Consider the following 72,089-nt stretch of genomic DNA (forward strand, 5'->3'; position numbering starts at 1 on the left):
TCACACTCTTCCTGCTTCCTAAAGGACTTGGGGATGCCTCACAGTAAAAGATTAATAGAACACTATTAAAATGGACAAAGAATAAGCATCCACAGCCAAGAATGGAGTGGGGCATGGGACAGGAGACAGCTAGACCACACCCCTGGGGCTGGTGTCTGCATCTCTTCCCTGCTGACATCCTGGGCTGGGTCATCGTTGTGGGGAGGCTGTCCTGGGCCTTGTACGATGTTCAGTAGCAACTCTGGCCTCTACCTGGGGCTTCCTGGGTGGCTCAGTGGTAAAGAATCTGCCTGCAATGCAGGAGACGTGGGTTGGCCCCTGAGTCAGGAAGATCTTATGGTATAGGAAATGGCAACCCACTCTAGTATTCTTTTTTTTTTTAATATAAATTTATTCACTCTAGTATTCTTGCCTGGACAATTCCATGGACAAAAGACCCTGGGAGGCTACAGTCCAAGGGGTCACAAAAAGTCAGACGCAGCTCAGTGACTAAACAACAACAGTAACCACACTGGTCTCTACCTGCTAGATGCCAGCAGTAGCCCGCAGCGGTGATAACATTGCCCAATGTCCCCAGGGTGCAAATCATCTCTGATTGACAACATCTAGCCAAGACTAGCAAGACAACATCTGACTTTATGCTTGCGATTCATCTATCTCCGAATCGTAGCTCCAGTTAACATACGTCCAGTATTGTAAGATAGCACTTGACTATTAGGATACGTGTTCATGGGGCAGAGGGGTGACCACAGGCTGAGGTCTGAAACTTGGCTCACCACTTACTAGTTGTGTGCTCGCTGTGCCTCAGAATCCTACCTATAAAGGGGGAAACACGTTAAGTTATAAGGATGAATTGAACCATTTCTAAAGCGCTTACCACAGGGTCTGGCATGTGGTATATGCTCTACAGATTCTAGTGAGTAGAGTGTGGGTCTTTTTAAAGTGAAGCATCATTGGTTTGCAGTGTTGTGTTAGATTCAGGTACAGCAAAGTGATTCAGTTTTATATACACACACACAAATCTGAAAAGAATTTCTCAGATTCTTTTCCATGATAGGTTATTACAAGATACTGAATACAATTCCCTGTGCTATTCAGTGGGACCTTGATTATCTATTTTGTATAAAGTAGTGTGTATCTGTTAATTCCAAACTTCTAATTTATCCCTCCTCACCTTCCCCTTTGGTAACCATGAATTTGTTCTCTATGAGTCTGTTTCTACTTTGTAAATATGTTCTTTTGTATCATTTTTTAGATTAGGGTGTGGGTCTTTTTTTTTTTTTTTTTTAAAGCATCATTCTCTTTGTATCATGGCTAGGGTTATAAAAGAGACACGACATTTGGCACTGACTCCAAGTGCAGGGAGAGACAAATAAAGCATAATGATACTCAGGAGATATTCCAGGAAAAGGGCGTGGGAAGGTCTCAGTGTCCTGCATACCTCAGGGTCTCATTCTTGGGACGCCTCATCCCCTATCCTCCTCCCATCACCTAGGAACAGGAAAATGGAGCAGGTAAGGAAAACTGAAGAAGAAGAGCTGAAGGAAGTGCAGACAGCACTTAAAGGGCCTGAGTGACCGTAGGGTGTAGGGAAAGGGAAAGTCCCAAAGGCTTTTCTTCCTATCAACTGTGAGCCCAGTGGCCTGCTGAGGAGTAGGATATGGAAGAGGTTTGTGGAATGCACAAAGGTGGAAGAACCATCCCCAGACTCTGCTTCTCGTAGAATTTTTTGTGAGATGCAGAAGCCTTCTTTTTCTTTTTAAAATATTTATTTATTTGGCTGCACCTAGTCTTTTTTTTCTTGTCTTCTGTCTTAAAATTTTCTTTTCTTTTCTTTTTTTAAAATTTATTTTAATTGGAGGCTAATTACTTGCAGGCTTCCCTGATAGCTTAGATAGTAAAGAATCTGCCTGCAACTCGGAGACCTGGGTTCGATCCCTGGGTTGGGAAGACCTCCTAGAGGAGGGCATGGCAACACACTCCAGTATTCCTGTCTGGAGAATCCCCATGGACAGAAGAGCCGGTGGGCTACAGTTCATGGGGTTGCAAAGAGTCGGACATGACTGAGCGACTAAGCACAGCACAGCACAGTCTTAGCTACAGCACACAAGATCTTCAGTCTTCGTTACAGCATGCGGGATCTTTAGTTGCCACATGCAGACTCTTAGTCGGGCATGTGGTTTATAGTTCCCGGACCAGGGATCGAACCCAGGCCCCCTGCATTGGGAGCTTGGAGTCTTAACCGCTGGATCACCAGGGAAGTCTCCAGACAAACCATCTTCAATGACAGAAAGCCTTGTTGCAGGCCTGGCAAAAAAAAAAAAAAAAAAAAAAAATCACTCATTTAGAGTATACTCTAAAGACAAATTCAGTGCTCAGACAGTATGACTCTTGCCTTAGAAGTACTGCCCCATGGAGCCCAGAGGGCTGGCTGATGACTTCACTTCATCCAATTTAATTATGATTCAACCCATTAGCTCAAAGGCAGAGGATGTTTAGTCCAAAAGTGACCCTTGCTTGCAATTCATTCAGTGACAACCATTGCTCACACAGGAAGTCTATTTAGAAATGATTCAGAATCGGAAACCTTTACAGCTATAAAGCTCTGAATTTTTGTCCTTGGTACTGGGCAGCTAAAACTTGAGCAGGATAATTTTAGAACTTGCAGAATTTTTCCATGTAGGACAAGGGGGCCTTTACTTCATGGGTTTTGTGGAGAGAACTTCAGTTCACTTGATCGCTTGTTTGAATCTTTAGGACCAAATAGGAGAGAATGAAAATTTGTTCCAATGGGAAATATTTCAATTAGGAAGGGATTAAAAATATCTACACTTATTTTGTATCATCTCCAAGGGAATTCACAACCTCACTTTAATGATATGCTAGGAAATTTCCATCTGGAATAGAAAACAATGGAGCCCAAATACGGGAGTCCTAGTGGTCACATATGGTGCTATTTGGAGCCAAATCTCTCTTCGTTCTGCTTTGTTAAACATTCTAGTAGATCCTAACTTTATTCTGTGGAAGACAACCAGGAGAACTTTGATATGTTACTGAAATAAAATATAAATCCAAAGATCATATTAGCTAACTCACAGCCCAGAAGAAAACATTTGCAACTCTACAGATTTTCCCTAAATACTTTCTTATCACCCAGGGAGCAATGCCAGAAGCTTCAGTTCAGGGATTGGATCTTGTTTTGGAACTTGGGAATCCCAGATGGGCTTTAGATAATTGACCTCCAGAGGCATCTCTTATCTGCTAGTGAACCAGTCAGGATCCTTGCCAGTGAATAAAATGCAACTGGATCCTACAGCAATGGTACTCAAGCCATCAAGAAATTAGTAAGGGAAGGAAGCGTCCACCAGCCTTGGTACCCGTGAGATGTACCAATGTCATTAGTGCTCTAGATGAGCCTGAAGAGGGCTTGCATTTTCCTTTCCCCCTGACTCCCATCTAGGAGTGGATGGTAGACTAAACATGAGAAGGGTCCTTTTTTTAAATATAAATTTTTAAATTTTGTATTGGAGTATATAGACAGTTAGCCCTGGGTTGGGAAGATCCCCTGGAGGAGGGCATGGCAATCCACTCCAGGATTCTTGTCTGGAGAATCCCATGGATAGAGGAGCCTAGCCGGCTACAGATCTAGGATTGCACAGAGTCAGACACGACTGACCCGACTTAGCATGCACACATGCACAGTCAATTAGGCAAAAGGAGAAGAGGCGGGCAGTGCAGGAGATGGTTGGATGGCTTCACCGATTCAGTGGACCTGAACTTGAGCAAACTCCAGGAGGTGGTGAGGGACAGGGAAACCTGGTGTGCTGCAGTCCATGGAGTTGCAAAGAGTTGGATATGGCTTGGTGACCCAACAAGGACATAGTCAATTAACAAGCAACATTGTGACAGTCTCAGGTGAACATCAAAGGGACTCAGTCATACGTATACATGTATTCATTCTCCTCCAAACTCCCCTCCCATCCAGGCTGCAACATAACATTGAGCAGAGTTCTCTGTGCTACACAGTAGGACCTTGTTTGTTACCCATTTTAAGTATAGCAGTGTGCACATTTCCATCCCAAACTCCCTAATTATCCCTTCTCCCCATCCTTTCCCCTGGCAATCATAAGTTTGTTCTTGAAGTCTGTGACTCTCTTTTTTGTAACTAAGTTGATTCGTATCATTTCTTTGTAGATTCCACTTATGTGTTATGCTCCATTGCTAATTCTTGTCCAACTCTTTGTGACCCCGTGGACTTCAACACACCAGACTTCCCTGTCCTTCACTATATCCCAGAGTTTGCTCAAATTCATGTCCATTGAGTCTGTAATGCCACATATAAGGGATGTCATATGAGAGGGGTACTTCTTGAATGGAACAAGGGAGAGCAAACCCAAGTACCTTTGAGCTAGGAAGTAGGTGAGGTTGGATGGCCTTTTCCTTCCATCAATCTCCAAAGCTCCCCACAAACCCATCAAAGCTCGCTGCGTGGGTAACAGAATGAAATGCAAGACAAGAAAAGTGCCTGCTATCTCAGCAGGGGAAAGCCACATGGGAAATATCATCTAAGGGGAGGTCATCTCTAGCTGTGAAAGGACTCTGTGCCTTGGAGATATGATGAAAGAGAGATTTTCTTCTTGCCCCTTTCCATGCTTTATGGATGCCCTGATTGCTTACTCCTTATGCACAGAGGAAGCATATGGAGCAGATACTGGACAAGTGTGTTGGAGGCTGGGGTGGATCAGAGGGAGAACTCGGCAGGATACATAGAGGAGCTGAAGGGACTGAAGAATCCTGAGCGAGAGCATCTCTACCAGCTCTGAGACGGGTGGCCATGAGGGGGAGACTCATGAACTAATGATAAGACCCGTGTAGGTCAAGGAGCTGGGAAGGATAAATTCAAGAAAGAGAAGGAGCCCCCAAATTATTGCCCATCCACATATATACTGGCATTTGTGCAACTGAAGATACAACTTGAATACACAGCAGTACCTATTTTATATGCTTTTCTAGGCTCTCTGTGTGGTTATACATATTACAGTGAAGTCATTTTATGACGAGTTTTACAACTCTTTCATTATTGACAGCATGACAACAATTAGCACTATATATTGTCACCTTTGTCAAGAATACGGGAGTGGGTTGCCATTCTCTTCTCAGGGGATCTTCCCAACTCAAGGATCGAACTGAAGTCTCAAATATTGCAGGCAGATTCTTTACCATCTGAACCACCAGGAAAGCCCCTGTTCTTTAACAACTGCCCTTGATCAGATAGATTTACCTGTGGGCTGAAGTCCCGCATTCTCCTGAGTTATAGTCACTGCATGCCAATCTCACCAACTTTTCAAGAGCATAATGTTTTAATTTTTTTTTTGGATGAGGAATATTTTTAATGCCTTTATTGAATTTGTTACAGTATTACTTCTGTTTTACATTTTGTCTTTTTGGCCAAAATGCATGTGGGATTTTAGCTTCCTCACCAGGGATTGAACCCTGACTTCCTGCATTGGAATGTGAAGTCTTAACCACTGGACCATCAGGGAAGTCCCACATGGTTCTTTTTTAGTCTAATGCCTTTGTTTCAGGGCTACCCAAGTGGCACCAGTGGTGAAGAATCCACCTGCCTATGCAGGAGACGCAAGAGACAGAGGTTTGATCCCTGGGTTGGGAAGATCCCCTAGAGGAGGAGATGGCAACTCACTCCTGTATTCTTGCTAGAAAATTCCATGGACAGAGGAACTTGTCAGGTTGCAGAGCAAGGGGTCACAAAGAGTCAGACATGACTGAGCACACACACACAGAATTTGTTTCAAATCATGGCTCTTTAGCTCATCATCATTCACATTTCTGACTTTCTCTAATTTTTCCTGAAACTCAAGTGTGAGAAAAATAGAACCCAAAGCACTGATAGTTCTTCTATTTGGAGTTTGATTCAGACCCTCATCAGGCACAGTGAGACTTCTCTAGCTCTTCACATCTGACCATTGTCATGGTTCCTTTTATCACTCACCCAAGCAGTTATGGTGAAAATCTTTTTGCCCAGTTTGGTAGCCCTCTTATTCACTGTAACAGGTTTTTGAATGGCAATGACAAATTCAACAATTTTCAAATCTCAAGGTTTATTGGTTAGAACTTATTAAAGATAAACAGCACAATTCTTAAGATTAAGACCCAATAATAAGTCAACACAAGATTATAGTTAGCACATTATCTACTATGGGGTTGTAATATTACCACAAACTTAACAGCTTAAAACAACACAGACTTATTGTTTTACAATTTCTATGGATCAGGGGACTGGCATGGCTTAGCTGGGTCCTCTAGTCCTTTGTGGGCTTCCCAGGTGGACCTAGTGGTAAAGAACCTGCCTGCCAGTGCAGGAGACGCAGAGACACAGGCTCAATCCTTGAGTCGGGAAGATCCCCTGGAGGAGGGCATGGCAACCCACTCCAGTATTCTTGCCTGGAGAATGCCATGGACAGAGGAGCCTGGCAGGCTACGGTCCATAGGGTCGCACAGAATTGGACATGCCTGAAGTGACTTAGCATGAACGCACACACTAGTCCTCTGCTTACAAGGCTGCCATAAATGTTAGCTGGGTCTGCAGTCTCATCTGAGGCTTGTTTGGGCAAGGATTCACTTCCAAACTCAGGTGGTTGTTGATAGAGCTCAGTTCTTTGTGACATGTTGCATTGAGGGCCTCAGTTTCTTGCTGGTTGTTGGCTGGAGGCTCCCTCCAGTTCTTTGCTCTGTGGATCTCCCCAACATAAACAGTTACTTCCTCAAAAGCAGCCAGGGAAAGAGTTTCCCTGCAAGACAGGTGTTATAATCTTATGTAATGTAATCAGATACATCCCACCATCTTTGTCATGTTAGACAGACAAGGTCCGGGTCCCACCCACACTCAAAGGCAGGAGACTCACTATGCATTGAATCCCAGGAGGATGCTGCGATTGTCAGGTGGACCATGGAGGCCAACTTAGAGGCTCTCTGCCAGTGAGCATGACTAATACTCGTGGCCAGAAGGAAAAGCAAATGTAGTGCTTGTTGCACACTCACGCTTTGCTGAAGCACATGGTGGAGACAAGTGGAATGATCATGTCACCTGAACCCCAGCTACTCAGCAATGGCCCACTTGAAATGGTGGGCCTGTCTCTTCTATTCTCTGATGGCCACAGCCTACAAGAGGTGGCTTCTATATATTTGCATTGCAAGTACTTCTAGGGAGGGCTATATGGAGTAGGGGAACTATTCTTTCCTAGCAGGTAAATGTGTTGTGTGCACGTGCGGGCATGTGTGTGCTCAGTTGCTCAGTCCTGTCCGACTCTTTGCAACCCCAGGGACTACCAGGCTCCTCTGTCCATGGAATTCTCAAGGCAAGAATACTGGAGTGTGTTGCCATTTCCTACTCTAGGGGATCTTCCTGACCCAGTGAGTGAGCCCACATCTCTTGTGTCTCCTGTATTAGCAGGCAGGTTCTTCACCACTGCCCTACATGGGAAGTCAAGCAGGTAAGTACAGAGCACAACTGGCAGACTGCCAATGGGACACATTTCTTTATCTTTTCAAGGTCTTGTGTGTTATTTGTGCATGTCCTCATAGACAAAAGGAGTGTTAAAGGCTAAAATAGGTTTCACTGTGACTTTTCCTTCTATCCCCTACATTCCTTATTTACTACAAGAAGCTTTCCATTACGATCTTCTTTTGCTGCCTATTCAGTCTCTGCAGAAATATTTCCTGTTCAGATTATCTCCTGCTCTTAGCAGCTTCAGCCTCATTTTAAAACTTTTCTATTTAAAGTTCAGTCAGTTCAGTTGCTCGGTCGTGTCCGACTCTTTGAGACCCCATGGACTGCAGCATGCCAGGCCTCCCTGTCCAACACTAACTCCTGGAGTTTACCCAAACTCATGTCTATTGAGTCGGTGATGCCATCCAACCATCTCATTCTCTGTCTTCCCCTTCTCCTCCTGCCTTCAATCTTTCCCAGCACCAGGGTCTTTTCAAATGAGTCAGCTCTTCACATCAGGTGGCCAAAGTATTGGAGTTTCAGCTTCAGCATCAGTCCTTCCAATGAATATTCAGGACTGACTTCCTTTAGGATGGACTGGTTGGATCTCCTTGCAGTCCAAGGGATTTTCAAGAGTCTTTTCCAGTACCACAGTTCAAAAGCATCAATTCTTTGGCACTCAGCTTTCTTTATAATCCAACTCTCACATCCATACATGACTACTGGAAAAACCATAGCTCTGACTAGATGGACATTTGTTGGCAAAGTAATGTCTCTGCTTTTTAATAAACTGTCTAGTTTGGTCATAGCTTTTCTTCCAAGGAGCAAGTGTCTTTTAATTTCATGGCTGCAGTCACCATCTGCAGTGATTTTGGAGCTCCCCAAAATAAAGTCTGTCACTGTTTCCACTGTTTCCCCATCTATTTGCCATGAAGTGATGGGACCAGATGCCATGATCTTAGTTTTCTGAATGTTGAGTTTTAATCCAACTTATTTAAAGTTAACTCACTCTAAGATGTCCATCAACAGATGAATGGATAATATGATGTGGCACATATTTACAATGGAATATTAATTTCAGCCATAGAAAGGAACAGAATTGAGTTATTTATAGAGACATGAATGGACCTGAAGATGGTTGTACAGAGTGCAGTAAGTCAGAAAGAGAAAAACAATTATCTTATATTAATGCATATATGTGAAATTTAGAAAAAATGGTTTAGGTTTACTCATTTGAAAAACAGACATAGAAACCAAATGTGTAAATACCAATGGGGAAACAAGTAGGATTCAAGGAATTGGCAGATTGGGATGGACATATATACACTATTGATACTGTGTATAAAGTAGATGCACAACATCTATTGAGGGGGACATAGTGTACAGTGCAATGGAGAAGGCCATGGCAACCCACTCCAGTGTTCTTGCCTGGAGAATCCCAGGGACGGGGGAGCCAGGAGGGCTGCCGTCTATGGGGTCACACAGAGTCGGACACGACTGAAGCGACTTAGCAGCAGTGTACAGGGCAGGGCAGTCTGCTGAATGTACTAAGCGTTAAGTCATGACCTAATGGGAGAGAAATCCAAAAGGGAGAGGATAAATGTATATATGTGGCTGACTCATTTTGCTGTACAGTAGAAGCTAACCCAATATCGTAGAACAACTATACTGCACTAAAAGTAATTAATAGAATATATTTGAATGACAAAAAAATAAATTAGAGCTCACTCTAAGCTCTCTTTTCCACATGGTACACATGCGTACAATTCAACTTGCAGATACCGCCTGTTCTTCTGACACATCTCCCAGGCTTGCATCTGGCATTACGTGCCGGGTGTTTCTGAATGGCTGTCTTGGGCTGGCGCCTTTTGGTAGCAGACTCTAAGACAGGGATTTGAGTGTAAGCGGTTTATTTGGGAGACGATTCAAGGAAACAGCAGCAGTGAGTGGGGGAGGTGAGACAGAAAAGAAAGGGAAGCTGTCAGTATCAAAGGGTGTGATGTCAAGCAGGTTACTTTGTGTGCGGCAGCAGTTTAGTCCTGCTGGGTGATGCTCTAGAACTTGCTTCCAGAGTTGTTGCCCTTGCTCTCACTCCCAGGGCGAGAGAGATGGGATTCTTCATCATTGGTTGAGGACTGCCTTTGAGGCATGTTAACTCCCTCTCATTTTTGGCATGTTCCATGTGGTCTAAGTAAAGGGGCTACAGTGATCAGTGATTAGCTCAGGAAGAGGGATGTTGGAGCTTGTAGTTGAAATTCATTGGTTTGGAAGCTTGTCTGTTTCTCAGTTTATCCCCTGAACAGAACGTGGTCGTTCTCATTACCTCTTTTCTTTCTATGTCAACATAGCTCCTCCTCTTTGTTTAAAAAAACGTATTTATATTTATTTCTTTGGCTGTGCTGGGTCTTAGTTCCAGCATGTGGGATCTCCCATCTTTGTTACAAAATGAAAACTCTTTTTTTTTTTTAAATTTTATTTTTTAACTTTACAATATTGTATTGGTTTTGCCATATATCAACATGAATCCACCACAGGTATACAGAGGGATGAAATGAGAACTCTTTAAGTTGCAGTATATGGAATCTAGTTCCCTGAGCAGGGATCCAACCCAGGTCCCTTGCATTGGGAGTGCTGAGTCTTAGGACCTCCTGGGAAGTCCCAATATAGCTCCCCCTCTGAATGCCTCTGTCTGTCAAGCATTATTATGCCTCGGTCACTGAGGCTTGAGTTGACTGGATTATCTTCACATTTCCTCGAGGAAGCTAAGGCTCAGAACGTTCATTGACTTGCCTAAGGTCACTGGTTGGTGACATATCCTTCCACTATTCTACAAAGCAGAGGCTCTATAAAGGGGCTGAAACAGCTTTGCTTGCAGAAGCTCTGAATCTGAGAAAGTCAGTGACCTAATCTAAGAAAACAGGGGTCACATCCTCTATGGTATTTCTCTCTGGGCTTCCTGTTTCTGGACTTCCTGTCTCCCCTAGCTCTCTCTCTAACTGCACAGATGGTTTAATCATTTCCTGAATCTTTGCAGTACCACTCATTCTAATTAGTCCTGGAATCTTAGAACAAGTGCGTATCTTTGTGAGAGCTTATTTTTCTCACTCAGTGAGTTTCGGGGGTGCTTTGAACTCCAACAATGAAAGGCAGGTGACAGAGGACTTGCTTTGTATAGTGAACTAGATAGAACCTGAACACAAACAAAGACAGGGAATGGGAAATAAATTTCAGGTGAGGGTTGATGTTGTAGATTGGGTTGCATGTATGCTCAACAGTGTCCACCTCTTTGTGACCGACTCCATGCAACCCCAGGGACTGTAGCCCACCAGACTCCTCTGTTCATGGAATTTTCCAGGCAAGAATACTGGAATGGGTTACCACTTCCTACTCCAGGGGATCTTGCTAACCCAGGGATCAAACCCATGTCTCTTGCATCTCCTGCATTGGCAGGAGGCTTCTTTACCACTGTACCACCCGGGAAGCATAAAAAGTAAAAACTCAGCTTTATTTATTTTTCTGTGGTTTGGATAACCTTCATAGGTCAAGCAGAATATATTGTAGACTTTTTCCAAAAATTTACGGGCATGTTCTTTGTCTTCTTGTGCAAAGACTTTGAAGTGTGACAGGAATAGCTGCTGATCTAACAAGGGCCATAGCAGTAAAGGCTCGTGACATGTTATGTACCAGAGATGGCATCTCATGGAGAGAAGCTGCATTCCTGTCTCCTTTCGTGATTTCTCGAAGGTTGTCAGCAAGCTGAAGGCAACATCTTTTCTTAGGACAAGTTAGAGATTCAATGTTACCCCAGGGTGAGTATCAAATGATCTGGCAGTGTAAGAAATACACAGTGGTAGAGATTTTATTTCTAATGAGCAGAGACTGGAAACACATTTGGAAGTCTATCATGATGTTTCTTTTCCTACCTCAGTCTAGTGATCTCATTGGCTTGAATTCTCCGTGGTTTGGCTTCTAATTCTTTTCATTTCCATCTTCATCTTTCCCATTCGCTGCCCCATTTTTTGGTCTATATCTCTCCTTCCAAGTTCTTGTGCATTTTTTATCTTCTTGAGTCCTCACTTTTTTTTTTTTTAATTGAAGGATAGTTAATTTATAATGTTGTTTTAGTTTTAGGTGCACGACAAAGGGATTTGAGTTTTATATATATTCTTTTTCATTATATAAGGTATTGAAGATTGTTATTACAAGATATTGACTATTGTTTCCTGTGCTATTCAGTAAGTCCTTGTTGTTTATCTATTTTATATATAGTCATTTGTTTGGTTCTTTCATTCAATCTGCTGCAACCCCTCCTTTCCCAACTGGCCTTACCTCCACTTAGTGTGTTCTGTTTGTTTTGGGATTTTAGTTCTCAAACTAAACCGTGCCTTCAGCAGGGAAAGCATGCCTAACTACTGAACCCCCAGGAACTTTCCCACCTCCATTAGGTTTTATGAGACACATGAATGTAGCAGCTGAGGAGGACACGATGGAGAGAGGCTGGTAAGCCTCTCTAAGTCAGGCTGTATGGTTTTCTTTCAAGGCTCTCTGTGCTCCTACTAAATTGAAGAAAATCTTTGTAGAGTAGGTGGTGAAAAAGAGTCACCAAGGAAGTAAAGGACTTGGAGTTATACGGCATAGCAACCCAAAGGGGAAAACTTCAGATTGTCTAATTTTTGCTGTAATCTTTGGTCCAATGAGATGACTCTTCCCTCTAGAGGAGGGATTGCAAATATTGCCCCCCCTCCCCCAAAAAAAAAGTACAACTTAAGAGTTGTAAGTTAAGTTTTGTTTGGGGCAAAATGAGGACTGCAGCCCGGGAGGCAGCATCTCATAGAGCTCTGAGAGACTGCTCCAAAGCGGCAGTGAGGGAAAGTCAATATATAAGGTTTTGGGGAAGGGGGAGTTCAATACCATGAAGCACTCATTTTACAAAAGGGTTTTTGTTAGTCATGAGAATCTGAGGTCATCACAAAGGGATTTAGTGTTTCTCCAGATATGAGGAGATGCAAGGATTGAGATCATAAAATCTGTTCCTAAAAACATCCAAAGAATGCCAAAGAATGCTCAAACTACTGCACAACTGCACTCATCTCACATGCTAGTAAATTAATGCTCAAAATTCTCCAAGCCAGGCTTCAACAATACGTGAATCGTGAACTTCCAGATGTTCAAGCTGGTTTTAGAAAAGGCAGAGGAACCAGAGATCAAATTGCCAACATCTGTTGGATCATTGAAAGAGCAAGAGGGTACCAGAAAAACATCTATTTCTGCTTTATTGACTATGCCAAAGCCTTTGACTTTGTGGATCACAATAAACTGTAGAAAATTCTGAAAGAAAAGGGAATACCAGACCACCTGATCTGCCTCTTGAGAAATCTATATGCAGGTCAGGAAGCAACAGTTAGAACTGGACATGGAACAGACTGGTTCCAAATAGGAAAAGGAGTACATTAAGGCTGTATATTGTCACCCTGCTTATTTAACTTATATGCAGAGTACATCGTGAGAAATGCTGGATGAAGCACAAGCTTGAATCAAGATTGCTGGAAGAAATATCAATAACCTCAGATGCAGATGACACCACCCTTATGGCAGAAAGTGAAGAAGAACTAAAGAGCCTCTTGATGAAAGTGAAAGAGGAGAGTGAAAAAGTTGGCTTAAAGCTCAACATTCAGAAAACTAAGATCATGGCATCCGGTCCCATCACTTCATAGCAAATAGATGGGGAAACAGTGGAAACAATGTCAGACTTTATTTTTTTGGGCTCCCAAATCACTGCAGATGGTGATTGCAGCCATGAAATTAAAAGACGCTTACTCCTTGGAAGGAAAGTTATGACCAACCTAGATAGCATATTAAAAAGCAGAGACATTACTTTGCCAACAAAGGTCCATCTAGTCAAGGCTATGGTTTTTCCAGTGGTCATGTATGGATGTGAGAGTTGGACTATAAAGAAAGCTGAGTGCCAAAGAATTGATGCTTTTGAACTGTGGTGTTGGAGAAGACTCTTGAGACTCCCTTGGACTGCAAGGAGATCCAACCAGTCCATCCTAAAGGAAGTCAGTCCTGAATATTCATTGGAAGGACTGATGCTGAAGGTGAAACTCCAATCCTTTGGCTACCTGATGGGAAGAACTGACTCATTTGAAAAGACCCTGATCCTGGGAAAGATTGAAGGCGGAAGGAGAAGGGGACGACAGAAGATGAGATAGTTGGATGGCATTACCGACTCAATGGGCATGAGTTTGTGTAAACTCCAGGAGTTGGTGATAGACAGGGAAGCCTGGCATTCTGCCCTCCATGGGGTTGCAAAAAGTTGGACAAGTCTAAGTGAAAAACATCCAACTATCTAAAGACCTGTCCCACTATATTCCCTGGAGCACAGGGTGCCTCACTCCATCCTGAAATCCCTCAGGGATTGTTGAAAGTCAACAGCTATAGCACCATGGGGTTCAATCTCCGAAGAGGCACATGGCAAATGTCATTGTTGTTCAGTCATTGGCCATGCTCTTGGTAAGTGCCAATTTGTGGTTGACACAAATGTCCACCTCTGAGCTAAATCCTGCTCACCACTCGCTTCTGCAATTAAGTTTTATCCGTACATGGACAGGCCCTCCAGTTTACATGTTACCTATGCCTGCTTTCATGTGTTATTACGCTATCATGGCAACCTCAGCTGTTGCAGCAGAGATCCTACGAGCTGTGAAACCTAAGGTATGTACTCTCCGGTACTTTATAGAAGAGGTTTGCTGACTCTGGAAGGTTATAAAACCTTGCATATCATGGGGAGGATATTTCTCATAACTGACTCTAGAAATACAGTGTAAAGCCTAATTAAAGCTCCTGAGGCCTCAAATAATACAGCAAATGGGGGCAAAATGTCAACAAAAAGTAAATATGGCCAGAGACTTCAGAATGTTCTTTATACTACCTTAATTCTTGAAAGTTTTCTGTAAGTTTGAAATTATATCCAAATAAAAAGATCGGTTTTAATGAAAAAAAAAAAAAAAAAAAAAAAAAAAAGCTTCAGAGTCCTGAAAGAAAATTGTCTGCCTTCATGCCTACAACAGTTTTCTTTATCATCATTGATCAGTCAGGGTTCTCCAGAGGAAGAGAATTAATAGAAGATACACACACACACACATATATATGCATAAGCGTTATACTATTATCTATAATATAATAATTGGGCTTCCTTGGTGGTAAGAGGGTAACAGACAGGAAGGCCAGAGGTCTCCAAACAGAGGAAATAGGCTGCAAGTGTGACATTTTTTATCTCTCTCTAAAGCGGCAGGAAGAAACAAACTAGTGTTAGATTTTTTCCCCCTTCTCTATACAAATTTAAAAGGAGGATTCTCTTAAAAATCTGTGTTGCCATGACAACACCTGGCTCCACCCAAACTTTACTTTTCTCAAACCTTGAACTAACCATTGTGGTTTTCTTATGGAAATGTTTGTCTTAAGATATGTTAATGAATTATGTATTTACCCTAGACTCAGTCTTCAAGTTGGTTCCAGCTAAGATTCAGAACCGACTTGACAAACCAGTATGTTTTACTCATGCAAGTGTTCTCTTAAGCTATGTCAATGAGACTGTATTTGCTTGGTAACCTGCCTTTCTTCAAGATTCACGTCAATCATTTTATGGCCCAGGACAACTCACCTGGTGCCAATGTTATCTCAAAATGCACGTTGTGGGTGAGGGACCTGGTGTCATCCTCTGAGTTTTGAGACATCTCTTCTCTAATTAGCAGACTGCTAGTAGCTATATAACGTCTGGCTAAAGACTAGCAGGGGGGCATTCTTTCTGCTCCCTTCTGATGTCTACATCAAAAACTTTCTGTATCTCTTTTACACTTTAATAAAACTTTATTTCACAAAAGCTCTGAGCGATCAAGCCTCGTCTCTGGCCCCGGATTGAATTCTTCTCCTCTGAAGGCGAGGAATCCTGGCATCTTTTGTGGCTCAGCAACAACTTTTCAGTGGCTCAGATGGTAAAGAATCTGCCTGCAATTAGGGAGAACTGGGTTCTATCCCTGGGTGGGGAGGATCCACTGGAGAAGGGAATGGCTACCCACTCCAGTATTCTTGCCTGGAGAATTCCATGGACAGAGGAGCCTGGTGGGCTACAGACCATAGGGTCACAAAGAGTTGGACGTGACTGAGCGACTAACACACACACACACACATATTATAATTGTGTATATTTATATATTTATTTATTTGTTATAAAGAATTCAGAACCAACAAAAGTTATATATATATATATGTATATACATACATGCGTGTTGTTGTTTATGGTTTTCGCCGTACATCAACATGAACTGACCATAGGCACACATTTGTCCTCTCTCTCCTGAACTCCCTCCCAGCTCCCTAACCACCTGACTCCTCGAGGTTGTCTCCCTCACAGAGCACCTGCTTTGGGTTCCCATGGAATTCCCACTGGTTATTTTCTGAGAGAGGCCTAGAAAATGAAAGTGAAAGTGTTAATGGCTCAGTCATGTGCGATTCTTTGCAATCCCAAGCTCCTCTGTCCATGGGATTCTCCAAGAATACTGCAGTGGGTTTCCATTGCCTTCTCCAGGGGATCTTTCCCATCCAGGGATCGAACCTGCATCTCCAGGACTGGCAGGCAGATTCTTCACCGCAGAGCCCCCAGGGAGGCCCATATATATGCATACACATTAGATTATTATCTAGTATATAATTGTATACATATATATGTATATATTGGAGAAGGAAATGGCAACCCCCTCCAGTGTTCTTGCCTGGAAATCCCAGGGCCAGGGGAGCCTGGTGGGGTGCCATCTATGGGGTCACACAGAGTTGGACATGACTGAAGCGACTTAGCAGCAGCAGCATATGTATATATATATATATATATTTATTATAAAGAATTGGCTCACATGATTATGGGGGCTGTCAAGTCCAGACCTAGGATAACCAATGATGTAAGTTCAAATTCTAGTCTGGAGGCAAGAGAACACAGGTCAAAGACAGTCAGGCAGAGGGAGAGAATTCTTTCTTATTTAAACTTTTATTCTATTCAGGCTTTCAAGGGATTGGATGAGGCCTGAAATATCCACCCCCACTGGGGAGGGCAATCTGCTTTATTTAGTCCTCTGGTTCAAATACCCTTACAGACACATTAAGAAATAATGCTTAACCAAATACCCGGGCACCATGGAGCCCAGTCAAGTTGAGACATAACTGAACCTTCAGTCACTCTTCTCACCCTTGGAGTGGGGACTTGTTGTTCAGTTGCTCAGTCATGTCTGACTCTTTGCGACCCTATGGATGACAGCAGGCCAGGCTTCCCCGTCCTTCACCATTTCCAGGGTTTGCCCAATTTCATGTCCATTGAGTCGATGATACCATCCAACCATCTCATTCTCTGTTGCCCCCTTCTCTTCCTGTCCTCAATCTTTCCCAGTATCAGGGTCTTCTCTATTGAGTTGGCTCTTCACACCAGGTGGCCAAAATGTTGGAGCTTCAGCTTCACCATCAGTTCTTCCAATGAATGTGTATAGTTGCTCAGTCATGTCCGACTCTTTGCAACCCCATGGACCAAGCATGGACTGTATAGGATCCCCATGGACTGTCTGTCCATGGGGATCCTCCAGGCAAGAATACTGGAGTGGGTTGTCATGTCCTTCTCCAGGGGATTTTCCCAACCAAAGGACTGAACTCAGGTCTCCCGCCTTGTAGGCAGGAGACTTGACTTTACTCAGACTTTACTTTACTCAGACTTCACTGTCTGAGCCATCAGGGAAGCCCAAGAACTGAAAGACTTTACAATGAGTACAAACAAGCAGAAACACTCACAGGCCAGCATTTCTCTAAGTGTATTTCTCAGAACACAAATCTCACATGACACTTACTTAAAAAAAAAAAAAATCCACATAAAGATAAATTCAGGAAATGGTGTGTAAAACACAGGCCCTTATTGGTGTTTGAAACCACCAACAGCGTATCGAAGGTTCTGAGAACCCTATAGTAACTTAACTTTGTCTAATGCAGCATTTCCCAAACCTATTTGGCCAAAGATCTCTCTATTCATACAATAACAATATATTCTGCCAAAATATATCTTGAACTGATTCTCCAAAGAACTAAGATATAGTTTTAAAAAAATCTTACAATATAATTTCAAATTAACAATAATGAGGATATTCAGAGTTGACTTCCTTTAGGACTGACTGGTTTGATTTCTTTGCTGCCCAACGGACCCCCAAGAGTTTTCTCCAACACCATACTTCATAAGCATCAATTGTTCATTGCTCAGCCTTCTTTATGGTCCAACTCTCACATCCGCACATGACTACTGGAAAAATCATAGCTTTGACTAATCAAACTTTACTGTAGCCCCTTCCACTCAGTCCACATAGGATCTGTTCAACATCTTGGACCACTACTGCATGTTGAGCTCTCCCAGACTCTGTGGGGTAGTTTGTGCTCCAAGGAAAGGAGTCTTGGAGGGAAACTATCATTGGTGACCCTAGAAGTGATGACACGGCTACTGACCGGGTTTCTTGGCCTACTAAGTCCCTAGAAATTTGACCAGAGGCCAGACAAGAAATTCAGACAAGGCTTTATTGGGACCACTGTTGCAGCAGGGATATTTGAGGACAGACAACAGGGTCCCTTGTCTGCTTGCTGAGAGGGGATGAGTTGGTTCTTGATTTGGTGTGAGAGTAGAGGGAGGGCCCAGGGGTCAGGCTGGAGGGCTGACTTAGGTATTTTTCCCACCCTTTTAGCTGTGTTGTCTGTAGGGAGCATGTGTGGTACCCTGCTTTTGCTTCTGGCTCTGCAGATGTGGCAGTTAGGTTTTATTTATTTTTTTGTTGTTTTGTATCTTGTTGTCTGTAACTTTCCCCAACAGTTACTTTTAGCTCCTGTAGTTTCTTTGTATTTTCTCACTCAAGGAGGCATTTGTCCAGGTGCAAGCCCTGTAGCAAGTCATCCCAGGTCCCAGCCTATCTCAACAGGTCAGTCCTTGTCCAGCTTAAGTGAAGGACACAGGTCCCAGGCAGGACCAGCTTCATAATTTGTGAAGCCCAGTACCAGATGATGTCCAGTGCAAGCTTGGCCCTTGTTAAAACAAAACAAAACCAAAAGCCAACCTATTATGAATTTCACGACGGCAGCCACAGAGCAGTAAACCCAGTGCAGGGCCCACCTGAGGATAGGGCCCTGTGCAGACGCACAGGCTGTGTGTCCAGGAGGCTGGCCCTGATCCCGGGACTTCAAGGGGGCACCTATTCATAGACGATGACATTTGCATTTTGGAAACTGGCTACGCAGCACTTCTCAGCTGCCTACCTGGCGGGAGCATGCAGCCAACTTTGGCCTCCCTGGAGGGGGGCTCCTCAGGGAGGGCACGCATCTCCCACTTGGCATGACTTGTGCCAAGTCATGGACTGTGCACTTCCTGGATCTAAAGAGCCTGCCTGGATCCACAAGCCACTCGAATCCGGCCTCCTCCCAGCTCTCCCCAGTACCTGGGAGCTATTTTTAGGTGATCTGTGGTAGAGAGGTTTGACTTGCAATTTTCATGCCTGAGGTCTGGGTTTCACAGGAAATGTTTCAAAGAATTTAATATAATGTGACACACACATATGAACAGGCTTGTGTTGGTTTTGTTCTTGTTGACTTGCTGTTAAGAATTTCTATTCTTAGTCTCTTTCTCTTCTCCCTGCTCCTTCCTAACTCGCTTTGCTCCACCTTCATAGTTCTCTCTATGCCAGAACTGAGCCTCTTGCCACATGAATTTCCTTTCCTCATCCACTGCCAACCCCTCTGGTTCTCCACCATGAATGAGTTCCTGTAGCTGTCAACTTCCTTTCAGTCTTTTCCAAACTCTTTTCTTTGCTCTGCATACATTCTCCTTCGAATTTTTAGACCCTGGGTGTAAGGACTGGCTTTCTCCCTTCGTCCGCCTGAACTGATAACACAGTCCAACTCATATTTAATCATGGCTCCTGTCTTCCCTGTCCCTGCCATTTCCTACATTTTCTAGAATGTCTCTTCAACTTTCCTTCTTTGTTGGATGGCTAAAATGTCAGGAAATAAGTGACCAGCCAGCCTAAACTTCTTAGTTCATTCATCTTTGGTCTTTGTTGTACTTACTGCTGAGGGGACAAGCATCCACTTGAGTCTTATGCCTTAAATTTACAAAGAAAACACATGAAATAGGTACAATTTGCCTGCACTGGAGGGTACACTGAGGAAGAGATTAGAAGTTAAACTACCCAGTGACTTAACCACCAGGTGGCGCTGTTGGCAGAGGTCAGCTTGGTTATGATGGGAGGGGCAGGTGCCCAGCTCACAGGGAACGCATGGCTGGATACTCCAGCTGTTGCTCACAATAACTAGGTGTATGTCTGTAGGCACGGGTAATGAACCAAATGCCTGAATTTCCCTGTGTCTTCCGGAATTATGGAAAGCAGGTATGTAAACTGTTCCAATGATTGGAGTTACCTGATTTCAGTTGCTGTGATTCAGGCCTTAGAAATGTGGGAATTGGGTTTACACATTTAAAAAAATTTTTTGGCTGCATGGGATCGTCACTGTGTCATGCAGGCTTTTTCTAGATGTGGTGAAAGACTTGTTGTAGAGCATGGGGTCTAGAGCAGGCAGGCTCCGTCGTTGCAACCCGCTAGCTTCTCTAGTTGCAGCGCTCGGGCTTATTAGCCCGGCAGCATGTGGGATCTCAGTTCCTAGGCCAGGGATCGAACCTGTCCCCCATGCATTGGAAGGTGGATTCTCAACCACGGGACAACCAGGAAAGTCCCTTATACGTTTATTTTAATATTTGGTTCCATGTTCCCTTTTTTGCTGGAATATCCTTTGTTTTCTATCGTCTTCTTTCTTAGTCATCTAATCCATTAATAGATGGACTGATCCTATCTTCATAAAGAAATATAAGCAATGCCATGTCCTCACAAAGAAAGGTCATTATTTTAGAAAGGGCATTGTTCTTAGTTCAGTCAGGGGAGTAGATCCAAGAGGTGTAATATCTTGACTGCTCAGAGATTTGAGAAACTTGCTCAGGAATTACCTTTCTTCTTACCTGTAAAATGATTAAGAACTACCCAGTCCTTATGAAGAGTGGATTGCCTAGTTTTGATATGACCAGATAGATGTTGGTATCTGGCAGCAACATTAGCTATCTTCCAGCCATGATTTTCCAACATCTCCCGTGTGGACAGACATTGGATACCGAGTCATTGCTTGTGAATTGACTACATAATAGTCCTTCATAGCAACATCTATTTGGTAGTATCAGAACTAGGCTAAGTATTCTCTTCATAAGTGCTGGGTAGTTCTTTATCATTTTACAGATAGGAAGAAAGGTAATTCTTGAGCAAGTTTCTCAAATCTCTGACCACTCAAGATATTACACTTCTTAGGTTTACTCCCCTGATCTCTTCAGTGGAAACATGGTTGAATCTGTGAGTTGCAGCTTTTTGGTAAGTCTCTTCTGGGAGTGAGATACCTAAACTAAATTCCAGGACCAAGAGGATTTGGGTTGCTGCATGGGATTTGGGTTGCTGAAAAAGAAAGAATGATGGGACTTCCCTGGTGGTCCAGTGGCTAAGACTTCACCTTTAAATGCGGAGGGTGAAGTTTCAATCCATAGTTGAAGAAGAACTAAGATACCACACGCCTCTTGGCCAAAAAACCAAAACATAAAACAGAAGCAATATTGTAACAAAGTCAATAAAGACAAAAAAGAAAGAAAGAAAGACTGTGAAGCAAAGTGCCTAGAGTGAGATGTGTGTGTGTGCTCAACCGTGTCCGACTCTTTGAGATCCCTATGGATTGTAGCCCACCAGGCTCCTCTGTCGGTGAAAATTTTCAGGCAAGAATACTGGAGCAGGTTGCTATTTCCTCCTCCAGGGGATCTTCCCAATCCAGGGATCGAACCCGTGTCTCTTGTGTCTCCTGCACTGGCAGGTGGATTCTTTACCACTGCGCTGCCAAAGATGTAAATTCTTATATATTTGTGTGTACCTATCAATGACACCAAAGACAGCCCTTTAGCATGTCTCTATACTAGGATTAAGGCTTGTTTACCTCCAATGTAAATCATCACCCTTGTGGTTCTGGCCATTTTGCAGAAGTGGCATTTTCCCTCTTGATTAGAGACTGTTTCACTGTAGTTCATTTCCTGGATTGTAGTGACGTGGAAGCTGTGATCTTGGTGTCTCTAGCCTTCTCATTCCGGAAAACCTTATCCCCTGTGATAAGGAAGAAGCTGGAAGACTTCACACTAATTTCTCTGATGCCCTGTGCTTTCTATATTTGCATATTCAAGTTGCACCTTCTGCCCAGAACACTTCCCCAGCTCCATCTGGCTAATTTTCCCTACTCTTAAAGGCACAGATCCAAACACCATGGTCCTCAAGAAGCCTTTGCCAACCCTCGCCAGCAAAACCGATCTCTTCTTTGTCTCTTCTAGCTCTTGGTTTGTACCTCTTCTAAAGCCTGGATCATGAGTTGCCTGGCTCAATAGCAGCTCATTCCCACGAATGGTCTCAATTCTTGCTGCATTACAGGCCAAGTCACAGTGAGGACAATTACCTGTTTGACCTTATATTTCCCCTGGAGCCCAACTGAGTATCTTGGGTTTAATAGGTTCTCAAAAGCTATTTGTTGACTTAAATTAGATTGCATTTTATGAATGTTTGTGAATGAGACAGCATTGCCTTACATGGCTTACAAAAAAATCTGTTGGAATAAAAATAGCCAAACAAGAAGTTAAGTGGAAGGGTTGCGTCTTACACAACGAGGTTGTGTCCTTTTGGATGTTTGGAAAGCCTCTCAGAATTTATGCTTCCTGAAGATCCTGCTGCTCTAGCATTCTGCCCACATGCAAAAAGGCAATCAGGATGGATTTTGATAAAACGGAATATTTTTAGGCATGCTAATCAGGCCGGCTCTGCCAAATTCTTGGCCTTTGGTATGTGCTACTGAGTAATGTCAGACATTCACACGTACACACACTGACATTTACAAGGCATGAGTTGGGCTCAGCCAAGTTCAGAAACAAAATCCCCTTCTCACTCCCCTGACCCTGTGATTGGTTCACCAGAACTTCCTCAGATGCATTTAGTCTTTGCTACTGGAGGGATGGACAGGCTTCTGGGTACCAAGTGAATTTCCATTCATTTCTTCACTCCAGGAAATACCATTTGAATACAAGGGTCAGGTATGCCTTGAGTTTGGGATTCACAAGGTTACATGTCCAGTTGTGTGATGGGGCCCGGGCTGCTCTAGCAGAGGCGCCGACAGAAGACACACTTAGGGCTTGAGCTGTTGTACAACCTCTGGTGCGGGATTCATAGAAATGAAAGTAAATAGTGCTCCACTCCACACACGTCTTGGATGATCTTTGAAACTTCCAGATAAAAGTCCAAGAGGCCTACTCTCTCCCTTCTGAAAAAATGCTGTTGTTTAGTTAAGTTGTGTCTGATTCTTGTGACCCCATGGACTGTAGCTCACAAGACTCCTCTGTCCACGGGATGTCCCAGGCAAGAATTGTGGAGTGGGTTGCCATTTCCTTCTCCAGGGGATCTTCCTGACCCAAGGACTGAACCCATGTCTCCTGGATTGGCAGGCAGGTTCTTTACCATTGAGCCACCAGGGAAGCCCCATACACTACTGATACTATATATAAAATAGATAACTAATGAGAACCTACTATATAGCATAGGGAGCTCTGTGGTGACCTAAATGGGAAGGAAATCTAAAAAAGAGGGGCTACAGTTATACAGTTATACCTATAACTCATTCACTTTGCTGTACGGTTGAAACTAATGCAACATTGTAAAGCAATTATACTCCCCCCAAAAATTAATTTTAAAAAGTTACTTTATAACCATAAAAAACAACTTGGAACTGGCTTTATCACTTTCATCTCCCTTTTTTGCCCTGTCGAAGAAGGACTTGGTGCAGAGACCTGCCCGTGGACACTAGTCTGGAGGAGGACCCCGTTGGGTGGCATCTCATTGACCCAACGGCTACTCCAGGACTTTGCTACTGTTGTGTGGACTTGGTGTCACAGCCAGGGGGGCTCTGTCTTTAGATGGAGTAGATTCATGCAAGATCATGGAGCATGTGTGTCTACCTGGAACACTTGCTTTTTTTATGATAGAAGAAGAAAACCTGTCTCTACATTGCAAAGAATAATAATTGTACAGGAATACTTTGGGAAGAAGCTTCAAGATGTTGATGATGGTGTGATGGTGATGGTGATGATGACGGAAATGATTTTTATTGACCACTTAGATTACTTCTGTTTTTTAACTATTATGATAATAATGCTATTAAGAGCATCTTTACATGTCAATCTTAGTTTACATTCCCTATTATTTCCTTTATGTATATATTTTCTCTCCTTTTTAGAAGCTTCAAGATTATTTCTATGTCCAAGTTATAATTGGAACTCAGTCATACAAGTTTAAAAACCTCTTCTAAAGACTTGGTGATGTCATAGGTCACGCACAGCCTGGGGAGGGGTTATTTACTGAAAAAGCCGCTGTGTATTTGGTACTTTTAATTGTCATGAGGATCAGAGGATTCATTCCTGGTTGTTAGGTAACCAGACCAGTGATGCTATTTTCAGTTATTTCGAATTCTATTTGTTTCAGCTCTGTAAGAAAGAATTATTTTTGCTTAGCCTATTTACTTGGAGAACGAAATGACAACCCACTCCAGTGTTCTTGTCTGGAGAATCCCAGGGGTGGGGGAACCTAGTGGGTTGCTGTCTATGGGGTCGCACAGAGTTGGATACGACTGAAGCGACTTAGCTGTAGCAGCAGCCTATTTACTGGCAAAGAGGAGCTGAGAAAATGGAGATTTAGAAATTGGTTTCAGGACTTAAATGCAACAACTTAATGTTAGTGATTAGAAAAAGTAAGTGAGATACAGTCATTTTACAAACAAAATATCAGACTTATCCAACTGTTTTTAGACTTAAAAAAATGTATGTTCTGTTCTATTTACTATTTTCCCATATCATGTCTGTGTACTAAAGGCCTTTTTTTTTTTTTTAAACAAAACTTTTGTTCCTAGTGGTTATAAACAGAACATAGGTGTTGAAATTGTTTTTTTTTTTTTTTTTTTTAATTTTTCTGTTTAAATCTTCATTGTGGAACTTCTCTTGGGGTCTAGTGGTTAGGACTTTGCGTTCCATGCAGGAGGTGCGGGTTCGATCCCTGGGTCAAGAGCTAAGATCCCATATGTCTCATGGCCAAAAAACCAAGACTTAAAACAGAAACAATATTGTAACAAACTCAATGAAGTGAAGTTGCTCAGTCGCGTGGGAATCTTTGCAATCCCATGGACTGTATTCCTACCAGGCTCCTTCCTCCATGGAATTCTCCAGGCAAGAGTACTAGAGTGGGCTGCCATTTCCTTCTTCTGGGGATCGAACCCAGGCCTCCTGCATTACAGGCAGGCTCTTTACCCTCTGAGCCACCAGGGAAGCCCAGCAAATTCAATAAAAGCTTTAAAACATGGTCCACATTAAAAAAAAAAAAAGTCTTTAAAAGAAACTTCGTTGTAACATCTCTCTGCCCTTAACTGATGGCTGGTTTTAGTCACATGACTTCAAAAGGTAAAGGAAAAGAAAGATATTTTTAGTCTACTCCTTCTAGAATAATCCATGGTGGAGTTTTTAACTGGCACTTGGTAGCTATAATAACCCTCCTCTTTCAGTCATGCTAAGGTCAACGAAGTCCCTTTGAACAGCAGACATGTTTACAGGCATCATCTGAAATAAGGGCTGGTTCTTTTCAATATCATTTAAGAATTCATACATCTGCTAAGAGGCCAACAGCCCATAAAAGTACTAGGTGAGGAATGTCTCAGGATTTCCCTGCGTCAAGTTAGTGAATTAATGTACCTTAACTCTCTGGAGTTTCCAAACATGGCAAATTTGGAAGAGCTGGCTGAAAGTGGTGTAACTAACAGCTAAAGGTTGGCTATATTTAAGTTGTCCAAAAGTCTTTCATTTTTTATGAGAGAGACAGAACCAGGTTCTAGTCTGAGCCCTGGTACCAGTGAGTGGTAATGACCCAGAAAGTTAATTAACTTCTCTAGGACTTTATTTTCCAATCTGTAGAATGGGTTTGGCCTAGTAGATACAAATGGTTATTTCCACAGTTATTAAGAAAATGTGTTATACTTTCACATCCTGTACTGTGATGTTCTGCACAGCAGGGCAACACAAAGTGAGAACCTTACAGGTAGAGATTAAAAATCAACCTAATTTCATACTTACTTAGAAACAAACATTTTTTCCCCCCTAAAGCTTATCCTATAATAAGATTTTCATGTGCTTTTCTTTTTCTTAAATTAATCTAGCTATATTCCTGAGTACCTTCATATATTATTGTTTTTCTTTACTGGGTTGTGAACACTATAAGTTCATACACCGCCTATTTCAGAAATATTTACTTGACCATTGATCCTATCTACCTTCAGTGTGAGCATAGATTATCTGCTGCTGCTACTGCTGCTAAGTCGCTTCAGTCGTGTCCGACTCTGTGCGACCCCATAGACGGCAGCCCACCAGGCTCCCCCGTCCCTGGGATTCTCCAGGCAAGAACACTGGAGTGGGTTGCCATTTCCTTCTCCAATGCATGAAAGTGAAAAGTGAAAGTGAAGTCGCTCAGTCATGTCAGACTTGGAGTGACCCCATGGACTGCAGCCCACCAGGCTCCTCTGTCCATGGGATTTTCCAGGCAAGAGTACTGGAGTGGGCTGCCATTGCCTTCTCCACTTCTTGGCAAAACAATGGCCCATTCAACCAGGTTAGTTAAAATAACAATGATAAAATGACTGACTTACCAATTATTTTTATTTCTCAACTAGTTGTTTTGGTGTGTAAACATACAGCTTGATCTTTTGTTAGAGATTATGCCCATTTTTGGCAGAAAATGCCAATGTTACAAAGCCATAAAAACACCTAAGATGTTCTTATAAAGGTTGCATAATCTCTCTCTGGTTGCACCCTTTCTGATTTCTTGATAGACTGATCAGTTAAATTGGCTGAGAGCCCATGCTTTTAGCCACACCCCATGGTACTCATCTTGCTTCTAAAAATACCATCTTCTTTGTACTTTGAGCAGAGACCATGTTGTCAAAGCAAGGTTGTGTCTTAAAGAGTAACACTCTGAACATCAAGTTCAAGGTTACCAAGTGCTTCACACCTCTTTACTGGAATCTTAAACTTAAAAAAAAATTTTTTTTAGAGTGGTTTTAGGTTCATAGCAAAACTGATAGAGAAAAAAGAGACTTCCTGTATATTTGCATCCCACACATCCATACATCTGTGATCAGGTTTCTCCACCAGAGTTATATGTTTGTTACAATTGATGATCCTATATGGAGTGATCATAATTATCGAAGGGGCTTCCCAGGTGGCACAGTTGATAAAGAATCCGCCTGCAATGTAGGAGATGTGGGTTGGATCCTTGGATCAGAGAGATTCCCCCAGGAGGAGGAAATGGCAACCCACTCCAGTATTCTTGCCTGGGAAATCCCATGGACAGAGGAGCCTGGCAGGCTACAGCCCATGGGGTTGCAAAGAGCTGGACACAACTGAGCACGCATGAATGCAATTATCCATAGGGTTTACCTCTTTGTGTGGTATAGCCTGTGGATTTGGACAAATGTATAACGATGTGTATCCATCATTAGAATTTTAGCCAGAGTATATATTTATTTTTTGCTGTGCCGGGTCTTTGTTGCTGCGAGCTGGCTTTCCCTAGTTGTGGCAAGTGGCAATAAATTTTGACACACTGGCTTCTCATTGTGGTGGCTTCTCTTGTGGAGCTCAGGATCTAAGTGCACGGGCTTCAGTAGTTGTGACATGTGAGCTTAGCGCCCTTGTGGCATGTGGAATACTCCTGGACCAGGGATCGAGCCGGTGTCCCCTGTGTCGGCAAGCAGATTCCCAACCACACTGGACCGCAGGGAAGTCCAATCCAGAGGATTATCACTGCCCTAGAAATCATCTGTGTTCCACTTCTTCATCCCCTAATCCAAGCCTCCAGCCCCTGGTGATCACTGAACTTTTTTAGTGTCTTCATAGTTATGCCTTTTCCAGAAAGTCCTACAGTTGGGATCACACTGTATGTAGCCTTTTCAGATTGGCTTCTTTCACACAGTAATATGCATTTAAGCTTCTTCTATGCCTTTTCATGGCTTAATGGCTCATTTCTTTTTAGTGCTGACTAATACTACATTATCTGGCTGTATCACAGTTTATTATTCAACCTCCAAAGGACATCTTGGTTGCTTCCAAACTTTAGCAAATATGAATAAAGTTGTTATAAATATTCATGAACATGCTTTTGTGTGGACATATATCTTCATCTCCTTTGCATAAACATCAAGAAGCATGATTACTGGAGAAGACTCTTGAGAGTCCTTTGGACAGCAAGGAGATCAAAACAGTCAATCCTAAAGGAAATCAACCCTGAATATTCATTGGAAAGACTGATGCTGAAGCTGAAGCTCCAATACTTTGGCCACCTGATGTAAAGAACTGACTTACTGGAAGAGACCCTGATACTGGGAAAGACTGAAGGGAGAAGGAGAAGGGGATGAAAGAGGATGAGATGGTTGGATGGCATCACTGACTTGATGGACATGAGTTTGAGCAAGTTCCGGGAGATGGTAAAGGAAGCTTGGTGTGCTGCAGTCCATGGAGTCTCAATGAGTCATATACAACCTAGTGAATGAACAACAGCAACAGTAAGAGTATGTTTAGCTTTGTGAGAGCCCACCAAACTGTCTTCCAAATTTTGCATTCCCACGAGCAATGTATGAGAGTTCCTCCTGTTTCATGTCCTTGGCAGCACTTGGAATTATCAGTGTTTCACAGTGTGGCTATCCTAGAGTATTAAACTTTTAAAAAGGTGACGTGGCTGTTAGAAATTTCCAAGTACAATTTCGGCTGAGTGTCCTTCATGCCAAGAAACAGGTTTGTGCTCTCAAGTTTCTTGAAAAAGACTCTGGAGGCAGGCACCTCTGACCTTGAGAAAGTTAGTTCAACTTTCTTTGCCTCAATTTTTCCTCTTTTGGAAAATGAGACAATAACCGTATCTTCTTTATAAGCTCTTGTGAGAGTATGTGTGTGGAACAGTGCTTGGCATGTATAAAACACAATATGTGCTCAGTTGCTTCAGTCATGTCCAACTCATTGCAACGCTACAGACTGTAACCTGCCGGGCTCCTCTATCCATGGGATTCTCCAGGCAAGAATACTGGAATGGGTTGTCATGCCCTCCTCCAGGGGATCTTCCTGACCCAGGAATCGAACCCTTGTCTCCTGCCTCTCCTCTCCTACATTGCAGGCAGATTCTTTATCCACTGAGCCACCTGGGAAGGATATATATATATATATATATATATATATACACACACACACACACACACACACATATATACACACACACACACTTATAGCTGACTACTTTGTTGTACAGCGGAAATTAATACACTATTGTAAAGCAATTATACTCCAATTAAAAAATAAAGTTCTAAGGAACAGGGCAGGAATATTCTTACCCTCCCCTGACAGCGGGAAGAGGGACCAAATTTTATTTATTTAAATTGAAGTACAGTCGATTTACAATGTGATAGTTTCTGGTATACTGCAAAGTGATTCAGTATATGCATATTCTTCTTCAGATTCTTTTCCATTCTGGGTTATCACAAAGTATTGAATATAGTTCCTGGTATTATGCAGTAGGGCTTCATTGTTTATTTTCTACATGGTAGTGTGTACGTGTTAATCCCAAGCTCCTAGTTTACCCCTTCACCTATCCTTTCCTTTGGTAACTGGAGTCTGTTTCTGTTTTGTAAGTTCATTTGTATCATTTTTTAAGATTCCACTTATAAGTGGGGCTTCCCTGGTGGCTCAGTGGTAAAGAATTCACCGGCCACACAGGAGATGTGGATTTGATTCCCTGGGTCCGGAAGATCCCCTGGAGAAGGAAATGGCAGCCCACTCCAGTATTCTTGCCGGGAGAATCCCATGGACAGAGGAGGCTGACGGACTATAGTCCATAGGGTTGGAAAGAGTCAGACACGACTGAAGTGACTGAGCATATACACGCTTTCTTCCAGAAGCAGAGTATCCTTCTGCTATCCTTGTCTAGAGGAATTTTCTCTCCAAAGTTTTCAGAATTACAGAACATGAAAATTTATTTTAAACCAGTATTGCTGTAGCAGTACTGTGACTGCGGAAAGTTATTTTGTTTTCATTTTTGGACATTTCCTTTGACAGTTAAATACAATTGTGCCTGTGTGTTTACATGCGTGTGTGTGCTCAGTCGCTCAGTTGTGTCTGACTCTTTGCAACCCCGTGGACTGTAGCCCACCAGGCTCCTCTGTCCATGGAACTCTCCGGGCAAGAATAATGGAGTGGGTTGCCATTTCCTTCTCCAGGGGATCTTCCCGACCCAGGGATGGAACCTGCATCTCCTGTGTCACTTACGTTGGCAGGCAATAATTCTTTAGCACTGCACCATCTGAGAAGCCTCGTGTTTACCCAGGGTCACCCAAAGTAAGCTAATGTGTATCTTCACCATTACTCATGGTCTGGGAGATTTGAAAGCCGATCTGTGCAAACTGCAACAACTCCCACATAGACTCGGAGAAGCCGTGCAGCGGGGTCTGCGCCAGCATGGTTACCGGTGTGGACAGTGGGGCTCAGCGAGGCTCAGTAAGGCGACCACAGTCACAGGGTCAGAAAGACTGCCTGGGCTTCCCCGTCTGGGTCTCGCAGCTTAGGACTGGACTCCGCTTCCCCATAAGGCTTTCCTCCCCAGGCTGCAGCAACTCCGCGTATCTGAGCATTACTTCCAGTTCATCTCCTCCCCCTCCTCTTCCGTTCTGAAAGCGTCAGCCACACCTGTAGGCTCCACGGCCACAATACACCAGACAGATCCTTTTGGCAGTGTCTGTCCAACCCCCTTACTACAGGTTAAAGGCATCTAAGAATCTCTCTTTTTGGGGCTGCACCTAGGGGAGCATGTGGGATCCTTGTTCCCTGATCAGGGATTGAATCCATGCCCCCTGCATTGGAAGCGCAGAATCTTAACCACTGGAGGGCCAGGGAATTCGCCTCATCTGGATGCACTGCTACACGTGATTTTTGACTATACCCTGCCGCCTTCTATTCTCTACTCCTTTTGAATCTTTTCTGCGTGGAGCAGCCAGGGCGATCATTTTAATGGGCTTGAAGCCTTCCAGTGGCTTCTCTTCCCACTGACTCGAACACCCCCACGTGTGGACTACTGCAGCCGTGCCTGGCGCTCAGACCTCTGTCCTCCCTGCCGTTCTTAACTCCTGACAATGGGACTTATTCCTGCTCTTCAGGGTTGTTGAGAAGCTTCCCTCCCTCAGGGGTTTTTGTACCAGCTCTTTCATCCTTCTGGAATTCTCTAACTCCATAGAACTTCATAGAGCTAGATTAAATCTTGAGATTAGCTCTAGCCAATCTTCCCTGCAAGGAAGCTTCCCTGGTAGCTTAGATGGTCAAGAATCTGCCCACAATATGGGAGACCTGGGTTCAATCCCTGGCCGAGAAGATCCCCTGGGAAAGGGAATGGCTACTCACTCCAGTAGTCTTGCCTGGAAAATTCGACGGGCAGAGGAGCCTGGTGGGCTACAGTCTATGGGGTCACAAAGAGTTGGACATGACTGAGTGACTAACACACTAGCCAATCTAAAAGATCACCTCTTTTCAGACTGCCCCAAATAAACCAGGTTTTCAGACACTTTCTATCACATTAACCTATTTGCATTCCTAATAAACATAGCTTATCTATTTTATAAGCCATCCTTATTTAATATAAAAATACTCTTATAAAGTATACTTTTTATAAAGTATTGTATAAAGTATATAAAAATACTCTTTTTTAAAAACAAAAACCTATTTTCTGTTGAGCTTCTTCATATTAGCACGTATGGTAGTGAGCAAGCCTTGCTTATCTTGCCCTTTTCTGCGTTCTCAGTACCCAGCAACGCTTGTGAATGAACGCGGGGTGATGTTAGGTCTCGTTTTTTCCTATTTCGTAACATCATGCTTTCTCGTTATCGTCCCGCTTGCTGAAACGACAGGCGTTCACCCCACGGTGAGGAATGCAGACTCTGAAGGGCGAGAGATAAACACAGCTCAGCTCCAGGCTTGGCTACTCGCTAGCTGGGGAGTTTCAGACAAGGGAGTTCCTCAGCGTCCGCCTCTGTAACATAAAGCTGATAGTTGTGTCCACCTCATGGTGGAGACAATTAAATTGAGACAATTAAACATGTAAACACAGTAACAATGATAAAATACAGAGTACCCTGCCTGCCACATTGTAAGCACCCTATCAGTGCCAGCTGTTCTTACTGTAGGATGAGTATATACATTATTTAGGTCGAATAGTTTTGTTATATATAAAAAACCATTACATTTATATGCTTTTATTGCTTATTATATACATCTACATTATAGATGTGTTAGCTATTAAAAAAATTATTCTATTGTTTGATAAAGTAGCGAATAGAAAGTGTTACATGATGTGTGAAATACCATAAATATAGATGCCAGCCTCTCTTTTCTCAGCCGGCTCTCATACAACATTCAGATGGATCCCTCCTGGCGCCCTCGCGCGCTCCCTACTTCCCTCCCTTCTCCCTTCCCTCTCTCCCTGCCTCTCTCTATTTCGAGTAGCTTTTATTTATTTATAGTAAGAACCCCCAACATGAGATCTACCCACTTAACGTTTATTGAAGTGCACAACACAGCAGGGTTAACTACAGGCACCTCGTTGTACAGTGAACATCTAGAACTTACTCATCTTGTATGACAGAAACTTTTTATGGACTAAGTTTTGATGAAGTAAACAGCAACGGCAGAACATGCAGCTACGACAAATGTCCTGAAGGTGGCAGCAGAGGACTGAGGCTTGGAAAAAGGTTTGAAAAAAAAATCTGTAAAGAATCTCTGCCTGTAACGCGCAGGAGACGGGGATTCGATTCCTGGGTCGGGAAGATCCCCTGGAGAAGGGAACGGTAACCCGCCTCCGTATTCTTGCCTGGAGAATTCCATGGACAGAGGAGCCTGGTGGGCTGCAGTCCATGGGGTTACAAAGTCAGACAGGACTAAGCGACTAACACCTCACCAGCGTCCTTGCAGACGCCCTATGTGATTTGAAGGGGTGAGAAAGGTTATCCTATGGGTCTCTTCTTGTATCTTAAAATTCCCTTTCATTATCACTGCTGGGAAGGGATGTGTCATGGTATTGCAGGAAGCTTCTCTAAATGCAAATGATATCCTGGAACAGGGAGCTTGCTATTATTCATCAAAACCTCAGGCAAAAATGAGAGCACCTGTGTATCAACAGGACGGAATGAAGTGGACCTGGCGGTGGAGGTGAGATTGGGGCAGGAAGAAAAGGGCGTGGGTTTGGGGGCGCCCCAGGACACCTTGATCTGCAGGGAGGAGCACAGCCAGGGAAAGCCCGAGCTAAACCATTTAAATGGTGGGGCCAGAGCAGTCCTCTCCTGTCTGGGTCTAAGGTTTGAGCCCTTGGAACATCATCATCCATCAAGTTTAAATAAATTTAGATTCCAAAATGTCTATATGTATAGAATAGATTCTCAGTATCTTCTAGGGATCAGGTTAGCAATAAAATGGATAAAAAGAGGCCAGGAATTCTGTCAAGGGTTCAGAGACACTCTCTGAAATTAAATGTGAAGTACTTCGTATCTACCACCAGAGGGCAGTATTACCCCACCAAATGTTTACACCCTAAGGTTCCCTCTTGCAAGCTAAGCGGACCGCCTACAACTACACGTGTTTCCCATTTGTATCAGTAATTGAAATTTGCTTATAAGCAGCATTTCTGCCTGCAATGCAGGAGACCCGGGTTCGATTCCTGGGTCAGGAAGATCCCCTGGAGAAGGAAATGGCAACCCACTCCAATATTCTTGCCTGGAGAATTCCATGGACAGAGGAGCCTGTCAAGCTACAGTCTGAGGAGTTGCAAGAGTCAGACACGACTGAGCAGCTAAACTACTACTACTATAAGGAGCAATTTATTCTTTATTTGCGTTTTTCCCATAAATAACAAATACTTTTTTTTGTTGTTGTTGCTGTTGTTGCTAATACTGACTGCTTTAGATATACTTCAGTTATTATTTGGGATTATTAGATGAGCACCTAAAGGTGGTATTGTCTGTGACTCCAGGCATTTTGATTCAAAATTGTCAGTGAGAAAAAAAAACAAAACAAAACTAAGCAGCATGTGAATTGACATATGAAACCCTCCTAGCCAGAATATACCAACTGCTGTTGATTGCAAGACAAAACAACATAGAACTTGTTCAGTTGGTAATTTACTCTTCCTGATTTGCATCTATGGCTTTTTCCTAGTAGGATAAAGCAAAATGGTTGCAACATATAGTTCATATGGTTTACACATTCAAAGCCATTTTTGTATTAATGCATTTGGTGGTTGAGAGTTTGCAAAGGCGATTATCAAACAAGATAGTACATGGAGACAATCTGGTCCAAGCCTTACACACAGCAGAGATGGTAAAGACACAGAGGCTGCTGCTCTGTTAATGAAGCGATATGAGTGGTTAGGGGACAGCTACAACAGGCCTTGGCTAGGGTGGTACAGGAGCAGCCAAACAGTGACACACCCTGCTGATGCTTTAGGAGATGCATGACAGGGTGAGCTGTCTGCTAGGCATCCTCAGATCACTATATCAGTGCAGGAAAAAGAGCGAAACTTCCTATCTTCAAGAGACACTGCAGACCACAGTGTTCAGCAAGGAACCATTAACACCTTTTGAGAATAGCAGATCCATACTTTTCTCATTGCTGGATTTGGATTTAAATCCCCCAGGCAAAGTTAAAAGCATACTTCTGGGGCAGTTTTTGCTGGGATCTGCTGAGTGTCTGGTTTCCTGGACAGCTTCAGAGTGATAGAACATTTGGTAGACATAGTGACATTGGGGGCTTCCCTTGTGGCTCAGTGGTAAAGAATCTGCCTGCAATGCAGGAATCTGCTTTCAATGCAGGAGACCTGGGTTCTTTTCGTGGGTTGGGAAGATGCCCTGGAGAAGGAAATGGCAACCCATTCAAGTATTCTTGCCTGGAAAACCCCATGGACAGAGGAGCCTGGAGGGCTGCAGTCCATGGTGTTGCAAGAGTCGGACATGACTTAGTGACTAAACCATAGTGACATTACAGCTTCAAGACACTATTGGGCCCTAAAGGGCATACGTAACAGGCAAAGATGAGTGGCCTTAATGCCTGGGATCATTCAATTTTCCCCATCTCCTCTTGTTTTAGACTTCTTCTTCCCCCTAGTAGGCGTACGTGGGGCCAATTCCTTAAGTAAGATCCCTTGTTTGGACCAGTTTAGACTCTGGTCCAAAGACAAGCTTTTCTCTTCCTTCCTTCCTTCCTTGCTTCTCATCTTGCTCCTTCCCTCCCTTTCTTCCTTCCAAGCATCCTAATGCCTTGTTACTTATTGTAGTCTATTCATTTTCGATCCAGACATTAGAAGCAAGTATTTTATTTAACGTATTTCCCGTTACAGACTGAATTGTATCCCCTCTTTCCACATAGATGTTGAAGTCCTTGCCTGAAGTAACTCAGAATGTAACTGTATTTGGAGATAGGTCTCTCAAGAGGTGAGTGAGGGTTCAGTCGCTTCAGTCGTGTCCGACTCTTTGCGACCCCGTGGACTGTAGCCCGCCAGGGTCCTCTGCACATGGGATTCTCCAGGCAAGAATACTGGAGTGAGTTCTTTCAACAGGTTATTTATGTTATGTTCGTTGCTCATTGGTGTCTGACTCTTTGCAACCCCATGGACTATCACCCGCCAGGCTCCTCTGTCCATAGGATTTTCCAGGCAAGAATACCGGAGTGGGTTGCCCTTTCTTTCTCCAGGGGATTAACTAAGGTTAAATGAGATCATGAAGGTGGCCCTAATCTAATGCTTGGTGTCCTTATCAGGAGACATTAACATGCAGACACACAGGGCAGAGACCATGTGGAGAAATGGAGAAGGTGGCCATCCACAAGCAAAGGAGAGAGGCCTCAGAGAAAACCACACTTGCTGGCATTTTGATCTTGGGGTTCCAGCCTCCAGAACTGTAGGACAATGATTTTCTGTGGTTTACGAGGCTCTAGTCTGTTGTATTTCATTACAGCAGCCCTGGCAGGAATTCTTCCCCTTAGAATATGTGAAAATAACAGAATAGTTCTGGAATTTGTGCCTCATTCTTGCTCAGGAACCATGCTAATCGTCTCTATATCAATCTAATTTTAGCAGACGCGCTACCAAGGCTAGCCCTCTGCATGGATTTCTTAACGCCCTAATTTACCAAAGCTTTAAAACCTGGGCTTTCCTGGAGTTCGGGTCTCACGCCTTCTGTTGCCACATCCCAGCGTTGCTGCCCGCTTGGCATTTGATGAGTGTGAGGAGACGCCGCGTCACAGCATTTCTGAGCAGTTTCAGGGCCCTCCCCCCACTCGGTACAGCACGTTCATTCACTTTCATATTTACCATCACCATGAGCACAAAAGCATCATCCAAAATTGAAACGCTCTTAGAAATGGCGGCATGTGGGTGGGGAGGAACTGGGGACTGACTAGAGAGAGAAAGTTGGTCGAAACCTTTGTTTCCCTGCTGCTGTGGGCAAAACGTTTCTCCGTCAAGAGAACGGCCACATGTCTACAGAGCTCATTAAATTTCCCGTGTTTGGGTGAAAATATTGAAGTAAAGTACTGCAGATGGCAGCATGACATTACAGATGATGATTCTGGAGCAAAGTCACAGCGTCATTGTCCCACTTTCCTTTTTTTTTCTTCTCCTAGTGGGTAAGTTACTGGAACCTTTTAAAAAATAATTATTTATGGTGAAAACTTGGACAGGCAATTATGCCTGTTTTTCAAGTTCACTTCCATGGCCTGCAACAGCAACGCACCAGTCAGCAACATCCCCTTGAAAAGCCTCCAGGCAAATACATTGTTATCTAGCTCCCCACTCAGAGAATCCCAAGGTTAGATTTCAACCTATTTTGAAATTAAACTTCAGAGATGTGCTCAACCTTCTCTCAAGTTCCTAAAGATAAGTTTACCCAATGTTAACAAAGAAATAATTTTTCTCAGAACCTAGGGCACCAATGCTATGTGAGAGCCGCCTCTTAGACTGACCCACACGTGCTACTCTGTAACAGACCTGCAGACATGCTTCAGTTTCCCCCCATTCATTTTTAACCAGAAAAAATGAGTGCTTTGGGAACTCCAGGGATGTCTGTTTTCAGCAAAATCTCTAAAACTCTAAACACCAGGTCAGCAAACGTATTCTCTTCAGGTTCAGGCAGTAAATATTTCCTGCTCTCTGGGCCACACGGCCTCCATCACAGCTCTGCCTTGTACCCAAGGGCAGCCACAGGCAGTGTGTCTACCAACTACGGTGGCCCTGTTCCAATAAAACTTTATTTATAAAAGCAGGCAGGCAGATTTGGCTCTAGGTAACTTGCCAACATCTGCTCTAAACCTGGGCTTGCCGATCCGCTGAGGAGGCCTCCCTGTGCTGTTTGAACTCTTGTGGACATTTTACCCTCCCTCCTGCTTTTTTTTTTTTTTTGTCTTCTCACTTAAAGGCTGCTATGATTCACATGTATTTCAAGCATGACCTGTATCTTTTTTTTTTGGAGGTAAAATGTTGAGCTTGACATTGGAGACATATTCAATTACAGTGTTAGCCTGACTATGTTTCGTTCTTTCTGATTTCTTCCCATGAGGTCCATGTGGCCCGGGTTCAATCTTAGGAATAAGGGTTTGGATTTGGGACCGTGCTTGTTTTGAAACTGGCCCAGTAAGGATGAAGGTAATGGAGCAAATGCTATTCATGTCTCCTGAGGTAACGCATGTGCCAGTAGGCAGACAATCAGCTTCGGTAGCCATTTACATTGGTAATTATATGAGGACGTCACATAAACATGTTTATGAAGAGCACCCTGGACATAACAAAATGCATTAAGCAATTTTCAAAAAGGTGATGTGTTTATTAATATGCTTATTAACAGTCCTTCATAGCTCAGTTGGTAAAGAATCTGCCTGCAAGGCAGGAGACCCCGGTTCTATTCCTGGGTGGGGAAGATTCACTGGAGAAGGGATAGGCTACCCACTCCAGTATTCTTGGGCTTCGCTGGTAGCTTAGCTGATAAAGAATCCACCTGCAATGTGGGAGACCTGGGTTCAATCCTTGGGTTGGGCAGATCCCCTGGAGAAGGGAAAGGCTACCCACTCCAGAATTCTGGCCTGGAGAATTCCAAGGATTGTATAGTCCATGGGGTGGCAAAGAGTCAGACATGACTAGTGACTTTCACTTCCATTTTATCAACAGTCAGTTTCCACAGATGCTGAATCCACACGTCGTTCACTCAAAGTCAGTGTCTAAACTCTGGTGGAAGACGGTCCAAATGTCCATAATGGTGATGAGTCTGTGGGAATCAGCAAACATGATCTCCTCAAGGCTACCTTAAGGCAGACCTGACCCCTGATTGGCCCTAGACTGTTCTCCTTCTTGAAAGGATTCTCTTAAAGGGGATTGGGCTGCTAGGCTGTTTCCCATATGTCTAGGCTGCAGTAGACCCCAGCAGAGTAAAGCAAATCATTTCCAGGAACTTTTTTCTGGGGCAGGTATATATGCAAGGATGTTTTTGATAGCTTCTGGCCTCATTTTAATTCTAAGCTTATAAGAGCATTATAGAAGTGATGACCTTGAACATGAAGCTGAAGCTGGCCAAGAATATCTCTTCTGTCACATAAAATCCACTCACATACACTTGATACACTTTGTACGGATTAATTTAAGAGTAAACTCCATCATCCACATGTGGACTATGGTACTTGTGGGCTGAAGAGTGGGCGGGAATCTGTGGTTGGCCTTCACATCTTGACCTGCAGTCACTTGAATTCCTGCTTTGTGTCAGGTCTCATAGGAAAGTAAAGACATTCCAGAGGCTTACCTGTACAATAAAGGACTTTGTTTATTTTTGTCTTTCTTGCCAGTTTGGAAATCTTACTACATGGGCTGAGCTGCAGAAATAGAGCAAACTACATAGAGCAACCTGCTTCATGGAACAGCCTTGGGAAGTGTGGTTACTGGGATACAGATAGGCATTTAGGTGGGGGGAATTTCCGCGATAAATATACTCAAAGGACGAGAGAAGTGAATCCACATGAAAAACATACATTGGGTGCTTGGAGACTGTGCTTTTTATAGACAGGCTGTATAAAACCGTGTCAAGGAAACTCTCTAGGGGGAGACATGAGAATTTGTTCAATGCATTGGGATCAAAAGTTCTGCTAAACTTGTTTTAATTATTGGCTGAAACTTGATGGAAAGAGAAAAAAAATCCTCCAGGTGATACAAAGTAGACCTTTTTCCTTCATGCTCCACAGAAGTTTCTTGAAATATTTTCCATCTCCACCCTGATTTGGCAAGCTTTGAATATGTATATTCAGTGTGTACCTAAACCTCTTAGATCCTTGGACTGTGCTGTTCAATATGGTAGCCACTAGCCCAGGTTTCACTTGAAATGGGGCCACTGAGATTAAGGAACTCAATTGTTAATTCTATTGAACTCTAGTTACTTCTACTGAATTTCAACGTGTGGCTGTTGGTCATTTTATTATGACATCACAGATAAAGAACATTTCCATTCATTGCAGAACATTCTCCTTAGACCACTTCTAGAGTGTGACAGGTCAATTTCTTTGTGCATGAAATTGTTTTTCATATTGAAAGTTTTGTTTTCTACCAACTGGCAAAGTTTAAAAAAGAATGCCAAGGAGAAGACAACTTAACTCTTAAGGTTTTGTTAAAACCTTCTTAACATTTGCCCAAACCTCTACCTCCCGCTCTCCCATTCTGAGTAATTCTGTTTTTTCCTGTATGTAGCATTTTATATTTAGTTCTTTCTAATGTAGCTAAATACAAATATACCAATTTCAGGAAACACTTCTTTAATTAGTTGTACTTGAAATGTCCTCGTGGATCCTTCCTGTAATAACTGAGACAGCCATTCCCTATTCCCAGTGGGAAAAATGAAAAAGAGAAAGACCTGTTTTCTTCATTTACACCAAACAGGAAAACGCTGTGGTTTAGCAATGGATAATTAAGTGGGAGGAAGCTTCTTAGGTCTTTAAAATGGAGTAACAAAACACGTATGTCAACTTACCTTGCTCCTCTTCCTAATTTCTCCAAAGAGTATCTGTGAATACCTAATTTAGGCTTTTTTTTTTTTTTTTTTGGTGGGGGGTGGTGTCTCACTTTAAGTACACATTAGCTTCAGGAAAAAGAGATCTTATTTTTTAATCATGGTTTACAACCTAATGTGGCATATTTCAGAATGTAGCTGATGTTCTCAAAAAGGTCATATACCAGCAAAATGGTCATTTTCTGATATTGTTATCAAGAAAAATGAATGGAAATCAAGATACATTAAAATTACTAAGATCCAAGATCCCTGAGGGCACGGATCTTGTATGTTTTGTCCCCAGGGTAAACCCAGGTGCGCCCCTGCCCCTGCTCCCTGTGCTTGTGCTGCTGGGGGCTTCTATGCCCCTTAAATGTGAGAGTCAGCTTGTGTGCTGTTATTGGGTAAGAAGTGTTTCCCAGGTGGCTCAGTGGTAAACAATCTGCCTGCCAGTGCTGGAGACACGGGGTCGATCCCTGAGTCGGGAAGATCTCCTGGAGGGGGAAATGGGTGCCCACTCCAGTATTCTTGCCTGGGAAATCTCATGGACAGAGGAGCCTGGCGGGGACTATAGTCCATGGGGTCACAAAGAGCTGGACACGACTTAATGACCAAACGTCAACAGCAGGGTAAGAACTGCTGAATGCTGGGGATCAGGGTTATTGCTGAGTGATTTGTCTAGGTCCTAAGCCCTCCTGTTTTGGGGACAAGGCAGCAACTTGGGGTGAGTAGCCCAGACTCCTGGTGTCTCCATGTAACTGCTTCCTCTGTCGGAGAAGGGTTTCTCGAAGGCAGACCCAACGTCAGAGATGGACAGACTTAACTGCACCAACTGGCACTTACACTTTATACTCAGTTTTTTTTTTTCATTTCAGATTTATTGACCTATGATTGACATACAGTGCTGTATCAGTTTAAGATGTCCAGCAAAACGATTTGACTCAGATACATCATAAAGCGATGATCACCACAAGTTCAGTGAACATCCATCATCTCATACAGGTACAAAATTAAAGAAAGAGAACAATTTTTTCTGTGTGGTGAAAACTCTTAGGATTTACTGTCTTAATGACTTTCATATATGACATGGAAGAGTGCTCATCTTTCTGATGGATGCGAAATAAGATGAGAGTGAGAGGGGAGTCTTCCCTAGCTTTATATCAACCACCAGTTTCCCCTTCCTTCCCTATTTTCTGTCATCCTTGCACTGTCAGAAAAATATGTCAGAAACATTTGCTTCACTTGCTGACTCGATCAGTCATGTCTGATGCTTTGTGACCCCACGGACTGTAGCCCGCCAGGTTCCTCTGTCCATGGGATTCTTTAGGCACGAACCGTGGAGTGGGTTGCCATTTCCTTCTCCAGGGGATCTTTCCCACCCACGGACTGAACCCACATCTCCTGTGTCTCCTGCCTCTCAGGCAGATTCTTTACCCACTGAGCCATTGAGGAACATAGTGAAAGTGAAAGAAAGTGAAGTCACTCAGTCGTGTCCGACTCTTTGTGACCCCATGGACTGTAGCCCACCAGGCTTCTCCATCCATGGAATTTTCCAGGCATGAGTACTGGAGTGGGTTGCCATTTCCTTCTCCAGGGGATCTTCCCGACCCAGGGATTGAACCTGGGTCTCCTGCATTGTAGGCAGACACTTTACTATCTGAGCTACCAGGGAATCTCCCCACTAAAAGATTGCCAACACCTTTCCCAAATAATAGTGATCAACATACTTAATAGACTTCAGCTGTCTATTTTGGGAGCCCTGGCAACAAATCTAACTAAAAAAGAAGTCAAATTTTTAAAAAGAAACACTGCTTTATTGCTTAAATGTGGAAATAATACAGACCACCAGCTAAGCTAATAGTTTTTTGAGAAAGTTGAACACGCACATAAATGAAAGGTGACAAAATGGATTCATGCGTAAAAAGGGGCCCCAATTTGCTGGCAAATCATTGCTACTCGGAGCTCTCCACTCATAAATAACAATGATCTGAAGAAGCTACAAAGCAATCTGCAAACCCTGTAATAATGCTGCTGCTGCTGCTGCTGCTAAGTCACTTCAGTTGTGTCTGACTCTGTGCAACCCCATAGATGGCAGCCCACTGGGCTCCCCGGTCCCTGGGATTCTCCAGGCAAGAACACTAGAGTGGGTTGCCATTTCCTTCTCCAATGCATGCAAGTGAAAAGTGAAAGTGAAGTCAATCAGTCGTGTCCAACTCCTAGTGACCCCATGGACTGCAGCCTACCAGGCCCCTCCGTCCATGGGATTTTCCAGGCAAGAGTACTGGAGTGGGGTGCCATTGCCTTCTCCTGTCTCCAAATGAATGAAAGCACAGTGCAGTTCACTTTTCTGAGTCTTTCTCCAGCCTGCTCTTTCTCTTTTTTTTAAAATTGAAAATTTTATTTTTTATTGGGGTAGTGGTGGTTTAGTTGCTAAGTCATGTCTGACTCTTTGCAACCCCATAGACTGTAGCCCACCAGACTCCTCTGTACATGGGATTCTCCAGGGGAGTATACTGCAGTGGGTTGCCATTTCCTTCTCCAGAGGCTCTTCCCAACCCAGCTGATTAACAGCGTTGCGATGGTTTCAGGTGGACCGTGAAGGGACTCAGCCGTACATATACATGTATCCATTCTCCCCCAAACTCCCCTTTCATCAAGGCTGCCACATAACATTGAGCAGAGTTCCTTGTGGTATTCAGTAGGTTCTTGTTGGTTATCCATTTTAAATACAGCAGTGTGTACCTGTTCTTCCCAAACTCCCTAACTATCCCATCCCCCTATCCTCCCCCCGAACCCCTCCCCTAGCAAACATGTTGTTTTCTAAGTCTGAATCTGTTACTGTTTTGTTAATAAGTTAACTTGTGTCATGACTTTTTAGATTCGGCACATAAGGGATGTCATACTGTGTTTCTGCTTCTCTGTCTGACTTGCTTCACTCAGTATGACAATCCCCAGGTCCATCCATGCTTCTCCAGCCTGCTCTTAACTGTTTCTCCCTGAGAATGATTCTTTACTTTGAACTTCCCTCTGACTCTTCTTGGATGCTGGGTGTATATTACTGGCTAGACTCCAGTCCACAATGGAGATTTCAGAGTGTTTTGGCAGACCTGGTTTAAGAAGTGATGCAGAACGTGGGACATTTCGCCACTGAGCTGAGTTGTGAGAGTCGTAAAGTGATGTATGTACAGAAAGACACAATTCTCAACAGCTGGTGAAAGTTCTTAAAATAAAAATATGTTCCCTATAAGCTTTTATTCTAAAGTTGGTGCAGATTTCCAAGGTGGCCTGGGAATCACACAGTAGCTTGTCTGTTTTTTCCTTAACATTCTCTGAACTAATTAAATTCTGAAAAACCATTTAAATGCAAGTAGGCCATGGTTTCAAACTCTCAAAAAATGAAAAAAAAAATTAAAAAGAGGTTGATATTTGAAATCTTGTTTTCTCTGGCCCTGCCCCTAAAGCCCAGAAACATTTAATAATAAATAGATATAACTCCACTGAGGACAGAAAATCTTTTTTCCCTCCTAAACACTTTGTTTTGTCTTAGTTTTGTGTTAGTTGGGACTCTTGTCTCTCTCTACTTCTGAGATTATGGGTAGCTTCTTCGAAACATTCTCAGCTCCTCAATTTTGCATATGGAAGGGAGATCAACATTTAGAGGATTTTTTTTTAAATAAAGATATGATTTAAAGCTTTGTGAATCTTGAAACATCAGTAAGTGAAAGGAAATCTATCTGCCAGGTTTAACTTTCCCATCTGGACTGGTCGTGGCTTTTATTTCCTCTGCACCTGCCTCTCTCATCCTTTTCTTTGGGAGCAAACACAGTCAGTAGTGTTTCTAGAAAGGATATTAGCATACTCAGGTTTCCGGTTCGGGAACAGCAGTTTCCCCCCAGGTCCCCCTGAAGCGAGGTGTGAAAGCCTCCTGGTGTTTTATTGCACCGATGAGAGAACAAGAGGCAAAGATAGATTGGTCTATGTGGAGTGGAGTAGCCGGAAAATAAATATGGCTGATCTCCTTCTATGGGCAGGGCAGGCCTCCCATTTACTTCCTGCCTGTCCATATTCTCATCCTCAGAACTGGAAATGGACCTGCTTCCCGGGCCACCTCATTACAGCAAGACAGATGGAGGTGTTGCTGCTGGACTCTTTAAGCAAGTTTCATGTATGCTGTCTGGCATAGCTTGCAAGAGATGATCTCAACCTTTCACCTCTCCTTGTGTCTTTGCCTCCTTGCAATGTGATATTGCAGTGCTTCCCATCGAAAAGTAGCATCTATTTCCCCACTGTCCACATTTGGGTTGATCTGCCTTGATCTTTAGAATGTGGTAGATGTGAGGATGAGCCAGTGGAATCTAAGCCTCTGCCTCGGGGCAGGATTGCCAGGTGATCTGCAGTAGCACTCCTCTTGTGTGATCCCCTTGCTTTGACTGCTTTGGGTACCAGTGACTGTGATTATGTTATAGCAGAGAGATTTTGCAGATACAATTGACTTTCCAAAAGCAGTTGTCCTCAAGAGGGATATTATCCAGCTAGTCCTGATCTAATAATCACAGTAGCACCCAAAATCGGGGTCTAGAGGTCAGAGATAGAGGAAGTAAGAGATCTGAGGCATGAGAAGGATTTGAATGCCCTTGCTGGGTAGAGTGAACCTTGTAGTAAGGAGTGTGAGTAGCTTCTACTTGTGGAGAGCAAACTCTGCCTGATGTCCATCGAGGACACAGAGACCGCAGTCTGACAACCATAAGGATCTGAGTTCTACTAACATCAAGGATGAGTTTGGAAGCATCCTTTCCGCCCCCCTGAGTCTCCTTGTTAGTTTTCAGCCTTGTGACGCCCAGGGCTAACAGTCATGTTGTGCTGAACTTCTGATTTACAGAACCACTAGGTAACAAATGATTGTGTTAAGGTGCTCAGTGCGTGGTAATTATTACGAAGCAGTAGAAAACTGAGTCTCAACAGGCTCAGTTCTAGTCTCTGCTGGAAGCTTGCCAAGTTCATGAGACCATGCCTGGACTAGCTTGCTGGAGAATGGGAGGCCACCTGGAGCAGAGCTGAGGAGCCCCCGCTGACAGCTGGCCAACTTCTAGAAGCAGAGCCATATAACCAACCCATAGTTGATCCCAGGTACCTGAGGACGCTCAGCCAGAGGGAAAACATTCAGCTTATCCTAGTTTAGGTTTCTGTCCTGGAGACTCATGAGTGCTGTGGTCTGATGTCAATGTCCACCCACCCCAGAGTCACGTGTTAAGTCCTAACCCCAGTCCTAACCCCAGGAAGTGGGGTCTTTAGGATGTGAATAGAGCATGGGGGAGAAACCCTCAAGAATGGAATTAGTGCTCTTATTAAGGAGGCTTCAGAGAGATCCCTTAGCCCTCCTACCATATGAGGTTACAATGAAAAGATGGCCATCTATGAACCAGATCCTTAGCAAATAGCAAATCAGCCCGCTGAAATCTTGGATTTTTCAAAATCCTAAACTGTGAAAAATAAATGCTGATTGTTTATAAGCTGCCTAGTCTGTGGAATTATGTTAGAGCAGCCTGAATGGACTAAGACAATGAACTGTATGAATGATTATTGTTTGGGTCATTGTATTTTGGGATATGGTATGTACATAGTGATGTCTAATTGATACATTGGCTACTCTCATGACCAGGGAGTATACTTTTTTTTTTTTTTTAGGGTGTACTGCCTGGCATGTGAGATCTTATTTTCTTGACCAGGGATCTAATCCATACCCCCTGCAGTGGAATCATGGAGTCTTAACCACTGGACCTCCATGGAAGTCTCAACAGGTACTAATGTCTGTACTTAACATTAATATGTGGAGAAGGTGATGGCACCCCACTCCAGTACTCTTGCCTGGAAAATCCCATGGGTGGAGGAGCCTGGAGGGCTGCAGTCCATGGGGTCGCGAAGAGTCAGACACGACTGAGTGACTTCCCTTTCACTTTTCACTTTCATGCATTGGAGAAGGAAATGGCAACTCACTCCAGTGTTCTTGCCTGGAGAATCCCGGGGACGGCGGAGCCTGGTGGGCTGCCCTCTATGGGTCACACAGAGTCGGACACGACTGAAGTGACTTAGCAGCAGCAGCAGCAGCAACACTAACATGGATATTATTACACTTAGCAAGGATGGAGTGCTGTTGTGATGAAGATATGAGGCTTTTTTCTATGTGGTGATGAGACCTCATTTCAGTGAGCTCTTCAAGCAACATCTTAGAGCAGATGAAAACAGTGGCGTGATTTTGACCAAGATTATTTCACAGCCCGTGTCAAAATTTCTCATTGCCTGTCTAATTTATGGTAGATATATGATCAATTTATAAGCATTTGTTATGATCAGGGACTCAGGGTACATGATTCTAACAACTGAATTTTCCACAACTGTTAATATGATTGCAAATTGTAAATATATAAAAATAAAACAAAATCACCTTGCTATTAATAAATTTCTAATAAAACAAAATCACCTTGCTATTAATAAATTTCTGATTATGGTCAAAAGCAGACAGGCTGTGCCAACAATGCAAAAATGTAAAAAAAAGGTAAAAGGCAAAAGATTTTCATTGTGCACTCATGTTGTTGAAAATTAGAGTTGTGCAGATATTTATAAATAATTGCAGTGTCTCTGTGCGTGAGTCAGAATTATACTCAGTAAACTCAAGCAGGCTGTTTTTGCACATTTAGGAGTCTCCTTCAGCAGGACACAGCCTGTTTTGTGTTCCCTAGGTGAATAAGTAAGTCTGTGAAACAAGGATGTGGGTTGTTCAATTTCATTTTGAATTCCTGACATAGATATGGGGAAGCTTGGATTTAGAAATGACCATTTCTGTAGTAGTTCAGCAACAGGAAAACTTCTACAGCACCTAATGCTACTGTCTCCATCAAGGAGGTATGATGATGGTTCACTTAAAGCCCCAAATGAACAAAGAAATGAGAGGACAGCCATGTGTGGATGGAGGCTGCTGTCAGACTAGTGCAAAGGAGGATGCGGATCAGTAATAGGCCTGCCTCTGCTGGGGAGTTGGGTGGAGAGTGTGTGGGGACGGGGAAGGGTAAATAGCGGCCTGGGAACAACAGTAAGCAGGTTATTAAAAGGTTGGACAGGGAAAAATGTCTCGGTGTGAGAAAACTGGGGGTGGGGGAGTGGGCAGGGAACTTCTTCAAAACATCAGTGACTCATAGCAGAGAGCAAAATGTAAGATGAAGATAGAGCATATGTGTTCAAGCTCAAGTTCCGTGGCAGAGGCTGATCGCATCACTGGTTTCACTGGTACTGGGACCCACAGGTGTGCCCCAGGGAAAGCTATCTGCTGGGTGCTTCGTGTGCGATGGCGTGTTCAAATGGAGACTGTTGTGGAGGCTTTGTTGAGAAAGAGTCACTGTTACCCAAGAGGAATTCTGCTACATCCAGGTAAATGAAGACATGGGATATGTACCAACGCTTCACTGCCCACTTGTACCGTTTGTGTTAGTCAAGGAGGAAATAATGAGCAGGGCCACACTGACCCCCAGCAAAGCCTCCCTCTTGCATAGGCCCTATTCTAGAAAAATCTGAGTATTGCCAAGAAGCAACCTTTAATCTCGAGGGAGAGATATGTTTCCATGGGACATTTGGAAGAGGGGGATAATGATTAGGATGCAGCTAAAGTCTAGGTTCTCCATACTTTGGAGTATGGAGAATCTCAGAGGACTTGGGTGTATAGGCACGTTGTTGATGGTTATCCATTTCACTGGTCTCTCTGGGAAACATTATTCACATGAACTCCTTTATTCTGCCCTGTGGACGCCCATCTGGTCTGTTCCCACATCCCAGCCCTCATGTTTGCAATCTTCTTCTGCTCTGGGCAAGGGAAGTGCAGCTTAGTGAGCTGGGTCCCAGAGACAGATGCACAGATATGTATGTGTCTCTGAGTCTTCTCCCTCTGTGAGTCCCCTTCACATGTACAGCCCCTCCTGGGAGACCCCATAGGAGTCTGAGACATCCCTTCACAATAGCACTCTTTGCATTGTTTTGGGGAACCCATCAGTTTCCCCCAATATTGGGCCGTGTTTTATTTATGTCCTACTCTCAGCACACAGCACAGTGCCTGGCATACAATGAGTACTCAAATATCCATTGAATAAATGAGATGAAATATGGGATTACACGTGACCATACTTTGATTAAAAAAAGTTTTTTTTTTTTTTTTGGCCAATATCATGATCTTATTTACAAAGCAGAAACAGAGACACAGACATAGAGAACAAACATGTGGACACCAAGAGGGAAAAGGGTGGGGGGAGGGAATGAATTGAGAGACTGGGATTCACATATATACACTCTTGATGCTATGTATAAAATAGGTAACTAATGAGAACCTTTATGGCAGAAAGTGAAGAGGAACTCAAAAGCCTCTTGATGAAAGTGAAAGAGGAGAGTGAAAAAGTTGGCTTAAAGCTCAACATTCAGAAAAGGAAGATCATGGCATCCAGTCCCATCACTTCATGGCAAATAGATGGGGAAACAGTGGAAACAGTGTCAGACTTTATTTTTTTGGGCTCCAAAATCACTGCAGATGGTGACTGCAGCCATGAAATTAAAAGACACTTACTCCTTGAAAGGAAAGTTATGACCAACCTAGATAGCATATTCAAAAGCAGAGACATTACTTTGCCAACAACGGTTCGTCTAGTCAAGGCTATGGTTTTTCCTGTGGTCATGTATGGATGTGAGAGTTGGACTGTGAAGAAGGCTGAGCGCAGAATTGATGCTTTTGAACTGTGGTGTTGGAGAAGACTCTTAAGTGTCCCTTGGACTGCAAGGAGATCCAACCAGTCCATTCTGAAGGAGATCAGCCCTGGGATTTCTTTGTAAGGAATGATGCTGAAGCTGAAACTCCAGTACTTTGGTCACCTCATGCAAAGAGTTGACTCATTGGAAAAGACTCTGATGCTGGGAGGGATTGGGGGCAGGAGGAGAAGGGGACGACAGAGGATGAGATGGCTGGATAGCATCACTGACTCGATGGACGTGAGTCTGAGTGAACTCCGGGAGTTGGTGTTAGACAGGGAGGCCTGGCATGCTGCGGTTCATGGGGTCGCAAAGAGTTGGACACGACTGAGTGACTGAACTGAACTGAACTGAATGAGAACCTACTCTCTAGCTCTGGGAACTCTACTCCATACTCTGTGGTGACCTAAATGGGAAGGAAATCCATAAAAAGAGGGAACGTATGTATGTGTGTGACTGATTCACTTTGCTGTACAGTAGAAACTAACACAATAGTGTAAAACAAGTATACTCCAATAAAACTGAAAAAAAAAACACATTTTTTGGGGGTCCATTTCCTTAGGATGTGAAATCTTGCAGAGAAAAAGGTCTGCATGGATTATATTTCTGTGCCTCCTGTTAGGCTAGAAATAGGTATTGTCAGACCCGCTACTTCAAAGGCAGCAGGAGGCCAATTCTCACCACCTTTGATGTATAGCCTGTATCAAAGAACAAAAGAGCAGGGGAGACTGGGTAGCTGATGAAAGCAATATCTTGTTTCAAGTTCAAAGCAGAGCTCTTGCGACCCGTTATGCTATCAGGAGTGACATATCCCCCATGTGCACTCTGGACAAACCTTTTGGATGTCACCGCCTTTGTCTGGGCTGCAAACTCTTGGCGAGTCTTGGGCTGGACGCGCCAGCTGCACGGTCCTGAGGTGTTTTGCCTTCCTGGGCAGCCAGTGGCTGATGCCAGGAACTGCTGGCTCCTAAGCCAGGTGTGTATTTTATTTTCTGGCAGAGTTATTGTTTCATCACTGTCATAAAACTTCAGTTTCAGGGGACGTTTCAGGACATGGAAAGAACAATTGCGTTTCATTCCTGAAGTGAGATATTTTCACTGGCAAATATAAATAGTTTCATCAAATAGTTACTTCCAAGCAGTTTCTGAATATGGGGACGTATAATTATAACACGGAGTTAGGCACTTTTTTTCAGGGATTGGGTATTTATAGATTCTGGCTCCATCATGTCAGTATCTATGTGACCTTGGGTTACTCAGTCTTCTTAAGATTCAGTTTCTTTGTACGTAAAATGGACATCATAATATAAACAGGGTATTATGAGTGTTGGGAGCTGCTTCTTCCTTCCTTCTGAAGTTTCTTGCTATTTGGAAAGACCCTCCCCAGGCCATGTCCCAATTCTCCTCTCTCTGTGATTGCATGCGTGCTAAGTTGCTTCAGTCCTGTCTGACTCCTTGTGACCCCATGGACTGTCCCCTGCAGGCTCCTCTGTCCATGGGATTTCCCGAGCAAGAACACTGGAGCAGGTTGCAGTGCACTCCTCCAGGGGATCTTCCCGACCCAAAGATTGGACCCAAGTCTCATGCATCTCCTGCATTGATAGACTGGCTCTTTACCACTAGCACCACCTGGGAAGCCTGCCCTATGATTCAGTTCAGTTGCTCAGTCATGTCCGACTCTTTGTGACCCCATGAATCGCAGCATGCCAGGCCTCCATGTCCATCACCAACTCCCAGAGTCCACCCAAACCCATGTCCATTGAGTCGGTGATGCCATCCAACCATCTCATCCTCTGTTGTCCCCTTCTCCTCCTGCCCTCAATCTTTCCCAGCATCAGGGTCTTTTCCAATGAGTCAGCTCTTTGCATCAGGTGGCCAAAGGATTGGAGTTTTAGCTTCAGCATCAGTCCTTGCAATGACTATTCAGGACTGATTTCCTTTAGGATGGACTTGTGGGATCTCCTTGCAGTCCAAAGGATTCTCAAGAGTCTTCTCCAATACCACAGTTCAAAAGCATCAATTCTTCGGTGCTCAGCTTTCTTCACAGTCCAACTCTCACATCCATACATGACTACTGGAAAAACCATAGCCTTGACTAGACAGATCTTTGTTGACAAAGTATTGTCTCTGCTTTTTAATATTCTGTCTAGGTTGGTCATAACTTTCCTTCCAAGGAGTAAGCGTCTTTAAATTTCATGGCTGCAATCACCACCTGCAGTGATTTTGGAGGCCCCCTCCCCCCCAAAATAAAGTCAGTCACTGTTTCCCCATCTATTTCCCATGAAGTGATGGGACCAGATGCCATGATCTTAGTTTTCTGAATGCTGAGCTTTAAGCCAACTTTTTCACTCTCCTCTTTCACTTTCATCAAGAGGCTCTTTAGTTCTTCTTCACTTTTGCCATAAGGGTGGTGTCATCTGCATATCTGAGCTTATTGATATTTCTGCCGGCAATCTTGATTCCAGCTTGTGCTTCCTCCAGCCCAGTGTTTCTCATGATATACTCTGCATATAAATTAAATAAACAGGGTGACAATTTACAGCCTTGACGTACTCCTTTTCCTATTTGGAACCAGTCTGTTGTTCCATGTCCAGTTCTAACTGTTGCTTCCTGACCCACATACAGATTTCTCAAGAGGCAGGTCAGGTGGTCTAGTATTCCCTTCTCTTTTATAATTTTCCAGTTTATTGTGATCCACACAGTCAAAGGCTTTGGCGTAGTCAATGAAGCAGAAATAGATATTTTTCTGGAACTCTCTTACTTTTTCGATGATCCAGTGGATGTTGGCAATTTGATCTCTGGTTCCTCTGCCTTTTCTAAAACCAGCTTGAACATCTGGAAGTTCATGGTTCACATATTGCTGAAGCCTGGCTTGGAGAATTTTGAGCATTACTTTACTAGTGTGTGAGATGAGTGCAATTGTGCGGTAGTTTGAGTCCTATGATTAGCCCAAGTCTTTTTTTGTGTATGTGTGTGTTAAAGTGGAGGGCACTGGGTGGCAGGAAGAATGTTGAAAAAGGATTGTGATCGCCGCCCCCCTTTTTTTTAAGTGTTTATTTATTGGCTGCTTTGGGTCTCTGTGGTTCACAGACTCAGTAGTTGTGATGTGCAGGCTTAGTTGTCCTGCAGCCTGTGGGATCTTAGTGCCCCAACCAGGGATCAAACCTGCATACTTTACATTTGCAAGGCTGATTCTTAACCACTAGGCCACTAGGGAAGTTCCTAGCCCAAGTCTTAAAGCCTCTTTCCACTACTCCCTTGTTCAGAGTTTATTGATGTGATAGATGTCTGGGTATAAAAGATAATGAATAGTATTCATCGCATTCACCCCATCCTCTATCATTTCTCCTGGGGGCAAGCTGCTTATAGGGAGCAGGTGTTTTTCCTTCTGGGGCAGTGGAGGGAGCCCTCCTGCCCACCCTCAGTGCTATCTGACATGTCTGTCAAGGTGGACTGCTTCTGAAAAGTCCCCTACCATTTCTGTCTCATTGTACTTATGCCCTACTGGAACCTCTCCCCCTTGAGGGTGGGTTGAACCTAGTGATGTGCTTCTAAGAAACAAAATATGGAAAAATGATGGGATAGCATTTCTGAGATGAGGTTACACAAAGATCATGACCTCTGTCTTGCTGGCCTTCTCTTTCTCTCTGGTGGAGCCCTTGCTCTGGAGAGAAGTAGGCTGCTATAAGTTGAAAGTTATCCATTAGGTTATAAGGGACAAAGGGTTTCCTAAAACTGAACACAAGAATTAGCCAGATCTGTCTAGATGTGTTAATTACCAATTGCTGTGTAACAAACAATTCTGCAAACTTAGTAGCTTTAAATAGCAAACATTTATTATCTTGGGCTTACCTGGTGGCTCAGACGGTTAAGACTGCACCTGCAATGCAGCAGATGTGGGTTAAGTCCCTGGGTGGGGAAGATCTCCTGGAGAAGGAGATGGCAACTCACTCCAGGGTTCTTGCCTGGAGAATCCTATGGACAGAGGAGCCTGGCAGGCTACAGTCCATGAGGTTGCAAAGAGTCAGACATGATTGAGTGACTTTCACTCACTCACTCATGTTATACATAGCCCTGTGGAGAGGACCACAGAGCAAGGGACTAATATCTCTGGTCAGCAGCCAGCAAGGAACTGAGGCTCTCAGTCCAGTAGCCTGTGAGGAACTAACTCCTGCCAGCAGCCAGGGAGCCTGGAAGCCAACCCTTTCCCAGTTGAGCCTTTTCAGGACCATAGCCCTAGCTGACACCGTGATAATAGCCTTGTGAGAGATACTGAGTCCGAAAACCCAGCTGTGCTGCACCCAGATTCCTGATCCATATAAACTGTGAGATTATAAATGTGTATGTGTGTTCAGTCACTTCAGCTGTGTCTGACTCTTTGTCATGGACTATAGACCCCCAGGCTCCTCCTCTGTCCATGGGATTCTCCAGGCAAGAATACTTGAGTGAGTTGCCATTTTCTACTCCAGGGGATCTTCTTGACCCAGGGATTGAACCCATATCTCTTGTGTCTCCTGCATTACAGGTGGATTCTTTACCACTGAGCCACTGGGGAAGCTCAAGATAATAAATGTCTGCTGTTTACAGCTACAAAGTTTGGATGTTGCTTGTTACACAGCAATAGGTAACCAACACAGCTGGACAGGTCTGGTTAATTCTTGTGTTCAGTTTTAGGAAGCCCTTTGTCCCTCAGAGGTAAGCATATTCTCTAGCTTAGCCTGCACTGGTCATAAAGATGATGGTTTGGTCCCCATCTACATTTTCCTTTTTGTCTTGTTTCTCAGTTGCTAGTCAGAAAACTGGACCAAGGAGAGGTGTGTTATTTATCACTTGTCAAATCCACCTCTAAAAACCTGAACATGAAGGCTCTCCGTAGATGTTACTTGCCTTCAAGAACAGCTGTAGAGCTTCTCTAGTGGGCCAGTGGTTAAGAATCTGCTTTGCAATGCAGGAGACACAGGTTCGATCTCTGGTTCAGGAAGGTTCCACGTGCGTTGGGTAACTAAACCTGTGTACCACAACCACTGAGCCCGCCGTCTAGAGCTCAGGAACTGCAACCACTGAAGCCCACATGCCTGAAGCTGTGCTGAAGCCACCACAATGAGAAGCCCGAGTATTGTAACTGGAGAATAGCCCCTGATCGCCACAACTAGAGAAAGCCCTCATATACTAACGAAGACCCAGTGCAGCCACAGATAAATAAACGAATAAGTAAATAAATAAAAGAATATTTTAAAAGAGAGAGAATTGACATAGAGTTTGCTGCAAGTGACGTGTGAGGTATTCAGCCGAAGCAAGTGAAGTGTAAGGTATTCAGCTTTGCCTGAGATAACACATTCCTAACGATATCAATAAAAACTTGCGTGCGTGACTCTTTGCAACCCCATGGACTGTAGCCTGTCAGTCTCCTCTCTCCATGGGATTTCCCAGGCAAGAATACTGGAGTGGGTTGCCATTTCCTCCTCCAGGGGATCTTCCCGACTTAGGGATCAAACTTGCGTCTCCTGCATCTTCCACATTGGCAGGCGGATTCTTGACCACTGTGCCCTGGGAAGCCCATCAATAGCACTTTATCAATAAAAATGCAGGTGTTCTTTCTAGGAATTGCTCCTGGACTTGACAGAGGCTTTTGTACTTTGAAGTCCCTTCATTTCCAAACCCCATTCTTTTGCATGGTCTCTGTCTTGGCCTTGTCATTTGGGCTCATCAAGAACATTCCCACTGAAGCCTAAATCTTAAAGAGCAGAAATCTCAAGTTCATGGTTAAACCAGTCTAGGAGGCATCTGGGGGTTTAAGCAGCTGCTCAGCTTTGAGATCACTTCAGGGGAAGGACAGGCTTCTTCCTCCTGATCTTTGTGGCTCATGTTACTTGGTAGAGAAGCAGAGGGAGAGACTGAAATTATCATCAAATAAAGACTTGCCACAAAGTGTGAACAGTGACACAGACATTTAGCAAATGCTAAATGTCCTTTGCTTTTTCTCACTTGTTCTTTTTCAGTTCAGTGAATTTAAATGAGTGTACGCATAATCCCTTGTGGCTCCGACGGTAGAGTCTGCCTGTAAGGTGGGAGACCCGGGTTTGATCCCTGGGTTGGGAAGATGCCCTGGAGAAGGAAATGGCAACCCACTCCAGTACTCTTGCCTGGAAAATCCTATGGATGGAGGAGTCTGGTGGGCTACAGTCCACGGGGTTGCAAAGAGTTGGACACCACTGAGTGACTTCACATTCACACATAATGCCAAAGCTTTGGCTGCTCCTGGATATTTTAAAAGCATGGTCTAGGACTGGACATGGTGTGAATAACCTCTTGCTGAGTCCCAGATCCCTGGCAGACAGAGAGTGGGCACGCCTGGGCCTCTCTGGAGAGGAAGAGGGAGAGAAACGTGACATGGCAGCTTGAGAAGGTTCAAATGTGCTGTCTCGATTTCTTCCCTTGTGTTCTATTTCAGATTCTGTTATTTTTTTTTTTAAACTATTTAAAAACAGGAAAGCAGCATTTGGATTTTATAAAATACAACAGATCAATTCCTACTTGTGGTTTTACCCTGGAGCCTGGCATGAGCAGCAGTCCTAACAGATATTTTTCAAAAATCATTAGGCTCCCCAGAATTCATGCCCATGACATTTGGGTGCAATCCATTTTGTAAATCTAATACGCTTCCACCCCCAGTGGTCTCTTGCCTTTCATCCTGCTCTCTATGTCATGAATTAAGAAAACACACATGTGTTTGTCCACTGAAGATACACGAGTTGTTTCATGTTCATTGGTTTCTGGGCAAACAGGACTGCTTGAGTAGAGAAGAGAAGCACAGCTGATAAATTTCCTGCCCTTTAGGAAGGCCCTATGATATTTAATAACCCTCAATTTCTGTTCCCTACCTCAATTTCCTTTGTGCCTGCCCTGGTGATAAACAAGAACAATCAAATGTTATAGATGATAATCATTTAAGAATTTTAGGGGCTTCCCAGGTAGTACAGTGGTAAAGAATCTGCCAGCTAATGTAGGAGACACAGGAGACTTGGGTTTGATTCCTGGGTTGGGCAGATCCCCTGGAGGAGGAAATGGCAACCCACTCTAGTATTCTTGTCTGGAAAATCCCATGGACAGAGGAACCTGGCGGGAACTACAGTCCATGGGGTCACAAAGAGTCAGACGTGACTGAGCATGCATGCACACTGGTGATCCAGTGGTTAAGACTCTGCACTTCCACTGCAGGGGTTGTGGGTTTGGACCTGGTTTTGGAATTAAAAACCCACACACTGTGTAGCCAAAAAAAAAAAAATTTGTTTTATTTATTAAAAAAATTAATGTAATTTAAAATGTTATTTTCCATTTACAATTATTATAAAATATTGGCTATATTCCCAGGGTTGCATAATTCATCTCTAAGGCTGCCTTACACTCAGTAGTTTGCACCTCCCACTCTTCCACCCCTATATTACCCCTCCCCTCTCCCCACTGGTAACCACTAGTTTTTTCTTTATACATGAGTCTGCTTCTTTTTGTTATATTCACTTAGTGGTTGTATTTTTCAGATTTCACATATCAGTGATTCCATTCAGTATTTGTCTTTCTCTGTCTGACTTATTTCACTTAGCACAATGTCCTGTAAGTTCATCCATGTTGCTGCAAATGGGAAAATGTTTTTCTTTTTTTGCGGTGGAGTAGTATTGCATTTTACACACACACACACACACACACACACACACACACACACAGTGTGTGCATGCACGCTAAGTTGTCTCAGTCATGTCTGACTCTTTGCAACCTTACAGACTGTAGCCAGCCAGGCTCATCTGCCTATGGGATTCTCTAAGGCAAGGATACAGGAGTGGGTTGCCATGCTCTCCTCCAGGGGAATCTTCATATACATATATATATATACACCTCACTGCTTCTTTTTATAATTTTAATTTTTTTAAATTATGAAAGCATGATAACACATTTACAGGAGACTTGGGAAACAGAACAAGGTTACATATAGTTCCACTGTATAATTAAGTAGATAAATCAAAATTTTTAGTTGGAGTTTCAATATCCAACTCTCAAAAATTAATAGAATGAATATACAGAGAAGTAAAAGGATATAGAAGGAAAATTATGACCAACCTAGATAGCATATTCAAAAGCAGAGACATTACTTTGCCAACAAAGGTCCGTCTAGTCAAGGCTATGGTTTTTCAGTGGTCATGTATGGATGTGAGAGTTGGATTATGAAGAAAGCTGAGCACCAAACAATTGATGCTTTTGAACTGTGGTGTTGGAGAAGACTCTTGAGAGTTCCTCGGACTGCAAGGAGATCCAACCAGTCCATCCTAGAGGAGATCAGTCCTGGGTGTTCATTGGAAGGACTGATGCTAAAGCTGAAACTCCAATACTTTGGCTACCTCACTCGAAGAGTTGACTCAATGGAAAAGACTCTGATGCTGGAGGGATTGGGGGAAGGAGGAGAAGGGGACAACAGAGGATGAGATGGCTGGATGGCATCACTGACTTGATGGACATGAGTTTGAGTGAACTGCGGGAGTTGGTGATGGACAGGGAGGCCTGGTGTGCTGTGATTCATGGGGTCGCAGAGAGTCAGACACGACTGAGCGACTGAACTGAACTGAACTGAAAAAGATATAGTAGACCTGAAAAGCACTGCATCAATTGAACATAATTAAGATTTATATAATTTTCACACAACTGTAGGATACAAATTCTATTCAAATTCCTATAGACTAAACCAGGAGACAATGGAACATATCCAGGGACATAAAACAAAGTGCAAAAATTTCATGGTATAAAGGTATTGAAATCAAACAGAGTCTGTTCTCTTATCACTGCAGAATTATGTTAGAAATCAACATAAAAAGATATTTGAAAATAAACCCACATATTTTCAAGTGCAATGTGACACTTACCAAGAGAGATCTTCGACTTAACCATCGGAAGCCTCAATAGTTAGACTGAAAAAAACACAGAGGGTGATTGCAGAGGAGAAAGCATTTAAATGAGAAATTAGTGTAAAATGAGAGATTAAATAATATTAAAGATACTTTAAGGAAAATACTATGTATTTGGAAATTAAATGTCCACATATAAATGATGGGTGTATCTAAGAAGCCATAACAAGGAAAATTAGAAAATATTTGTAATAGAATAAAAATGAAAAGAGAATTTACCAGAATTTGTTGCATGCAGCTGAAGCTGCTCAATGCATGTAAATACAATGTCTCACAGATTCTTTATCCATCCATCTATTGATGGATACTTAGGTGGCTTCCATACCTTGGCAGTGAATAATGCTACTATGAACATTGGGGTGCATGTATCTTTTTGAGTTAGTGTTTTTTCAGATATATATTGAGGAGTAGAATTGTTAGGTAATATGATAGTTCTTTGGTAATCCGTGGTGGCTCAGATGGTAAATAATCTGCCTACAATGCAGGAGACGTGGGTTCAACCCCTGGGTGGGCAAGATCCCCTGGAGAAGGAAATGGCAACTCACTCCAGTATTCTTGCCTGAGAAATCCCATGAATATATGAGCCTGGCAGGATACAGTCCATGGGGTCACCAAGATTCAGACACGCCTGAGTGACTAAGCACGCAGGCAGTGGCAGTTCTATTTTTTTTTTTTTTCGAGAAGCTCTGTGCTCTTTTCCAGAGTTCAGTTCAGTCACTCAGTCATGTCTGACTCTTTGTGACCACATGGCCTGCACCACGCCAGGCTTCCCTGTCTATCATCAACTCTAGAAGCTTGCTCAAAGTGTGCTAGTAGGTGCCCTGTGATAGAATGATAGCAAGAGTGAGAAATGGTACAGATGAATCTATTTGCTAAGCAGTAGAGACAGATATCAGTTAGTCAGTTCAGTAGCTCAGTTGCATCCAACTCTTTGTGACCCCGTGGACTGCTGCATGCCAGGCTTCCCTGTCCATCACCAACTCCTGGAGCCTACTCAGACTCATGCCCATCGAGTCGGTGATGCCATCCATCCATCTCATCCTCTGTTGTCCCCTTGTCCTCCTGCCTTAAATCTTTCCCAGCATCAGGGTCTTTTCCAATGAGTCAGTTCTTCACATCAGGTGGCCAAAGTACTGGAGCTTCAGCTTCAACATCAGTCCCTCCAATGAACATTCAGGACTGATCTCCTTTAGGATGGACTGGTTGGATCTCTTTGCAGTCCAAGGGGCTCTCAAGAGTCTTCTCCAACACCACAGTTCAAAAGCATCAATTGTTCGGTGCTCAACTTTCTTTATAGTCCAACTCTCACATCCATACATGACTACTGGAAAAACCATAGCTTTGACTAGATGGACCTTTGTTGGCAAAGTAATGTCTCTGCTTTTTAATATGCTGTCTAGGTTGGTCATAACTTTTCTTCCAAGGAGCAAGTGTCTTTTAATTCCATAGCTTCAGTCACCATCTGCAGTGATTTTGGAGCCCAAGAAAATAAAGTGTGTCACTGTTTCCATTGTTTCCCCATCTATTTGCCATGAAGTAATGGGACCAGATGCTGTGATCTTAGTTTTCTGAATGTTGAGTTTTCAGCCACCTTTTTCACTCTCCTCTTTCACTTTCATCAAGAGACTCTTTAGTTCTTTGCTTTCTGTCATAAGGGTGGTATCATTTGCATATTTGAGGTTACTGATGTTTCTCCCAGCAATCTTGATTCCAGCTTGTGCTTCATCCAGCCTGGCATTTTGCATGATGTACTCTGAATATACATTAAATAAGCAGGGTGACAATATACAGCCTTGACGTACTCCTTTCCCAATTTAGAACTAGTCTGTTGTTCCATATCTGGTGTCTGGTTCTAACTGTTGCTTCTTGACCTGTGTACAGATTTCTCAGGAGGCAGGTAAGGTGGTCTGGTATTCCCATCTCTTGAAGAATTTTTCACAGTTTGTTGTGATTTACAGTCAAAGACTTTGACGTAATCAATAAAACATAAGCAGATATTTTTCTGAAACTCTCTTGCTCTTTTTCTATGATCTAATGGATGTTGGCAATTTGATCTCTGGTTCCTTTGCCTTTTCTAAATCTAGTTTGAGCATCTGGAAGTTCATGGTTCATGTACTGCTGAAGGCTGGTTTGGAGAATTTTGAGCATCACTTTACTAGCGTGTGAGATGAGTGCAATTGTGCAGTAGTTTGAGCATTCTTTGGCATTGCCCTTCTTTGGGATTGGAATGAAAATTGACCTTTTCCAGTCCTGTGGCCACTGCTGACTTTTCTAAATTTGCTGTCATATTGAGTGCAGCACTTTCACAGCATCATCCTTTAGGATTTGAAATAGCTCAACTGGAATTCCATCACCTCCACTAGCTTTGTTTGTAGTGGTGCTTCCTAAAGCCCACTTGACTTCACATTCCAGGATGTCTGGCTTTAGGTGAGTGATCAAACCATCGTAGTTATCTGGGTCATGAAGATGTTTTTTGTATAGTTTTCTGTGTATTCTTGCCACCTCTTCTTAATATCTTCTGCTTCTGTTAGATCCATACCATTTCTGTCCTTTATTGTGCCAATTTCTTTGCATGAAATGTTCCCTTGGTATTTCTAATTTTCTTGAAGAGATCTCTAGTCATTCCCATTCTATTTTTTTCCTCTCTTTATTTGCATTGATCACTGAGGAAGGCTTTTTAATCTCTCTGCTATTCTTTGGAACTCTGCATTCAAATGGGTATATCTTTCCTTTTCTCCTTTGCCTTTCACTTCTCCTCTTTTCTCAGCTTTTTGTAAGGCTGAGATTTGCAATTTCCAGAGGGCTGCAGCAATCACATTCCCACAAACAATGTATATGTGAAAGTGAAAATGTTGCTCAGTCATGTCTGACTCTTTGTGACCCCGTGGACTATAGAGTCAATGAAATTCTCTAGGCCAGAATACTGGGTGGATAGCCTTTCCCTTCTCCAGGGAATCTTCCCAACCCAGGGATTGAACCCAGGTCTTCCACATTGCAGGCGGTTTTTTTTTACCAGCTGAGCCACAGGGGACGCCCAACAATGTACATGGGTTCCCCCAAAGGATATTTTTAGAAGACATTATGTAATTCTAACATGTAGTTAATATGAGATATGCCTACATAGTTAATTTTTAAAGATTCCTGTCATTTCACTAGGGCACTATATTAGTTTCCTATTTCTACTGAAACAAATGGCCACAAACTTAGTGTTTAAAACAACGCACATTTTTAATCGTACAATTCTGAAGCTCAGAAGTCTGGAATGGGTCTCACTGGGCTGAAGGGGTCAATGGGGCTGGCTTTCTTCTGAACTCTCTAGGGGGAATCTGTTTTCTCGCCTTTCCCAGTTTCTCAGGCTGTGTGCATCCCCTGGATGTCAGCCTTGCATCACTCCGATCTCTGTTTCTGTCATCACATCTCCTTTGCCTCTGACCCTTAAACCTCCTTCTTTCACTTTTAAGGACCTTTTGTGATTACATTGGGTTCATTCAGATAATCCAAGAAAATGTCCCCATCTCAAGGTCCTGGACTTGGTTACAATTGGGATGTCTCTCTTGCCCTATAAAGTAACTTTTTCACTGAACCCCTTTCAATGAAAAGGGGTCGATATTATCTGAAGGCAATGGCACCCCACTCCAGTACTCTTGCCTGGAGAACCCCATGGATGGAGGAGCCTGGAAGGCTGCAGTCCATGGGGTCACTAAGAGTTGGACACTACTGACCGACTTCCCTTTCACTTTTCACTTTGATGCATTGGAGAAGGAAATGGCAACCCACTCCAGTGTTCTTGCCTGGAGAATCCCAGGGACGGGGGAGCCTGTTGGGCTGCCATCTATGGGTCGCACAGAGTCGGACACGGCTGCAGAGACTTATCAGCTTAGCAGCAGGAACTTTCAGGAGAATACTTATTCCCATGCCATGATAGAAAAGGATCCCAGACTGTCTCTGTCTCTTGGTATCAAGGCCAGGATGAGACAAAACCTGTGTCCCCTGCATTTGAAGGCAGATTTTTAACCACTGGACCACCAGGGAAGCCCAGTCTTTATCATTATTATTTCAATTGTTTAAAAAATATACAAATTTTAGTGCCATTCTTTTTTTGAATCCCAGGTAAAACTTTGGTAATTCAGCACTAACTGAGACCTTTTGCCCTACATTGGGAGGAATCACCCTGAATTCAATAAATAAAACATTCAGTAAAGAAGTCATTAGTTTAGGAACCAATTGGCCCAGACTACCTGAAACTCTACATGTATTGTTATCATTAAATAGTTGCAGAATATTTCAGATGGTTATATGAACCATCAGATGGTTGTATGATGGTATATGTATATATACATACACATTACATATAAAACAAAGTCACATTTAACCTTCACACAAATCTAAACCAATCACTGAAAAGTTTATACGAAGGCAAGACCTGACATGTTTTTAAAAATTTTTTTCTACCTGTGGATTTTATTTCATTTCCTGACATATGGCAAGTGGAATAAAATGCTGAAGGTTACGTATCATTAAAGATGGTCATTTCATGTGGTCCCCTGACCCAGAAATCTCCACTGATTCCTCGCTGCCTCCTTTAACTTTTCCTGGATTGTCTCCCTCTGGTCTTCCATATGAACATCACCAAAACCCTTCTTTCCACTTTTCCCTTAACATCCTTGGTGATTTCCGGCATCCCTATCTTTTATTATCTTACTGCCCTCTGCTAGGAGATGCTCCTCTTTTCTTATCCACTAATCTTAAATCTACCAACAAATCTACCAACAAATCAAATTATTTTGACTTGCTGACGCCTGTAGCACCCAGGCTGTACCCTGCTCACTTGTAATCTCAAGCAAGCTCTTTTTATTTGTGGCAAGGCACAGCTATGAATTGCTAACTAATTTTTTTTTTCTTTCTGGTAACTGTTTGCCCCCTGTCCCTTCCCTTCTTTTGAGGCAGCTGCCAGGGCATTAAAGTTTTATTAACTTTCCCAGATGGTGAAACAGCCAAACCAAAGAGTTTGTTTTCAGTTTGGGGGTTTCAAAAACTTGGTCTTTGAATTTCACAAGGCAAGGATCAAAAGGACTCGGGGGTCAGAAAGTTGGTTCCTAAGCCAGTGAACTGTAAACCGGTGTGTGTGTGTACATGCGTGTACCCTTGGGGTTCACAGACTTTCCAAGGTAGTTGCAAGGACATGTGTGGCTTCAACCAATCAGCTTCCAGATTCTGAACTCCCTGCAGGCTCTTGTCAAGCTGATCTGTCTGCAGACATTCTTACCATCTGGAGGGGTTCATGTTTACTTTTCACACCCCCTTTTCCCCATCTCCCTCCTTATTCACCCGTATTCTTGCTGTGATGGAAAAACTCCTGAGGGCCAAACCAAGGCACCCTGTGAAATACTGATACTGAGAAAGCAAAGTGCTCTAATGACTGACAAAAACTTCCTTTCAACTCAGACAGTTTCTAATTCTTTAAACTAAATTGTTCTAAAATTATCCTGAGACTTACCCAAGATTATTCATAATAATCTTTGATGATAGACTACTATGTTATGTTATATTTAGGATGTAACTCTGGAAAAGTTTAAAGAATTGAAGGATCTTGCTATAACAAAATCTATTCTATTCCCAGCTACCTTTTTTTTTTTTGACAAGTCCTCTCAGTGCTATTTATTAAAATCACACTAATGCTGGCCTCTGTCTTATTCTAGTAACAAAATAATATCCCTTCATGAAGAGATGAACAAATTCAGAAAAACAGAACAGTCCTATTTTATTAAAAGATGCATTTCTGCTAGCATTTGAATCGCTATATATTTATCAATGTTTAAAAGATATTTGCATTATTCTGTTTAATTATGTACTAAATGAGAAGTGTATGTGAACGTCTCAGAAGAAAAGTTAAAAAAAATTGAACTGTAAGGTCACAGGAAATTTTTTAAAATGTCAATTTATTTACATTTTGAAAGGAATTATTATGTTTATTTACCAAAATTATTTCAAGTATATGTTGCTGTATTAGAATTAATTCTGTGGGGAAAATATAACAGGAATAAGACTTAAAGGAACATCATAAAACAAGAGACTCATAAATTTATATTTTTAAATGGACAATGGTGAGAATCAAATTCTTTTGGAATTTAGATTCCTTCCATTGGGAACATTGAAAAGAGTAGAATAGCGATTTTACTTTGGACTTTCAATGTCTATATTTCACTGAAAGTCACATCTGCTGCTGCTGCTGCTGCTAAGTTGCTTCAGTCCTGTCTGACTCTGTTCGACCCCATAGACGGCAGCCCACCAGGATCCCCTGTCCCTGGGATTCTCCAGGCAAGAACCCTGGAGTGGGTTGCCATTTCCTTCTCTAGTGCAGGAAAGTGAAAAATGAAAGTGAAGTTGCTCAGTCGTGTCCTACTCTTAGCGATCCCATGGACTGCAGCCTCACATCTAGCTACCACTTAAACATTTGGTAAAAATCATGTAGATAACTTAAAAAATATGTTGCAGTGAATATAAAGTCTTAAAATCATTTCATGGAAAAGATGAGCCAAAACGATTGAAGGCCAGATTCTAAGAATCATTCATAATGATTTAAAAACAAGGTTTCCAATGAGATTAATAACCTTTAAGTCGAGGGTGACAGAGACCATTGCTTTGAAGAGTGACAGTGCATGGATTTGCCTCTGACAGTAGGTGGGGTGTGGGGTCAGAGGATGATGGAATGCATGGTGTCCAACCTGAGAACTGGCAGAGCCTAAGTCCTCACTCTAGACTGCATCCCTGGGGAGCCAGGGATGAGTGGGTAGTAGGAGAGTAGAGATGGCTGCCTCGGAGAAGGCAATGGCACCCCACTCCAGTACTCTTGCCTGGAGAATCCCATGGACAGAGGAGCCTGGTAGGCTGCAGTCCATGGGGTCGCTGAGGGTTGGACACGACTGAGCGACTTCACTTTCCCTTTTCACTTTCATGCATTGGAGCAGGAAATGGCAACCCACTCCAGTGTTCTTGCCTGGAGAATCCCAGGGGCAGGGGAACCTGATGGGCTGCCGTCTATGGGGTCGCACAGAGTCGGACACGACTGAAGCGACTTTGCGGCAGCAGCGGCAGCAGAGATGGCTGCGTAGGGGGAACACATGGGGTTTATGAAGTTCCATTCATATGGTTCTTCCTCGCGTCCCTACTGGGTCTGGAGCCCAGTTGCCCTCCAGCATTTACCTGTCTCATTGATGCACCTGTTTAGCTTACCTCCCTTCCCTGTCTCACTTTCCCCACTGCCTCACTTGTGCTTCCTGAGATCACCTTCCAAACACACTATCTGCGTGGGTCTGTGCCCAGTCCCTAAGTCGTATCTGGCTCTTTGCAACTCCACGGACTGTGGCTTGCCAGGCTCTTCTGTCCATGGGATTCTCCAGGCGAGTATACTGGAGTAGGTTGCCGTTTCCTCCTGCAGGTGATCTTCCTGACCCAGGGATCAAACCCACATCTCCTATATTGACAGGCGAATTCTTTACCACTGAATCACTTGGGGGAGCCCCTAAACTGCTTGCACCCAAGCTCTGTTTCAGGATCTGCATTTGTGGGTGCCCATACCAAGATATGTGCTGTAAGTAACTTTCTTAAAGGGAACAAATTTAACTTCAACTCAATCATCAAGCATTGATTGGGTGCATTCTAGGTTGTCTCTAGGGGACACCCAAGAATTATTAATTAATTAATTAAAAGGGAGTTGTTAGGAGTATCAGCCAGTTCTCTGTACTGAGTGTACATAAAGAGATTTGGGAAAAACTGACCCTGAAGAAATTAATCTTGAAAAGAGACGCTATGTGTAATGAGAAATTGCTCTGCCAAAATGCAGAGAAATACAGAGAAAGCAAATGCAGAGGTGTAATAAAACCTGAATATTTAGTGCACTTCTTTTGGAATAACCACAGTTTTTTATTAAACATTTTCCTTCCTTATGAAATTTGCTTCTGCTCCCTCATGGCGACCAGGAACCATGAAAGAACCCAAATATGGTGTCTGGTTTTAAAACAACAATTAAGCTTTATTTGTAAGGGCAAATGAGAGTCATGTTCTATTATGGAGTGAACAGGAAATAAGCAAGATTTCCCCCCTTCACTTCCATTATGGCTCATATGAATGCTGGTAATGCAATTATGCAAATGTCTGGCTGAGGTTTGGAGTGCTGCCTTTATTATTTAGCAGTAAAGTTATAAAATGTCTAATTTGCATATTACTTTTTTTTTTTGCAGCCATGGTCTAAAGCTTATAAACAAGGCTTTATTTTTTAGAGTTTTTAAAACAGAGCCTTCTGGCATGAGAATATATAGTTTTACTCTGCATTTGGCCATGAACTTTGAGCAGGGACACATGCTTATAACTCCAGTGGAGAAAACCAAAATTAGAGAAAATAATAAGCATGTTAATAAATTTATGTTATTAACAGGTAGAGCCAGAGGACTTGGAGGGGTCCAGGGTTTCAAAACTCTGTTGGATGGTTCTTTTGTGATCTCAAGGTATATATGTGATCTCAAGCAGAAAAGATGGAGGTCTCTAGTGACCCTTAGAATCATCTCTGAGGTGTCAGTTCATTTACTTTTTTGATGCACAGGATTACTGAATAAGTTCTTCTTTCACTGCAACATTGCAGTGTTTTAATAAGGAACAGACATGGATCAGGAAAAGAAAACAGCATGGAAGGCAGTGTTGGCTGCTTATATCCATAGACTTTCTGAGCTGGAAAGAAGGTTTAGTATCATCTACTGTTTAAAAAAATCACTTTTTGGCTCTTACTAGGCACAGTGCTACACCTTATTCATTGTTATATCTGTCTTGTGAGGTGAGCATGATTATCTCCATCTTCTTTTTTAAAAATATATTTTATATTGAACTACAGCTGATTTTTATTTTCCTGGACTCCAAGATCACTGTGGATGGTGACTGCAGCCATGAAATTAAAAGACGCCTGCTCTTTGGAAGGAAAACTATGACAAACCTTTGTTGTTCAGTCACTCAGTTGTGTCCAACTCAGCAAACCCATGGACTGTAGCACGCCAGTCTTCCCTGTCTTTCACCATTTCCTGGAATTTGCTCAAACTCATGTCCATTAAGTCAAAGATGCCATCCAACCATGTCATCCTCCATCACTCCCTTCTCCTCCCACCTTCAATCTTTCCCAGCATCAGGGTCTTTTCCAATGAGTCAACTCTTTGCATCAGGTGGCCAAAGTATTGGAGTTTCAGCTTCAGCATCAGTCCTTCCAATGAATATTCAGGGCTTATTTCCTTCAGGATTGACTGGCTTGATCTCCTTGCAGTCCAAGGGACTCCCAAAAGTCTCCTGCACCATGAAGGCATCAATTCTTCAGTGCTCAGCCTTCTTTATGGTCCAACTCTCACATCCACACATGATTACTGGAAAAATCATAGCTTTGACTATATGGACCTTTGTCAGCAAAGTGGTGTCTCTGCTTTTTAATATGGTGTCTTGGTTTGTCATAGCTTTCCTTCCAAGGAGCAAGCGTCTTTTAATAATGCAGCACATAGGCAAACCTAGGAATAATGGGGATTGGCTGTATTCCTTTTTGGACAGTATTTGCATTTTCAGAGATGCTTCTAGTGGATACAAGTGGGCAGTTGGGAAGCTACAAGATTCCTTCAAACCTCATCATGTGGATGATGGCTCAGGCATGGTGAACTGCCCCTCCTAGGGAATGAAGCAGCTAAGTAGGGGGCGGGCACCCTGGGACTTGGGTGGGCAGAGTCAACTCCAAGCAAAGAGAGCTGGAGAATGAGCAGGGTTGCTGTACCTTGGAGAAAGGTGAAAGGAGAGACGCTCCAAACCTAGTGATCCTCAAGGGCAACGTGGGGGCAGGGCTGGGAGGCAAAGTAACTGAGGAGGAGCCCATAGAGGAAGTGAGATGAAAAGGCCAGGAGTCTCGGGTGAGTAGGGATGCAGTGTTCAGAATCGCCTTTTTTGGGGGATCCAGCTGTGTGTGGCAGAAGCAGCTCCTCTGGGAGGAAGGCATAGGGCTGTGGCTGGGGACAGCTCCCTTGCTCACTCTTAAGCTTACTGTACACAGTCAGTGACAGATTATGTAAGAATCGTTGGCATTTCCAAGTGCTTTTTTGTCTCATCTTTAATCAAGATGACCTGATTTTCATAGTTCACTGGGTCCTCACCCTTTGTTCCGTTAAACCATATTTCGTTTGAAGCAAACAAAATATATGTCTACATTCTAAGAGACTCTGCTTTTATCAGGAAAACAGCAGCATATTAAAATATGTGGTAACTCTGTTTATCGTTACATGAAGTCTCCTTTGGTTAAATCTTCTCTAATATTTTATTTTCTTTTTTAAGATAAAGATTGTGTTTGGCTTCCTGTGTATTACTCAATTCTGAGTCACACTAGACATTCTTTAACTACGTGTGTTCTTTTAACTAGGAATATTATCTGGTTTCATTGTTTCCAAACTGGAACTGATTTTTCCTACTCTATATTCTACACACAATTCAGTCTCATCTCATCATCTCTTCCTGCCCTTCTTCCAAAACACTCTCCACCCCTACCTGTCCAGGAAAATACATTGTGAACAAAACTGACAAACCCTAGTGGGTGTATTTTCCTACATTATTGTGGATTTGCAAAAATTAGGGCATCACATAGGCAACGAGCAGGAAAAATACATGTGGAATGATATACTGTGGTACAATGGGAGGCCAAATTGCCAAGCTGGATATGAGGTTAAGCAATGAATCAATAAATTAGAGTTTGGATATGATGAAATTTAGAAAAAATTCATACATCATGTAGAAGAAATTTTTGTTGAAGAAGTATCAGGACAATGATATAACAAAAAATTCTGAGAAATAGGAAAAGGGTCTTATAACTATTAATACAGACACAACTTAGTAAATGTTGCCTATTACTCATTTTTATTTTTCAAATTGAATGTAGCTGATTTACAATGTTGTATTAATTTCAAGTGTTCAGCTAAGTGATTCAGTTATACAAATATACGTAGCCCATACGTATATACGAGCTTCCCTGGTGGCTCAGATGGTAAAGAATCTGCCTGTGACATGAGAGACCCAAGTTTAATCCCAGGTTGGAAAGATTCTCTGGAGAAGGGAATGGCTACCCACTCCAGTACTTTTGCCTGGAGAATTCTGTGGACAGAGGAGTTTGGTGAACTAAAGTCCACGGGGTTGCAAAGCGTCGGATATGACGGAACTAACGCTTGCACTTTTTTCACTTTTTATATGTGTGTATGTGTATTCACATATATGTATATATATTCTTTTTCTATTCTCTCCCCTTGTAGATTATTGCAAAATGTTGAATATAGTTCTCTATGCTATATAGTAGATTCTTGCTGGTTATCCATTTTATATATAGTAGTGTGCATACATGGAAAAGGAAATGACAACCCACTCCAGCATTCTTGCCTGGAAAATCCCATGGACAGAGGAGCCTGGTGGGCTACAGTCCATCGGGTTGCAAAGAGTTGAACATGACTTTGAGACTAAAGTCTCTTTAAGTCTTTAAACTTTTAAGTCTTTTTAAGTCTCTCAGCACTTTAGTTTTCTTAGCTATACATGGGCATAAATAGATAACATCTGAAATGATTAATGAGATACCTGAGCGAGGTTAACTTAGAATAATTTCTTTAAACACATATTTCTTAAGCCTTTGCTATGTGCCATCTTCATAGACCTTATGGTCAAGAGAGGAAGGTAGATAATTAAGTGGGCGCAGGCGTAGGTGATGGCAGATGGAGAAGGAAGGAGACATAAGGTTAGGAGAGCAACAGACAGAAATCTGGCTTTGTCTGGAGGCCAGGGATGGTTTCCTGAGAAAGCGGTGTTGGGCTGAGAGGTGGAGGAGAAATGGGAATTAAACAGGTAAAAATGGAGGTTTGTGTGGGATGTTGTTGTTGTTTAGTCACTAAGCCATGTACGACTCTGCGGCACCCTGTACTGTAGCCCACCACGCTCCTCTGTCCATGGATTTTCCAGGCAAGAATACTGGAGTGGGTTGCCATTTCCTTCTGCAGGGGATCTTCCCGACCCAGGGATCGAACCTGGGTGTCAAATGTATATATCAACAATAACTTAAAGTTTGTTCCGGATCTAATGCAGGTTAATCTGATTTTAAGATAGCATCACATGGAATTTTCTGAGTTCATTCTGGTGATTTCTGTTGCATTTCTCTCTGTTTTGTAGATCTGTGTGATCTCTGGCACTAGGGGGTAAATTGGGTTTGGATTACAGCACAGTGAAGGAATGAATCTAAGAACTTCAGAAATAGTTAAAGCAGGAGATCACTGTGATCTTAGACTAGCAAGACAGATGCTGCCATTATTGTTAATATTTGGATGATACATTCTTACTGTAAATGCAGCCGTTGGTGGTTCGAAGGGGTAGTCTGCAGAAGATGAACGGTCGACAAGAATACACCACCTTGATATGGGCCATTATTAGGTCCATAGTTATAGCTTAACAATGACACATGTCATCTTCAATGGGACCTGATGCATCAATACATGTAAACCCCTGATGTGCTTGGGATCACGGGCTTTTCTGGGGCATTAAACTGTGGCCAGTGTGGCTTGATGGTGTTTTGAGAGATGAGCCTGAATAGGTGGGCAGAGGCCACATCAAGCTGGGCATGTATCCTCAGGGCAGAGATGAGTCAATGCAGGACTGTACACTGGGGAGAGACGTGATGGGCTGTGAGGAGAGACTGAAAGTGGGAGAGGGTGAATGCCTGCTCTTGCTCTCGTCACAGTGAGAACTGATTGATGGTGGCTCAACTGAATGGTGACACAGACAACTGAGAAAAATGGAGAGATCCAGGAATTATCTGGGAGGTAACACTGACGCAACTTTGATGGACTGGGTGTGGCCACCACAGAAGGGGAACCTGTTAAGGATAAGTCCTGGTTTCCCGGTTGAAAACGGTGCAGGTGATGGTGCCGTTCACTGCAACGCATAACACCAGGCAGTACCAGCTTTGTAGAGTAACTTACGCTCATTACACGCAGGTATAGCTCACAAATCTGAAACCACAGTGTACATCTTGCCTAACAACTTACTTTTATTCATGAAAGAGCACTAAGATTCATATGCATATATCTCTGCAAACACACATACACAAAAATAATAGGTGTGCTACGATCGGTCTGCACTAGCTCAGATGGCAGCAGTGGTGTGGAATCCGCCTGCCATGCAGGAGACACAGGAGACCGTGGTTCAGTCCCTGCATTGGGAAGGCCCCCTGGAGGCCCAAATGGCAACCCTCTCCAGTACTCCTGCCTGGGAAATCCCACGCACAGAGGAGCCTGGCAGTCCACGGGGTTGCAAAGAGGTGGACACAACTGAGTGCGCGCACACACACACAAACTTAAGAAACTCAAATTTTTTTATACTATCTATATTATTATACTTCTGACAATTTGTCTTATGCACTGCTGTTAGGTGTCTTTTTTCGGTTTTATTTTTGGCTGCACTGGGTCTTCGTTGCTTTGCATGGACTTTCTCTAGCTGTGGCAAGCGGGGGCTACTCTTCATTGCAGGGCTCAGGCTTCTCACTTCTGCGGTCTCTCTTGCTGTGAAGCACGGGCTCTAGGCATGTGGGCTTCAGTAGTTGCGGTTCACAGGCTCATCAGTCTCATCTCTTAGGTTTAGTCTCTCTGCAGTATGTGGAATCTTCTCTGACCGGGGACTGAACTTGTGTCCCCAGCATTGGTAGGCAGATTCTTATCCACTGTGCCTCCAGGGATGTCCCTGCTCATGTTTTTAAACAACTGTAATGTATCAATTCCCTGATCACTTATTTTCTCCTCAGAGAGGGAAATTGATATTCTGAGGACTTAGCATCGTGTTCACGGCTCTGAACTGCTTTCCTGCTTCATCTTCATCATTTCCCTTTTCATCCTGAATGTATTACAATTTTTTCTTTTTGCTTGATTTTATTCTGTTGGTCTTTCTGCCTCAAGTGTCCTTTAAGCACTTAAAGCTGAACTCGTATTCATCCTTCAAGGCCTCTTTGAGATGTTACCTTCCTTCTGAAGTTTTTCTGGATCCCTGTTGTAGTGTTTCTAATTTACTTCTTTTTGGTGTGAGTTTATCTCATAGAATGTATGCATTTTTGAAAGCGTTAGTCGCTCAGTCACGTCCGACTCTTTGCGACACTATGGACTATAGCCCGCCAGGCGCCTCAGTCCATGAGATGTTCCAGGCAAGAACACTGGGAGTGGGTTGCCATTCCCTACTCCAGGGGATCTTCCTGACCCAGGGATTGAACCTGGGTCTCCTGCATTGCAGGCACAGTCTTTACTCTGTGAGCCACCAGGGAAGACCCACAGGCAGACTTGCATTAAAGTGAAGTTGTTCCCATCAGTCTCCTCCTTTAAGTCAATAGTTTATAAAATTTTTTGATGATTCTCTCTGACTTAAGTTGGGTTCCCTCAGAAGCAGATCTTGAGATGAGGATCTGAGTACAAGTCACCTCTTTTTTGGGGCGATCCCAGGAAGTATCTTTCAGGGAGTGGGGAATG

At 43.1% G+C, this 72,089-nt stretch overlaps 1 non-coding gene across 1 annotated transcript; it reads right to left on the minus strand.

Annotated features, from left to right (window-relative positions):
• Positions 1-35,782: 35,782 nt before the first annotated feature.
• LOC112587390 lies at positions 35,783-35,889 on the minus strand. Its single transcript, XR_003111875.3, has one exon. It is a non-coding gene; the product is annotated as a U6 spliceosomal RNA (small nuclear RNA).
• Positions 35,890-72,089: the final 36,200 nt, after the last annotated feature.

This window comes from Bubalus bubalis, chromosome 1, assembly GCF_019923935.1.
Source record: "Bubalus bubalis isolate 160015118507 breed Murrah chromosome 1, NDDB_SH_1, whole genome shotgun sequence".
NCBI lineage: Eukaryota > Metazoa > Chordata > Mammalia > Artiodactyla > Bovidae > Bubalus > Bubalus bubalis.